The sequence below is a fragment of the Bombina bombina genome, chromosome 6, assembly GCF_027579735.1.
Source record: "Bombina bombina isolate aBomBom1 chromosome 6, aBomBom1.pri, whole genome shotgun sequence".
Taxonomy (NCBI): domain Eukaryota; kingdom Metazoa; phylum Chordata; class Amphibia; order Anura; family Bombinatoridae; genus Bombina; species Bombina bombina.
The window spans coordinates 860011363-860078293 of NC_069504.1; the positions used below are offsets into that span (position 1 = coordinate 860011363).

Here is a 66931-nt window from a genome sequence, read left to right on the forward strand (position 1 = left end):
CACGATGGGATAACGGCCGACAAGAAGGACCTATTTCGCCCTGATGGGGTCCATCTGACTGATGTCGGGTTGGACATGTTTCTGTCAGATATTAAGAGCACTTTGTTGAGGGTATTATAGTTAAAAAAAAAAAAAAAGCTGATTGTTGTTGTTCATTTGGTTATTTGTTACTGTTGACATGTTATTTTATTGTAGGTGCCTGTCGGTTAAGTGGCGGCAAGAGAATGCCTGGCTCTTGTGGCGGGTGGTCAGGGCCCTGGGGAGCGGGCACGGAGAGAGAAGAGTGCCGGTCTAATTAAAGGGGGGGGTTACGCCCGCCAGGCGCCGGCCTGGGGGTCCTCTCCCTGGCGAACAAGACCGAACACCTCTAAACCATCACAGCTCTCTCTCAGTGCCATTGGGCGTGACAGCCGGGTGTCACGTTGCAGGCATCGAAAGGGGCCTTGACCATCTGACTAAAGGGGCTAGGTTAGGGTGAGATGCCGCCAACGTTTTGTTGTTAACGAACTTGTTGCCAAGTTTGGTATTAAGTAAAATGCCTAAGGCAAATTCGAATAACGCTTTAGGCATTAGTTATTCGTTTATTTTAATAAACGCGACCGTGACCGGTCTTTTCCTCCCAACTTGGTGTGCTGTCTTATTATTTCATGTTATGCTACACTACGTAGGACGTAATAGGGGGTTTAGACCTTATGAGAGTGGAGGGCCCTCTAGTGGGCCTGTAACATCACTAAGGGATTACCAACTTGAAGTCTGGAGATTGTGTTTGTTTGTTACATTGTTGCAGGAGAGGAGGCGGTGTTTTGTTCTTACCTTTATAGGGTCCTGCAGCAGAGTATCCGGCCTCTTTTCGGTTCCAGACTTCAAGAGGAAAGTTTCCCGCCCACCCGTCCCCGGAGTAGCAGTGGATTGGCGGCGATGCGGCTTGTAGGGTGAGCTAACCCGGCAGGGGTAGGTTTATTTGAGCTAGCCTTATGTAAGACCGGGTTCTTAATTTAGTCACCCACCTCTATCAATAGGGTTGTACGATTCGATTGCGAGAGGTCACCGTACTGGGTTGGGTTGATGCCTAGTTAGGCGGGTGGTCAGGGCCCTGGGGAGCGGGCACGGAGAGAGAAGAGTGCCGGTCTAATTAAAGGGGGGGGTTACGCCCGCCAGGCGCCGGCCTGGGGGTCCTCTCCCTGGCGAACAAGACCGAACACCTCTAAACCATCACAGCTCTCTCTCAGTGCCATTGGGCGTGACAGCCGGGTGTCACGTTGCAGGCATCGAAAGGGGCCTTGACCATCTGACTAAAGGGGCTAGGTTAGGGTGAGATGCCGCCAACGTTTTGTTGTTAACGAACTTGTTGCCAAGTTTGGTATTAAGTAAAATGCCTAAGGCAAATTCGAATAACGCTTTAGGCATTAGTTATTCGTTTATTTTAATAAACGCGACCGTGACCGGTCTTTTCCTCCCAACTTGGTGTGCTGTCTTATTATTTCATGTTATGCTACACTACGTAGGACGTAATAGGGGGTTTAGACCTTAGTTGTTTTTTCATAAAAAGGTCTGAACATGAGAGTTCCATTGGCATATATGATATTTTTTCTCAAATCCCAACGTAATTCTATAAACGTTTTTGCACTACAGTTCTCACAATTTTTCCCGACAGTTGAAAAGTGTCGAGTTTTCACCAAAATACTCAAATACGATTTATTCTAAAAGGAAAACCTATGCATGTGAAAATTACAGTGAATTTAAGGAAGAGTGCACTGAAAAAAAGTGTAATTTGATTTGTATTAAGTGTAATGTTCATGTTTTAAAACACGCTGGTTTCCCCCTCTGTACTTCGCCCTGCATTATGCAAAACATCTCGCCACTATAAGGGACAGCCCCTTTTTAAATATAATTCCATGAGGTCTGCCCCTGTGAGTGTTGGTATGGAAAACCATGTCTTGACCAGCAAATTTGTTAGAATCTGGGCCTAAGGGTCTGACATTCAAAATCTCGCTGCTCAGGTGAGATGATCTAAGAAATCTTGTCGGTACAGTGAGGCCTTTAAAAAAAAAGAATTAGAAAGACAAATGTTATCTTGAGAAATGTTTATGTTGCTATGTAGTGTTCCTTATGTGAAACAGAGACTCCTACATTACAATACAAGGTCTAAAAACGAATCCCAAATATTTTCTGTGATTTCTCTCCATGCTGGGGAGGTTTTGATTATCAGACCCTAGGTCAGGTTACAAGTCGATTTCAAGGGACTATGAAAATGAGCAAATGTTAAATAGCCAATCAGAAAACAGTTTAAGCATGTCGATAAGAACTAGCTACTGTTAATGTCAGCCAAAGTCAGGTTTTTTTTTACTTACAGCTTTTATTTATGTGGATAGATGAACTTTAGACTGAATTGAAATGGCCACGTGTGACAAGCTTCACACAGCTTTTTTTCTAGGTCAGTTGTAGCTTTGTGAATAGAAATCTATGTCACTGTATGAGTGCAAAACTCTATCTCAGTGTATAGGTGTGTAGCTCTCACGTATATTCCGTACCTCCTGACATCTGCTTGATGCCTTTAAGACTAGGATACCTAGGCTGAATGAGCCAAAGTTTTCTGTGGGCATGGCCATTATCAACATGGGCAGAGAAAAAGGTGTTTTGTGGTCAAAGTTGGTTGGATCATAGGCAGTGTTGGGAGGACCATAAACAGAGTCAAGGATAAAGGATTATGGGCATCACCAGTGTGGTCCCTGGTTTAACTGTGACATTTATAGCACAGGTAAAGTAAGCAGAAGCAGAGCTTCTAAACAGCAACAAGACATCAATACACAGGATGGTTGGAACAATACACAGGATGGTTGGAACCTCTGGTATTGCTCACCAGTAACACAAAGAATGTCTCTTTTATACATAAGCTGACATTTTGTCTAGATGTTCCACAGTTCTTTATATCCTTATACACATAATAATTATTAAACTGTTATAAGACCGTTCCTTCACTTATAGATTGCTTTAAACTGAAAACAGAGAGTTGAAATTCACATTAAAGGCATGTATCACTCAACATTAAAATAAGTTCTTTGAGCTCACTCAAATAGGTCTCATGGTTAAACTTGACATTGTAATAAAACAGAAAATATTTTAAATAAAATTAACACTATTTTAAAGTGGAATTAAACAGCTCTTCTGTTTGTGTAAAAATTGTGCTTTTGTGCACTCTCAATAGGGGAACAAAAAGCAAAATCTGAAAAAAATGCAAATTACCTTTTCGATTAGATTTTTAATTTCCAGAATATACAGGTTACAATATTAGCTTTTTAGCTCTCTAGGGGGCGTGGATAAAGCACCATTTCTTTTATATAGGCGGCAAGAGTCCACAAGCTATTACTTATGGGATAAACATTCCTACCAGAAGGAGGCAAAGTTTTTCAAACCTCAAAAGCCTATAACCCCCCCACATTACACATACCTCAGTTTTAAACTTTGCCTCCATTAGAGGTGGTTAAAGCATAATGATGTGCTTGATTTCTTCAGTGAAAGATGCTTCAGAGCATAAAATACTTAATACTTGAAATACTTAAAGTGAATGTAAATTTTGATGCTAAAGTGCCCGTTTTTTAAAAATTTCTATTAAAAACAGGGGCACTTTAATTCATCAAAATTTACATTTCACTCCTGTTGTGAAAAAAAAACGTACCTTTTAATCCTCACAGCAGCTCCAACTTCCTCCACCCGTTGCAAAGCCTATTCCTGGGTCTAAAATGAGGAATACGGCTTCCTCCAATCACAGCGTTGAATCAGACACTGATTCCCCCGGGGGGGGGGAAGCTGTGATTGGAGGATGACCTATCCATCATTTCTGACATCAGAAATGGCTTGCAACAACCAGAGGAGTTTTTTTTTCACAACAGGAGTGAAATGTAAATTTTGATGAATTAAAGTGCCCCTGTTTTTAATCAAATTTTTAAAAACCGAGCACTTTAGCATCACAATTTACATTCACTTTAAATTTTATTTTAGCAGTGATCACCAGTTTCTCACTTATCTTTGTTTAGGTTCCGCTTTGAAAACTATCAGCAGTTCCAGGCTATGAGATATGCTATGGAGGAGATAAATAGAAGCCACAAGCTTCTCCCCAACATTACTCTGGGTTACTATGCCTATGATTCCTGTGCTGTCCTCCAGAAGGAGCTGGAGGGAACATTGTGGATGCTGACAGGTCAGAACCAAGCTATACCCAACTACTGGTGCAGGGAAGGCTCTCCGCTGGCTGCAATCATTGGCCATTCTGCATCAACTTACTCTATTCTTATGGCTCACATTTTAGGGTTATACAGATACCCACAGGTAAGATGTAAAGAAAGAGTAAAAGGACATTAACAACTTTCAAATTTACTTCTATGATCAAATTTGCTTCATTATCTTGTTATCCTTTACTGAAGGAACAGCATTGCACTACTGACAGCTAGATGAACAAATCTAGTTAGCCAATCACAAGAGACAAATGTGTGCAGGCACCTATTAGCAGCAGCTCCCACTAGTGTAGGATATGTGCGTGTTATTTTTCAACAAGGGATTCCAAGAGAGCAAAGCACATTTGAAAATAGAAGTGAATTTAAAAGTGTCTTAAAATGACATGCTCTATCTGAATCATGCAAGTTTAATTTTGACTTTCCTATTCCTTTAAACATATTTATGTGTAAAATTTGTGCTTGCCCCATGTTTTCTACGGGTTCCAAAAAGCATATACTGTCACCTGCAAGTGCTGCAAATCAAATAGCTGGGTAGGGCAATTTACAGCATTATAAAAACCTAGGTTACAGGTTTTGCTTTTTGGCCTTTCTAGACAGCATGGGAAAAAAACAAGAGGTGTTTAATGTCCCCTTTAAAGTCAATAATTGTATGCATGGCATATATCTGTAGTTAAGCATTGGATTGCAAAAGATCTGAAAACATTATAAATGTTATAAATGTTTTTGTTAGCAAAACTTGCATTGTTTTACAGTTCATGGACATAACTCTTGAAGAGCCTCATGGATCTTATTCATTATAACGTAATGCTTAACCTTTTCTTTTTACTGCTCACAGAACTTAAAAGCAATATAAACATAAACATAATAACACAGTAAACCAAGAACACAGACAATATACCAATGAAAGAAAGCCTTGAGTGGTCAGACAAAAAAGTAGTCCAAATATCCATAAAGAGTCCAGTAAGTCTGTAATCCTCCTCTTTTCTCTTTGATGCCGAACACCGATGAAAAGTTCCAATCAGAGAAAACTTGAAATCCAGCGAAGAGAACTATCTACATAAAAAACGTCATGAAGAACTAAAACTTGATAGTAGAATTGAAGACCCTGTCTCTAAAGCTGAGTCGAGAAGAAAAATCCAAACTGTTAAGATGATGCTCAGAAGATGAAGGGAATTGTTGAATCAAATCAAGCCAATTCCGTGTCTTAGATTCCTGGATTAGGAAGAATGGAAGCTGAAATATATAAACAATATGTTATAATAAATGTAAATATCTGCATTCCATTCTAGAAGGGAAGGAGGGAGGGAAAATATTCATCTCTGTCTCTTTAATAAAATCTAGATTATTCCTTCACAAAGCTAGGATAATCGGAATTTTATTACAAGGACAGAGACTTCATATTTTGCTAGTTCAAAGCCAAATGGGTCATGATATCAAAAGAGTAGGAATATTATGAATAGGCTTAAAATAAAATTGGTGAAAAATAGAATCAGAGGACCAATACACTGCATTGAAGTCTCTTGAAGAGAACAAGAATTGGAAAAAGCTTTTGAAGCTGCAGCACCTCTGATAGAATGAGGAGAGAAAAAATCATCTACACCTGCTTGAACCATGACCCACTTAACCCATCTAGCAATGGTAGTAGAGGAGACAAGAAGATGAGGATGAGTAAATGAAATCAGAAGTTGAGAAGGTGTAGAATTTCTGAAAGAAACAGTTCTATGTTCATACTCCTTGAGGCACAAAACAACACATAAATGAGGAAAATCTGAAAAATAAGGATAGAATAAAGTAGAAGAAGTTTTGGGAAAATAACACCTTGAGGAGAGAACATTTTATTATTATAATCTATGGCTTTAACATCAGATACCCTTCTGCAAGAAAGTAAACATAAAAGAGTGGGTAATTTTGCTGAAAGCTGTTTAAGAGAGAGATTAGAATTTTCAGGCCATTTGTTGAAGAGGGAAAAAAATTAAGTTAACGTCCCAAAAATGAGAATATTTAGAAGATGGGGGATGCATAAGTTTAATAGATTTCATAAGACGACAAACAGATATTTGTTGTCCAATAGGAGAATTCTGAAATAGTTTGAGACCTGCTGAAATAGCTGATGTAGCTACATTGTTTGATCTGTATGCCAAACCAGCTTCGATCAGTGAAGTAAAAAAAAATCAGTGCTTCACTTATAGGTGTCAGGGTGCCAGGAATCAGACTGAGACGAGAAGTGCAAAAATAATCACACCTTTATTAATAGCAAAAAATTATAAAATGACCACAAGTCAAATAACAAGCCAGGAGTCAAAACCAGAGCTGGTAGTCTGACAAGCCGAGTCAGGAGCCAAAGCGAATAGTCAGACGAGCCGGAATCAGGAACAAGGAGAACAGCAGAGTCAGGAACAAGCCAGGGATCAGGAACCAGGAAGGACGTCAGGCAGCCAGGTAATGCCCAGGAACTCTCACAAACAGGTCTCAGACAACGCAAAGGCAAAGCATACTGAACAGAGGCCCTTTAAATAATAAATGATGACACCACAATTCTGAGACTGCATCCTGTCTCACATGGATGATGCACAACATAAAAGGCCATAAAAGGAAGTGCAGGAAGTGAGCAGCATCCCCCACAATGCACCAAGTCAGGAAGAGAGGTGAGTAAAATGGCTGCCAGCAGCACATGGCAAACACAACAGGGAAAAACCCTGAGAGTACCCTCCCCTCAACGACCCCTCCCCCGCGGAAGGACAAAAGGCTTATTGGGGAAACGGGCATGGAAGGCACGGAGGAGGGTGGGAGCATGAACATCAGAGGAGGGAACCCAAGAACGCTTCTCCGGACCGTAGCCCCTCCAGTGAACCAAATACTGTACACGGCCCCTGGACATAATGCTGCTGACCTCATACTTCTCATGGTTGTCAACAAAGATAGGACGGGGACGAGGCAACACAGTGGTAAACCGATTACAAACCAATGGTTTCAAGAGGGAGACATGAAAAACATTGGAGATGCGCATAGCAGGAGGAAGGTCAAGAGCGTAGGCCACAGGATTAACCCGTCGGAATATTCAAAAAGGACCAACATAACGGGGAGCCAATTTATTGGAAGGCACACAAAGGTTCAAGTTGCGGGAGGACAGCCAAACTCTCTCACCAACCTGGTAGGAAGGTGCGGGCAGACGCCTACGATCAGCCTGGAACTTTTGGCGCTGCATAGAATGATGAAGGCAATCCTGAATCTGCACCCACGTGGAACGGAGTTGCCGGAGATGCTCCTCCAATGCCAGAATACCCTGAGACATGAATGAATCGGGCAACAAGGATGGTTGAAACCCATAATTCGCCATGAACGGGGATAACTTGGAGGAAGCATTAATAGCACTATTACAAGCAAACTCTGCCCAAGGTAACAGTTCAGACCAATTATTGTGGTGATCTGAGACATAGCAACGTAGGAACTGTTCCAGAGCTTGATTAGACCGTTCCGCAGCCCCATTGGATTGAGGGTGATATGCTGAGGAGAAGGAAAGCTGGATCCCCATTAGAGCACAAAAGGAATGCCAAAATCTGGAGACAAACTGGCTACCCCGGTCCGACACTATCTCCTTGGATAACCCATGTAAACGGAAGACCTCCCGGGCAAAAATTGAAGCAAGCTCCTGATTCTCAGGAACAAAACACTTACCACTAGGTTTCTCAGGCGGTGCATTGGTTTGTGCAGCCAGGATCTCCTCCTCCAAGGGAGAAGTCAAATTAGTACGTATGGTAGCCAAAATATGGTCAGGAGGTATAACAGGAGTAGGTACAGACTCCTCCTTGGACAGAGGCGAAAATTGTCGAGAGAGGGCATTAGCCCTAACATTCTTACTACCAGGCAGGTAGGAGACCACATAATTAAATCGAGACAAAAATAGCACCCATCTGGCCTGTCGGGGCGACAAACGTTTTGCTTCAGATAGATGTTAAATTCTTGTGGTCAGTAAGAATGAGCACTGGCGCGCTAGTACCCTCAAGAAGATGCCTCCATTCCTTGAGTGCCAAAATTATGGCCAGTGATTCCCTGTCACCAATTTCATAATTGCACTCCGCTGGAGACAATTTCTTAGAGAAGAAATCACACGGATGCAAGGAACCGTCAGGCGTAGGACGTTGAGACAAGAGGGCACCTACTCCAGTCTCAGATGCATCGACCTCAAGAACGAAAGGCAGGACAGGGCTAGGATGAGCCAGAACTGGAGCGGCAGCAAAGGCAGTCTTAAGACTATCAAAGGCCTCAATGGCAGTAGGTGACCAATAGAGTGGATCATTCTCTTTACGTGTCATGTCTGTGATAGGTTTGACCAAGGAAGAAAAGTTTTTAATAAACTTTCTATAGTAATTGGCGAACCCCAAAAAACGTTGAATAGACCGAAGACCAACTGGGCGAGGCCACTGCAGAACTGCAGATAACTTGTCAGGATCCATAGAGAATCCTGCAACGGAGATAACATAACCTAGGAAGGTTACTTGAGTCTGATGGAACTCACATTTCTCAAGTTTACAAAACAGGCCATTCTCACGTAGTCTCTGAAGAACCCGTGTAACATCAGAACGATGAGCCTCAAGTGTGGGTGAGTGTATGAGGATGTCGTCTTAGTACACCACAACACACTGTTGCAACATATCTCGTAGGACATCATTAATAAATTCCTGAAAAACAGCAGGAGCATTACATAGTCCAAAGGGCATTACAAGATACTCATAATGCCCGCTCCTGGTGTTAAATGCTGTTTTCCATTCGTGACCCTCCTTAATCCTAACGAGATTGTACGCTCCTCTCAAATCAAGTTTAGTAAAGACCGTAGCTCCCTTGAGGCGGTCAAAGAGTTCCGTAATGAGCGGAATAGGGTAAGCATTTTTAATGGTAAGACGATTAAGACCCCTATAATCGATACATGGTCTTAACTCACCACCCTTTTTCTTCACAAAGAAGAAGCCAGCCCCTGCAGGAGAGCAGGATATGCAGATGATCCATGCGACAGAGCATCAGCAACATACTCCTCCATAGCACAATTCTCTGCAACAGACAGAGGGTACACCCGGCCCCGAGGAGGAATGGCTCCGGGTTGCAGGTCTATGGCACAATTGTAAGACCGGTGAGGAGGCAACGTACCAGCACGCACCTTGTCAAACACGTCTCGGAACTCTCGGTACTCCTCTGGCAATTGAGATACCGAAGAAGTGCACAAAACTTGAACTAGTTTCCGAAGACAAGTGGAAATACATTGCGGGGACCACAACAAAATTTCGGACCTGCGCCAGTCGAGACTGGGATTGTGCTTTTGGAGCCAGGGATAACCCAGAACAACTGGAAAATGCGGAGAGTTTATCACCTGGAACTGGAGGGTTTCAAAATGGAGAGCCCCAACAGCCATGGACAACGGAGCAGTTTCATGAGTAACGAGTGCGGGCTGAAGGGGCCTGCCATCAATGGCTTCAATAGCAAGCAGAATGGACCGAGGCAAAACAGGAATGGAGTGCTTTGATACAAAAGCACTGTTAATGAAATAGCTAGCAGCACCGGAATCAACAAGAGCCTGAGTGACTATGGAGGAGTCCACCCAGGAAAGGACAACTGTGACCAAAGGTTTCTCCTTAAGCGGTTCTGGGGACAAGGATAAACCACCCAAGGTCTGCCCCCGAGCGTAGGACAAGACTTCAAAAGGTGGCCCTGTAACCCACAATAGAGGCAGAGCCCCTCCCTCCTCCTAAAGGCCCTCTCCGCCGCGGAGAGACATGTGAATCCCAACTGCATCTGCTCAGCAGTACCTGGTGACTTGGGACCAGGAGGCATGGGAGGAGAGGGAGGCATGGGTGGGAACGAACACGTAGGAGACAATGGAACAGGAGGCTTCCGCAAGCAATCCTTGAAAGAGGGCCTCTCTCTGAGTCTGATGTCAATTAGGATCAAAAAAGACACCAATGCCTTGAGATCCTCTGGTAAATCTCTGGCAGCAACTTCATCTTTAATCGCATCAGAGAGCCCATGAAAGAAGGCGGCAACAAGGGCTTCATTGTTCCAACCTACCTCTGCGGCAAGCGTACGGAACTCAATAGCATACTGAGCAACAGATCTTGTACCTTGCTGAATGGACATGAGTCGTTTAGCAGCAGAGGAGGAGCGAGCCGGAACATCAAATACCCTTCGAAAGGAGGCCACAAATTCAGGGTAATTAGAAATCACAGGTTTATTAGTCTCCCACAAGGGATTAGCCCAGGCAAGAGCTGTGTCAGAGAGTAACGAGATGAGAAATCCCACCTTAGCTCTGTCAGAGGGAAACGCCTGAGGTAACATCTCAAATTAAATGCCCACCTGGTTCAAAACCCTCTGCACTGAATAGAATCGCCTCCATATCACTGAGGTAGAGGTGCAGAACTGGACATGCTCCTGGTAGGCAAAGGTGCAGCAGCGGAAACAGGAGCAGCCATAACATGCGGGACACTTTGGTCCAAATGTGCAGTGCGAGTCAGCAGGGTTTGCAGAGCTAGTGCAAATTGATCCAAGCGGTGATCCTGTACATCCATCCTGGAAATGATGGCAGGTAAAGGTGGATAATTAGCAGCATCAGGATTCATAGCCTTTGCGTAATGTCAGGGTGCCAGGAATCAGACTGAGACGAGAAGTGCAAAAATAATCACACCTTTATTAATAGCAAAAAATTATAAAATGTCCACAAGTCAAATAACAAGCCAGGAGTCAAAACCAGAGCTGGTAATCAGACGAGCCGAGTCAGGAGCCAAAGCGAATAGTCAGACGAGCCGGAATCAGGAACAAGGAGAACAGCAGAGTCAGGAACAAGCCAGGAATCAGGAACCAGGAAGGACGTAAGGCAGCCAGGTAATACACAGGAACTCTCACAAACAGGTCTCAGACAACGCAAAGGCAAAGCATACTGAACAGAGGCCCTTTAAATAATAAATGATGACATCACAATTCTCACATGGATGATGCACAACAGTCTGGCCATAAAAGGAAGTGCAGGAAGTGAGCAACATCCCCCACAATGCACCAAGTCAGGAAGAGAGGTGAGTAAAATGGCTGCCAGCAGCACATGGCAAACACAACAGGGAAAAACCCTGACAATAGGAGATGAAAAGGGATCCAGATGTTGTTGATCACACCAGCCAGACTATTTCTTCCATAACACTATTTAGTTTCTGGGGACCAAGAGTCCTGTAATGGATATTTTGCTTCTGAAAAAAGTCCTTCGATTGACCAGGAACCCCTGAAATTGTCCATGCAATGAGAATGAGAGAACCTATTCTGACAAGATCGTGAAAATTTCCTATTGGATCTGAAACAATGTCTATTTGATGAGGGAGCAGAAGAGGTGGAAGGTAGGAAATCTCTAGAAGAGAGATGGGTACCAGGGTTGAGAAATCCATCAAGGGGTTATCAGAATTAGGGAAATCTGTACTCTCCTGATCTTGGCAATCGTTCGAGTGATCATGGAGAATGTGGGAAAGGCATAAGCTCCCTTGATAATTCTGAAGAAAGGCATCTGTTGCTAGAACTTCTGGATCCCGTCTCCAACTGTAAAAAGGTTTCAGTTAAAAGTTGAGACAAGATGCAAAAAGGTCCAGACAGAAGGGGCCCCTCAAAGTTAAAATCTTGTGAAAAAAAAGAGGATTGAGTTTTCAGTTGCTTGAATCCAGCAGGTATCTTGAACCCCAATCCTTTGCAACATTCGGGAGTCCTGGAATATATTCCGCCTGAATGAAAATGTTCTGAGAAAGACAAAAATGTATGAAATCCTTGGTCAAATTTGAGAGGGATTTGGAATTGGTTACCTAATAATTTGTTGATGTAACGGACTGCAGATATATTGTCCATCCTGAGACAAATGGTCAAGGGAGTCTTCAACTTGGAGAAGCTCCTCACTGCAAAGGATCCTGCTAAAAGTTCCAAATTGTTGATGTGTAATTGTTGTTCTGACTATTTGCCTCTATAATCAAATCCGGAGAATTGCCAAATATAGCTTTCCCATTCCAAGCAGAAATGTTGGAAAGCCACCACTGCAACTCTTATCTGGCTTCTGAGGATAAAGAGATCATGTGAGAGTACGAGAAACCTCTGCGAAGATAAGATTTTCAGACGTTGAAGGGCTCTGTAATGAAGAGGGGCAGGATAGATAGTCTCAATGGAAGAAGAAAGTAACCATATAATCCTGGCCAACAGTCTAATGGGAAATTTCTTCTTCTTTAAAAGAGAGGAAATTTCTTTCTTGATGTTTGAAATCTTTTGTAAGGGAAGACTTAAGTAGAAAGTTTGGTGTTTATAGAAAAACCTAGGAAAATTCAAGGAAAATTATATTCTGAGATGGGGAAAGAACTGATTTGTTGAAGTTGATTAGGAAACCTAAATCTTGAAGAAGATTGAAAGATAAGTGAAGAAGGAGAGTTGCATGGTCCTGATGCAAAAGAAGGATGTCGTCCAAATAATGAATTAAACAAATTCCTCTCAAGCGGAGCCAGGCTACAACTGGTTTTAGGATTTTTGTAAACACCCATGGAGCGGAAGATAGGCCAAAGGGATGGCAGGTAAACTGCCAAATTCATTTTCTGAAAGACAGATGTACCGGGACCGTCAAGTAAGCGTCTGTCAAATCTAATCTTACCATCAAATCTCTGTCCAACAGGCAATCCCTGAGAAGTTGAATACCCTCCATTTTAAAATGATTGTATTCTAAAAATTGGTTTAGATTTCTTAAATTTATAACTGGTCGCAATGTTCCTTCTTTTTTCTTTACAAAGAACATGTTGCTTAAGAAAGAGTTTTCTATTGATGAAGTTAGTTTTATTGCATATTTTTGTAGTAGGTTGGAAAGCTCTGTGTCTAATAGGTTGGATTCCTGTAAGGAAAATCTTATTGGGTCGGGTATTTTGGGTTGGGAGGGGGGATAAACGAAATTTAAATGGAGACCTGAAATAGTCTGAAGGACCCAAGGATCTAAAGTAATTTTCTCCCAATTGTGAATAAAGTGTTTTAATCTTCCTCCTACTAAATGTGGGGAAGAAATTGGTAAAGGGAAGAGAGGGATTTAACCTTGAAAGGTTCTTCTTTGGGCTCTGGAGCAAAATGTACAAGCTCTTGATGGAAAGAAGTTTGTAAGTGAGGTGGAAGGAGGGAGATTGTTTTGAAATTGAGAACTGGGGAGAAATGTGTGACTGGGAAAGCGGCCTCTACCTTTCCCGGCCCTGTCAAAAAAAAATTTGAGGAGGGTAAAAAATCTTTTTTGTATTTAATTTAATTTTATTAAGAGAATTAAATGAATTCACATAATTATTTAATTCCTTAAGGCCTTGCTTGCCAAAAAGAAGGCCATTAGCCAAAGGGCCCATCTCTGTCGGGGCAAAGTCTTGAATTTTTGGGTCAATACGTCTTAAGACCAACCTTCGTCTCTGAGTGGCAATTAATGTATTTTGCATCACCAATCAAATACACAGTCCATTGAAGCCATTCCCTAACAATATAAGGATCTAGGGGAGCTTCTTTGGAGATAGCTTTCTCTGAGAGTTCAAATATTTTTGTAACTAGCCCTAAAGTATCTAAAACTTTATCCTGGCAGGATTTGAGAAATCTATCTGGGCCTTTTCGAAAATTAAAGTTTCTATTGCCTATAAATTTTAACAAGTTAGCATCAATATCTGTAGTAACATGAGTATTATTAGGTAGCTCAGATCTGGGGCACTCGGCTCTTAAAGTATTCTTTTCTTTTTTAGAAAGGGGTTTTCTAATATAATGGTCAAGGGATTTTGCCACCCTTTTTGAGGGTCTCCATACTGAAGATCTAGGATTGAGAAGGTCATCTGAATCTAAATATAATTGACCTTGGCTATGTATGAGTTTAGATTTAAATTTATCACATTTTTTCCTCTTTTTAATTTTAGGAGAATCATCATCAGAGGATGTCAGAAAATTCTGGGGTATATAAAGAATCCTCTGAAGTCTCTGCTTCACAACCCATTTCCATATCGGAGTCAGACGACTCTATTGTAGAATCTGCGTCAATGTGACTTCTGCTTTTAGTACAGGGTTGTATGTCAATTTCTGATCCAGAGTCTGAAGAGATAATTTGTCTAGATTTTGCAGAAGATTTTTTGTCTGATCTAAGCAAACGTTGTGTGCCCATAATTTGGCCTTTAGAAGCTTTAACCTTAGATGTTTCAGATAAATGCTTTCTTTCCTGAGCAGCTTTTTTATGTAAATTAGGTTGAATGTCAGAGACAGAATGCATTACAGATTGCATTTATATATTAAACTGCTGCTTTAAATTATCAATAGAACTTTGAATCATATTCTGTACAAATTTTTCTGATAAAGAATTCTCAGACATATTAAACATCAAAAAATAATATATATACAACAAATAAATATAGAATTATTTGCTAAATTAAATTGCTTCTTTTAAAAAAGAAATAAAACTAATGTAGAATTAAATCATTGGATAAATGAATAACTAATAATTTAATAAAAATGACACCTGATAACTGAAAGTTAATAAATACTAAAGAAAAAATGAAATGTGAAACTTAAACCTAAGGGGAATTGATCCCAAGGCTATTAGGTCTGAGGCAAGTGACAAAACTAGTAGGCTAACTTTGCTATCTAACTAAAGTAATGTTTTAAGTTAAAGGGACACTGAACCCAAATTTTTTCTTTCATGATTCAGATAGAGCATGCAATTTTAAGCAACTTTCTAATTTACTCCAATTATCACATTTTCTTCATTCTCTTGGTATCTTTATTTGAAAAGCAAAAATGTAAGTTTAGATGCCGGCCCATTTTTTGTGAACAACCTGGGTTGGTCTTGCTGATTGGAGGATTAATTCAACAGACCAATAAAACAAGTGTTGTCCAGTGGTCTGAACCAAAAATAGCTTAGATGCCTTCTTTTTCAATAAAGATAGCAAGAGAACGAAGAAAAATTGATAATAGGAGTAAATTAGAAAGTTGCTTAAAATTGCATGCTCTATCTTAATCACAAAAGAAAAAATGTGAGTTCAGTGTCCCTTTAAATATCTCAAACTTTCTCAAAAATGAAACAGTTTCTTTATAATTTGGGAGTTATGGTCTGAGTCTGAGGCGGTCAGTGAGGTAACAGAGGGCGGGTAGAAGGCGGGAAATAGGAAGTGTTGATGATGCGAACAGGATGCGTGGCTAATGTTCGACGCTGTAGTTGAAATGTCGGATAAATAGTAGAAGGGTAAAGGAGGATAACGGCCACCCCAATTAAAGATAAAACAAACTTGCTAATGAAATATAACGATACCGGCACACCAATAAAAGAGGGGAAGATAGGAATACACAATAATGGGAAACAACTTAGCTTGCTATAATCTAAATAAGGGATAACTATACTGAAATTAAAATAAATTATAATAAAATCAAAGGATCATAAATAATAATAAAAGCAAAGGATAAAACAAAGGCTATAATTGAAATATAAAGTTAACACAGAAGCTTAAATTATACTTTAATGTAACAAAATAACGAACACAGTATTATGAACTTATCTCTTGGAGCATCAAAGAGAAAAGAGGAGGATTACAGATTTATTGGACTCTTTATGGATATTTGGACTACTCTCATTGGTCACTTTTTTCTCTGACCACTCAAGGCTTTCTTTCATTGGTCTATTATCTGTGTTCTTGGTTTACTGTGTTTTTATGTTAATGTTTTTATTGCTTTTAAGTGCTGTGAGCAGTAAAAAGAAAAGGTTAAGTAAAACATGAAGTCTCTGTCCTTGTAAACATTTTGTATGTGTTTTGTGACACTTTTTTGTTTTGTTAAACAGTTAACCACAGCTCTTAGAATGCGGTAATTATTCTATCGTAAATCGCGATTGCACTCAATCAATCTTGTTTACTTTCAACTTGTAATACAAGCGGTAAACCCGGCGCATGCAAACACCCGCAATAAACCCCTTATCTCTCGCGCATAACTGTTCGCGCTCCACTCATAATCTGGCCCTATGTGTATATATGAGTGTGAGAGTTAATTTTTTCTTTCGTGATTTAGATAGAGCATGCAATTTTAAGCAACTTTCTAATTTACTCCTATTATCAAATTTTCTTCGTTCTCTTGCTAGCTTTATTTTAAAAAGAAGGCATCTAAGCTTTTTTATTAGTTCAGAACTCTGGATAGCACTTTTTTATTGGTTAATGAATTTATCCACCAATCAGCAAGAACAACCCAGGTTGTTCACCAAAAATGGGCCGGAATCTAAAGTTACATTCTTGCATTTCAAATAAAGATACCAAGAGAATGAAGAAAATTTGATAATAGGAGTAAATTATAAAGTTGCTTAACATTTCATGCTCTATCTGAATCACTATAGAAAAAATATGGGTTCAGTGTCCCTTTAACTTGTAATATGCTCGCTAGTTAGCACGATTGCGATGCTTTTTATCACGTCCCACACTAACAATAGCGTGCCACTTGTAATCTAGCCCAGGATCTTTTAATTGTTTAAATTCTATAATGACGGTTTCTTTTTTAAATTAGATGTATTTTTTAGCAATTCTCATTGGAAATAAAAGTAAAAAAACTGAATCGCATATTCGTCTAAATTGAATGCCCACATGAACAAAATTTGTCTTCACTGATTCTTGGGAAAAATTGGAAATGAATCTTCCTGATAAAACTAATTCTTCACCCAGGAGCATTTAATTTATGAAACAAAATACCTTGGTGAACAATTCAGACTATGAAAAATTTGAAACACATTAACAGATAAACTAGAGACTGCTATGTGTTTAATGAACTGAAATAACCATACAATGTTATATAAATGTGATGTTTTCCTGGCTTCTATATATATTTGCCTTAGTAAAAACCTTTAAATTATAATCATTTTGTATTTCCTAATAATTTATAAATTATTTAAAATGATCCGTGTGTTAAGCTAGAAAGATACTGTCTATGTTTTAATTAAAGAGCAAAATAATTACATATGCAGTACTGACTGTTTTTAAACTTTGTCCTCATGATTTATTTTATCATAATGTGTAAATGAGTGCCTATTTCATCAGATCTAGACATCATTACACATATTTTCACATCTTCTCCCAACAGATCAGCTATTTCTCAACAAGCTCACTCCTGAGTGACAGAACACAGTTCCCCTCATTCTTCAGGACGGTTCCCAGTGATGATTTCCAATCTAAGGGGCTGGCCCAGCTAGTCTTACATTTTGGATGGACTTGGATAGGACTCATTGCATCTGATGATGATTATGGACAGGAAGGAATACAGGTTATTAGAAATGAGATCATAAAGGCAGGAGCTTGTGTAGCCTTTACTCAATATATCCTAACCAGCATTGAGTTCTCCAACATACGCTACATTGTGAAGGTCATCAAAGATTCAAGTGCAACAGTCCATATAGCCTTTTCTACTGACATATATCTTATCCCACTTATTGAGGAAATGCTAAACCAAAATGTCACTGACAAAATATTTGTGGCAAGTGAAGCTTGGGCTATATCAAATGTATTATCAGTTGACAAATATTCTTTAGTACTGTCCGGCACAATTGGCTTTGCCTTTTATAGTTCCAAAATTCAGGGGTTTCAAGAGTTTATCAGCAGCCTCAATCCTTTTAATACACCAGGAAATAAATGGGCCAGGATGTTCTGGGAAGAAGTTTTTCAATGTAAATTCCTGGATCAAAAAAATGTCACTGTCTTCCAGGAGAATTCAGAAAACATATGTACTGGCAGCGAGAATCTAGAGGACATTGAGAATATCTACAAAGACGTTTCGGCCTTCAGAACTTCATACAATATGTATGCTACTGTGTATTTGATAGCAAAAGCACTGGATGACCTCATGCATTGTCAAAATTTAAATGGTCCATTTAATGGTGGGAAATTTTCAGATATTTGGCATTTTGAACCATGGCAGGTTAGAGGTTGTCTTAAACTACTTTTTTATTTTTCTCTAAACTATGTAAATTATTTTCTACAAAATATATGGACAACCTGCTACTGATATTTTAAGCAGTGTTTGTCAACACCAGTCCTCATATAGACACAACAGGTAAAATGTTAAGGATTTTCTGTCTGCTGCTTAAAGGGACATACAACCCCTAAAATAATTTAATCATTAAGATAGAACATACAATTTTAAACATCTTTCCAATTTACTTCTGTTATCAAATTGTCTTTGTTATCTTGGTAAACTTTTTTAAAAAGCAGGGGGAGGTAAGCTTAGGAGCGAACACTGGTCTGCAGCTTTAAATGGCAGCAGTTTTGCAAGACTATTATACTTTAGCAAGTGCACTAAATAGCAGTACTTTTTCCTGCAATGTAGTGCACTGTGCTCTAGACATGAGCACGTTACCTACCTAGGTATCTCCTTTGATAATAGAAGTACATTGTGTGCTCTGTCTGAATCATGAAAGAAAAAAAAATGGGTTTCATATCCCTTTATTTATTTTGATTGGATCAACTGTGCCCAATTGGAGAAATGTTTACACCTGGTCTGTTAGTGCTTTATGAGGACTGGAGTTAAAAAAATGATTTAAAGAATTGACTTAAAGGGACAGTAAAGTAAAAAATAAACCATCATTATTCAGATAGGGCATGCAATTTTAAACACATTTCCAATTTACTTTCACCATCACATTTGCTTTGTTCTCTTGGTATTCTTTGTTGAAGGCTACATCTAGGTAGGCTCATATGGTGATTTCTAAGCCCTTAAAGGCTGCCTCTTATCTCAGTGCTCCCGTGGAGTTATGCATGACTCAGCAATTATTGGCTGAAATGCATGTTTGTAAAAAGCACTGAGATAAGGGGGCAGTCGGCAGAGGCTTAGATACAAGGTAATCACAGGGGTAAAATGTGTATTAATATAACCGTGTTGATTATACATTTCTGGGAATGGCTAATAAAGGGATAATCTATTTTTTAAAAACTATAAATGTCCATGTAGACTGTCTCCTTAAAGCAAGTTGAAATAAAGTTTAAAGAATGAATGCCCCAAACTATGAAATAGTAAAAATGTATTGCAAAGTTGTTTTACAATGCTTAAGTAAACATCTTAGGGATAAATTATATTTTAGTTTAATGGAACATGAGATTGTAATAGAAAATGTTTAAATATGCATAGTAAAACAACTTTGCAATATGCTTTCTATATTTATTTTGTCTCCTTTTCCTGTGGGTATTCAAATTCTAATAATTGGAAGTGCACACACTGAAGATTTAGAAAGCCTAACCCCTTAAATAGCCCAAGCAGAGTTGATAGGCGATAGAATAGCTGTGTCTACTCCAGAAAGTCAGGAATGGTAGGGGAAGTTTGGCTACTGGAAAACAGTTGCAGCAAACAAGATGTTTATACATTCATAACTGTTCACGCTCACCTAGTATGTTAATTTATTTTAAGACTGCAAAAAAATGGAATTACAAGGTATGTTCTGCTCCTTTAAATATAACCCTAGCACTAACCACAGCCACACATAAACTTAACCCTTACCCTGGCCTAGTCCTTACCCTGCAGCATTTCCATTTGCAACACCATAACTGTGTGTTATTTTTATTTGTGACCTTGTTAAAATACAATAATTTAAGGTGGAACCTTTTTAATCTTGCTCTGATTTATGACATATAATGGCATTTCAAAATATTATTATAATTTGTGATAACATAATATTCCAAAACACTAATTATTATTATTATTATTATTATTATATAGTGTTGAAGGATATGTAAGCTCAACATGATATCTGTAAAAATAATTACTATTAGTGGAAGACAGAGAAATGCTAAGTTAGAATTCATGTTTACAACCTGCAGCTTTTACATTACGTTAAGAAAGTCCAGGTAGAGCTAAATGGAAGAAATATTTTCTTTGATGAGAATGGGGACCCGCCAGCTGTGTACGACATTGTTAACTGGCAGTCGAACCACAATGGTGTAATGACACAGGTGAAAGTGGGCAGCTATGACACTGCAGCTTCTACTGAAGACATCTTTAGCATCAACACAAGTGCGATCTGGTGGGCTACTGGTAGCCAGGAGGTAAAATAATAAAAATATAGTCAATTATAATATACTCATAGACCAGGATCTGAGAATTCCCAGGAGTCAAATAATCATGGCTCCTAGAATTTTACTTAGGCTCCTAACGGTTTAGATTATTCTACATATCTATCTATATACAAACACAATTGCTTGGTACTTAAGTGCGTGCCTGGCTTCTCCTTATTGATGGCTCCTAAATTATAAAAAAACTGTGTCATCCCCGTCACAGACTTTGCAGAGTTAAAATAAAATAACTGAAATAATTAATGTAACCCATGATCATAATGACATCAAAATATGCACAATTGTCTATACATTTTCATGTTATTAATGGAATATAGAGTTAAAAGAAAATAGATTCCACCCACAGTATTACATAGAAATGTTAATGTAGAATTATGTTACTGCAAGGTCCCAGTCTCTGACTGCAGTCAGAGCTGTCCACCGGGTTTCAGGAAAGCGGTTAGAAGAGGAGAGCCGGTCTGCTGCTATGAATGTGTCCCATGTCCTCAAGGAGAGATCTCCGATCACACAGGTGACAAAACTAATACAGGAGAAATGTTATTTGTAGAAACAGTAAAGGGTGTGCTTGAATATGGTGTGATCTTTTATCTAGGCCGAATACAGCTTCTTTTTTTCTAATTATTTAATATTAAAAAAACACTGTAATAGGGCAATTGCATAATTAAAAACTTGAATTATTATTATTATTATAAAGCGCCAACATATTACACAACGTTATAACATATATACTGTATATATATATATATATATATATATATATATATATATATATATATATATATATATATATATACATATATACACATACAGTGGGGCAAAAAAGTATTTAGTCAGCCACCAGTTGTGCAAGTTCTCCCACTTAAGAAGATGAGAGAGGCCTGTAATTTTCATCATAGGTATACCTCAACTATGAGAGACAAAATGTGGAAACAAATCCAGACAATCACATTGTCTGATTTGGAAAGAATTTATTTATTTATTTGCAAATTATGGTGGAAAATAAGTATTTGGTCAATATCAAAAGTTCATCTCAATACTTTGTTATATATCCTTTGTTGGCAATGACAAAGGTCAAACGTTTTCTGCAAGTCTTCACAAGGTTGTCACACACTGTTGCTGGTATGTTGGCCCATTCCTGCATGCAGATCTCCTCTAGAGCAGTGAAGTTTTGGGGCTGTCGCTGGGCAACACAGACTTTCAACTCCCTCCAAAGGTTTTCTATGGAGTTGAGATATGGAGACTGGCTAGGCCACTCCAGGAACTTGAAATGCTTCTTACGAAGCCACTCCTTCGTTGCCCGGGTGGTGTGTTTGGAATCATTGTCATGCTGAAAGACCCAGCCATGTTTCATCTTCAATGCCCTTGCTGATGGAAGGAGGTTTGCACTCAAAATCTCACGATACATGGCCCCATTCATTCTTTCATGTACACGGATCAGTCGTCCTGTTCCCTTTGCAGAGAAAGAGCCCCAAAGCATGATGTTGCCACCCCCATGCTTCACAATATATGGTGTGGTGTTCTTTGGTTGCAACTCAGCATACTCTCTCCTCCAAACACGACGAGTTGTGTTTCTACCAAACAGTTCTACTTTGGTTTCATCTGACCATATGACATTCTCCCAATCCGCTTCTGGATCATCCAAATGCTCTCTAGCATACTTCAGACGGGCCCGGACATGTACTGGCTTAAGCAGGGGGATACGTCTGGCACTGCAGGATCTGAGTCCCTGGTGGCGTAGTGTGTTACTGATGGTAGCCTTTGTTATGTTGGTCCCAGCTCTCTGCAGGTCATTCACTAGGTCCCCCTGTGTGGTTCTGGGATGTTTGCTCACCGTTCTTGTGATCATTTTGACCCCACGGGGTGAGATCTTGAGTGGAGCCCCAGATCGAGGGAGATTATCAGTGGTCTTGTATGTCTTCCATTTTCTAATTATTGCTCCCACAGTTGATTTCTTCACACCAAGCTGCTTGCCTATTGCAGATTCAGTCTTCCCAGCCTGGTGCAGGTCTACAATTTTGTTTCTGGTGTCCTTCGACAGCTCTTCACCATAGTGGAGTTTGGAGTGTGACTGTTTGAGGTTGTGGACAGGTGTCTTTTATACTGATAACAAGTTCAAACAGGTGCCATTAATACAGGTAATGAGTGAAGGACAGAGGAGCCTCTTAAAGAAGAAGATACAGGTCTGTGAGAGCCAGAAATCTTGCTTGTTTGTAGGTGACCAAATACTTATTTTCCAACATAATATGCAAATAAATTCTTTCCAAATCAGACAATGTGATTGTCTGGATTTGTTTCCACATTTTGTCTCTCATAGTTGAGGTATACCTATGATGAAAATTACAGGCCTCTCCCATCTTCTTAAGTGGGAGAACTTGCACAATTGGTGGCTGACTAAATACTTTTTTGCCCCACTGTATAGAGTATATATATATATATATATATATATATATATGTCTATATTTGTATACATATGTATTTTCCTATGTCATCAGTCAAGCCTTAATGTTTTAAAATGAGCATAAAATTAATAGTGATTTTTAAAAGAAGCCTTACGTAACTGTGATACTGACCAGTAGATCTAAAAACATGTCTGAATTAAAGTAATCTTTATTACTTCATGTGAAGAGCTAAATATCGCTTGCTCAATATTAGCAAAATTATCGCTCCACTGAGTAATACCAGCGCAAGCTAATGTGCACTGGTATTACAAGTTAAGCGCAATGCGAACGCGACCTTGGGTTCGTATTGCTAGGAAGCATTGTGCTCACAAGAGCTTGCTTTCATAGGCTCAAATGGGAGCCTCGTTCTGATACCGTAAGAGAGGTCATCAGAACCTAAGTGCGGTGAAGGGAGTAAGTAGTGCAGCGATGGCAGCAAATATAAATATATATATATATATATATATATATATATACAGGGAGTGCAGAATTATTAGGCAAATGAGTATTTTGACCACATCATCCTCTTTATGCATGTTGTCTTACTCCAAGCTGTATAGGCTCGAAAGCCTACTACCAATTAAGCATATTAGGTGATGTGCATCTCTGTAATGAGAAGGGGTGTGGTCTAATGACATCAACACCCTATATCAGGTGTGCATAATTATTAGGCAACTTCCTTTCCTTTGGCAAAATGGGTCAAAAGAAGGACTTGACAGGCTCAGAAAAGTCAAAAATAGTGAGATATCTTGCAGAGGGATGCAGCACTCTTAAAATTGCAAAGCTTCTGAAGCGTGATCATCGAACAATCAAGCGTTTCATTCAAAATAGTCAACAGGGTCGCAAGAAGCGTGTGGAAAAACCAAGGCGCAAAATAACTGCCCATGAACTGAGAAAAGTCAAGCGTGCAGCTGCCAAGATGCCACTTGCCACCAGTTTGGCCATATTTCAGAGCTGCAACATCACTGGAGTGCCCAAAAGCACAAGGTGTGTAATACTCAGAGACATGGCCAAGGTAAGAAAGGCTGAAAGACGACCACCACTGAACAAGACACACAAGCTGAAACGTCTAGACTGGGCCAAGAAATATCTCAAGACTGATTTTTCTAAGGTTTTATGGACTGATGAAATGAGAGTGAGTCTTGATGGGCCAGATGGATGGGCCCGTGGCTGGATGGGTAAAGGGCAGAGAGCTCCAGTCCGACTCAGACGCCAGCAAGGTGGAGGTGGAGTACTGGTTTGGGATGGTATCATCAAAGATGAGCTTGTGGGGCCTTTTCGGGTTGAGGATGGAGTCGAGCTCAACTCCCAGTCCTACTGCCAGTTTCTGGAAGACACCTTCTTCAAGCAGTGGTACAGGAAGAAGTCTGCATCCTTCAAGAAAAACATGATTTTCATGCAGGACAATGCTCCATCACACGCGTCCAAGTACTCCACAGCATGGCTGGCAAGAAAGGGTATAAAAGAAGAAAATCTAATGACATGGCCTCCTTGTTCACCTGATCTGAACCCCATTGAGAACCTGTGGTCCATCATCAAATGTGAGATTTACAAGGAGGGAAAACAGTACACCTCTCTGAACAGTGTCTGGGAGGCTGTGGTTGCTGCTGCATGCAATGTTGATGGTGAACAGATCAAAACACTGACAGAATCCATGGATGGCAGGCTTTTGAGTGTCCTTGCAAAGAAAGGTGGCTATATTGGTCAATGATTTGTTTTTGTTTTGTTTTTGAATGTCAGAAATGTATATTTGTGAATGTTGAGATGTTATATTGGTTTCACTGGTAAAAATAAATAATTGAAATGGGTATATATTTGTTTTTTGTTAAGTTGCCTAATAATTATGCACAGTAATAGTCACCTGTACACACAGATATCCCCCTAAAATAGCTAAAACTAAAAACAAACTAAAAACTACTTCCAAAAATATTCAGCTTTGATATTAATGAGTTTTTGGGTTCATTGAGAACATGGTTGTTGTTCAATAATAAAATTAATCCTCAAAAATACAACTTGCCTAATAATTCTGCACTCCCTGTATATATACAAAAATATTATATACATAAATCTTTATGTGTTAATATGTGTATATACATATAAATATATAAGTATTTAAGCATATACATATATTTTGACAGGGAACACATAGTTCCCATAGACCGCAATTTTCCCTCCTGCCAACTTTACCCCCAAAATACTGCCTAGTGCAAATATTTTATTAAAAAATAAAAATGGTACAATTTTTTTTTAAATAAAATACACTACACTGTATTTTGGGGGCATTTGGGGCATATTTATAAAATGATCTGATCTCTAGTTAATGATCTGATTTCTGGTTAATTTAATAAGCACTACTTGCTACCACAAGCTCGCAGTAGCAATAACCAGCCACTTGTAATGGCTGGGTATTTATTGCACGCGCAATAAATTTGCGCACCACTTGTAAGCTAGCCCTTTATTTTTTACCACTGCTATAATATCCCATAATAGACATACAGCTCTACACATCAAGGGGTAGATTTATTAAAGGTCGAGCGGACATGATTCACTGTAGTAAATCATGTCCGCTCGATGACGCTAAGTGCCGACAGCATACGCTGTCGGCATTTAACATTGCACAAGCATTTCTTGTGAAATGCTTGTGCAATGCCGCACCCTGCACACTCGCAGCTAATCGACCACTAGCACGGGTTGTCAATCATCCTGATCAGATCCGATCCGGATGATTTCAGTCCGCCACCTAATAGGTAGTGAAGAAGTTAAGGAGCAGTGGTCTTGAGACCACTGCTTCTTAACTTCCGATAATTTACTTAATAAATCTACCCCAAAAATCCACAGAAACATCAAATGCTTTCTAATGTACGATAGCATTAAAGTAGTGTAATTTAGCTTAGTGGCAAAAGACCTTTTGAGACATGAGACAAGGTGAACATTCTGTGTTTGTTATGTAGGAAGCGGTGAGGGCTCATAGCTTAAAGTAAAAGTAAACTTTATTGTTCAGCTCTGCACATTTACACAGTCAATCTAAAAACAATAGGACTTTCATTCATCGTTTTGCTCTCACAGATATATAAATACCGTTTTCGCCGCATCTAAACTCATAATTTTTTTGTTTTAAATTCAACCCGTTGTTGATACCGCAATTGACTTCCTGGTCACATTTTTGTGATCCTCCAATTGACTTTCTGGACGATCGGCGGCCGTGAAGCTACGTCATACAAGGCTGTAACCCATTGCGCATGCGCCGAATTTAATCTAAATATGATTCTCCCCATCGCGCGTGCACAATTCGCGCATGCGCACAGCTACTTTGTCGTTTTGTGCCAAGAAAGTTAGCATTTGACACGGCTTAATTAATATCGCATGCGCATTTTGATCCGGACCGGCGATTCGCGCATGCGCAATCGTTGCATGTATCGTGAACAAGCATTTAGACTACGTATAGAGCGGGTGTGACCGCTCTATACGTAATGGATAGAAAATACAGGAAGAGGAGGGTGGGAGGAGCGACGACGATAACGGTAGGGAACTAAAGTATAAAAATATAAAGTCGGTTATGAAAATAATATAAAAAAACATAGCAAAACTGTAATATTACTTATAAATATTACATAGATATGTGGCACAGGTGAAAAATGTACTTTCACTTTAAAGGGACAGGAAACCCATTTTTTTTTTTTTTCTTTTAAGATTCAGATAGAGCATACTATTTTAAACAACTTACCAAAATATATCTTTTGTTTCTAATTTGCTTTGTTGTCTTTATATACTTCGTTGAAAAGCATACCTAGGTAGCTTAAGAAGCTGCTAATTGATGGTTGCATATATATGCCTCTTTTCATTGGCTTTCAGCTTGCTCCCAGCAGTGCATTACTGCTCCTTCAACAAAGGATACCAAGAGAATGAAGTAAGTTAGATAATAGAAGTAAATTGGAATGAAACATGTTGTGTTGTATGTCCCTTAAATATCCCATTTATATCAAAATGCAACTTTAAGTTCTTTCTAAGATGCACAAAGTAGCATACAGCCATTGTATAAAGGAATGCAAAATACTGATACTGATTCCAGTATTTTGATTATTTAGTTACCAAAAGTACTTTTACAGTTTCCTTGTTAATGCTTATTTTCCAAAGTATGTCAAATATTTAAGTATTGTAAGAAAAAAAAAATAGAGTGATGGTATTCTCTTGCATAAACTACTTCAATGGATAAATGTTTATTTTTCAGATTCACTTGACTGTTTCAAGTGTCCATGGGATATGTGGCCCAACATGCAGAAGACTCAATGCATTCCAAAAGGAATTGAGTATCTATCTTATGAAGAACCTTTGGGAGTAACATTAGCAGCTACTAGTGCCTTCTCATCCCTAATTCCAATTTTCATTTTTTGTCTATTTATTCATTACAAGACCACTCCCCTTGTAAAAGCTAACAATTACTCATTGAGTTGTGTTCTCCTGATGTCATTGTTTCTCTGTTTCCTCTGTTCTTTGACTTTCATTGGTTTTCCACAGTCTGCAAAGTGCCTTCTGCGTCAAGCTACATTTGGGATTGTCTTTGCCATTTGTGTTTCTTGTATCTTGGCCAAAACTATAATGGTTGTATTTGCTTTCATGGCTACGAAGCCTGGGAGCAGCCTAAAAAAATGGACCAGCCCAAAGGTGTCTTACACCATTATTACTGTGTGTAGCCTTTTACAAATCCTTTTATGTGTATTCTGGATAATGATTTCACCTCCGTTCCTACAGTACAACATTCAAACTCATCCTGGTGTCATCATCTATGAATGTAATGAGAACTCACAAATAGCCTTCTGGAGCATGCTGGGATATCTTGGACTCCTGGCCACAATCAGTTTCATTGTTGCTTTCTTGGCTCGGAGGCTTCCTGACAGCTTTAATGAAGCAAAGTTCATCACATTCAGCATGCTAGCCTTCCTTAGTGTTTGGGTGTCCTTTATCCCAGCCTACCTCAGTGCCAGTGGAAAGTACACGGTGGCAATGGAAATTTTTGCCATCTTATCTTCCAGCTGGGCCTTGGTGGTCTGCATGTTTGTGCCAAAATGCTTTATCATATTGTTTCAGCCCAACATGAATTCTAAAGAATACCTTATGGGGAAGGACAAAGGTCACAAATAAAAAAAAAAATTTCAGAAGTCTAAACAAATATAATATATATATATATATATATATATATATATATATTTGGCCTTTTAAGTTATACTCAGTTGTTTAGTTTTCTATTGTTTTTCCTAGCAAATATTAAAATATACCATATTATATTCCATGGTTTCTAAGAGAAGAAACAAAAAACTTTCCATTTTAATTAATATTTATATATATCATATATATATATATATATATATATATATATATATATATATATATATATATATTAAGAATGTTTACTTAACACCTTCCTGCCGGGACTCATTTGTCTAAATTGGAACAAAGTTCTGATGTAAACAAATAAATAAAATTGGCTAATGTTTCAGGACAGCCGAATGGTAAAAGCCTAGTGCAGTTAGGATGGCATAGAACTTTCTAACGGCGGGAAGGGGTTAAATGTTTGCTATTGATTAATACCACCCTTTTCTTATGCCATAATTGCATAGTTGTAAGTAATATGTCCTTTATATGATTAATGGAACCAGTAACTAAACCCCCATTATTTGCATGTAGTCCTACTTGTTTGTTTATTTAAAAAATGTTTCATTCATGACTGAGACAGAGCATACCATTTTAATGAACTTTTCAATTTACTTCTATTATCAAATTTCCTACTACATTCTCTTGGTATATTTTCTTGAAAAGCTTACCTAGGTAGGTTCAGGAGCAGCAACGCACTACTGGGAGATAGCTGTTGATTGGTGGCTGCACATATATATATACCTCTCGTCATTGGTCTATCCTATTTGTTCAGCTAGCTCACAATAGTTTATTGTTAATCTTTGAACTACGGATTCCAAGAAAACAAAGCACATTTCATAATAGAAATAGATTGTTGGGTTTCATGCCCCTTTAAGTAAATAAACATAGCTCACACACAAAGGAAACTTATAATTGGTTGTAGCAACAAGCATGTCTTAGGTTAGTGAGACCTGATTGAGTAATTTAATTGCTTTTGGGGCTGATGTAATGACTTTACAACCGGTTCAGACAGCCCAAAAATGTTTGTGACTGACCCCACCCAATTACATCTAGCATAAGATATTGTTGCAATAACTATATAGCTCCCACAGCAAGTATTAGTTGTTGTTTTTACTCGGCACTGTCACAAAGTTGTTGTTATTACTTGGAAATGTCACAAAGTGTTTGTTAGCTAACGGCTGAAAGGAATTTTACTGAGCGCAAGCAGCTGTTGATAGGGAAAGGGTTGTCGTATTTAGGGTTACCACCTCAGCCATGTTTTCCTGGACACTTATAAGTTACACATGCTGCAGGGTGTGCAGGGAGGAACATGTATTGTGTTTTTGGACAGCACTATTCATATTCCACCCTGCAGCATGTGTAACTTATAAGTGTTCTGTATTTTAAGGGACGGGTGGCAACCCTAGTCGTAACCCTGTCATTATCATAATGTATAAGATGAACTTGTTGGATCATTAGTCAGATAATTTCGAAAACCAAACTATGGAACTCATCAGATAATGCTAGAAAATAGAGTTCAGTTTAGTATTATGAAATAAAATGTAATCCTCAATAAGTAGTATTACATCAGGGACCTAGATTCTCATTCGAGCTACCAATCGCCAAAGGGGTTGGAATGTTTGTATTTAAAGGGACAGTCTACACCAGAATATTTATTGTTTTAAATGATAGATAATCCCTTTATTACCCATTCCCTAGTTTTGCATAACCAACATAGTTATTTAAAGACACTTTTTACCTCTGTGATAATCTTGAATCTAAGCATCTTCTGACAGCCCTCGTATTTCAGTTCTTTTGACAGACTTGCATTTTAGCCAATCAGTGCTGGCTCCTAGGAACTCCACGTGCGTGAGCACAGTGTTATCTATATGAAACACATGAACTAACACCCTCTAGTGGTGAAAAACTGTCAAAATGCCCTGAGATGAGAGGCAGCCTTCAAGGGCTTAGAAATTAGCATATGAACCTCATAGTTTAAGCTTTCAACTAAGAATACTAAGAGAACAAAGCAAAATTGGTGATAGATGTAATTTGTTTTCCAGTTTGACACATTGACTTGGTCCAAACAGACCAGGATGTAAATCTGGCGGTGATACAGACAAGCCTTATAACTATGTGTAATTCTCACTGCTCCTGAATATAGTCACAAATTCATATGCTACAAAAATATGCTATTAAAACATTTTAATATTGTAAACAAAAACATAAAACAATAAAGGCAAATGCTGCTTCAATAGCATGTAGTAAAAAAACATAATCAAATACTGTAATACAAACCCTGTTTAGCATAGATGATTACAAAGTCCATGTCTATATTATAGACTGGGTAAAATATAAAAGTATATGTTACACCTGCTCCAGAAGACTTCAGAACTCTGCTGGAGTCTAACTGCGGGCCAAGTTATCTGGTATTAATAAAGGGATTCTAGTGGAGGGGAAGCGAGGTCAGCTGACTAGTTCTAAAGGTTAATAGAGCATAAAGGGCTGGGTCAGCTCAGTTGCGTTTAGAGTTTCTAGTTGATCTGGTCCTGTCAGTTTGTAGTGAGGTATGATAGAAAGTTGTATGGACAGTGTACTTTAAAACTGTTTCCCTAAATGTGTTTCCAATGAGAAGCTGTACCAACATCAGAGTATAAAATGCAGAATACATTGTTCATTTAGGTTTATTTTTGTAAGTGAAATATCTGGTTTTGTTCTTTGAAATCACATCCCATTAAAATGGTCTGAGGTTGCAGGGAAATCAAATCTACTTACCTTATCACTTTATACACACACACAAATGTCCTTATCTTATCTCTGTCTGTATACCAAGACTAAATACTAAGCTTCCCCATTAAATTACAGGTTACTCCTAAGAAACGCCCATCAAACTCCCACGGAACACTTATATATTCCTTATGTCTGTGATCTCCATTGTTAATAAAGACAAAAAAAAACAACATATTAATACTAATAAACCTATAAGAGCTTCGGGGTTGTGGGTATATTATACATGCATTTTCAGTGTTTTATTTATATGTATTTTATTGTATAATGCTATAATATATGTTTGTGATATTAATATTTCATAGAAGACAGTAGCATCAACCTTCTAGTTTTTTTCTTTATTTCCAAAAGAAGTTCTCACTGTTCTGAAAGTGTTATATGTATAATATTGTAATAAACGTGTTATTAATATAGAACATATTTGTTACAGTGCAGTCGCAATATTATAAGTTCTCACTGTGAAGTCTGCATTATAAATTCTCTCCAAACTAGAGAATCTTTGATCATCGGGCCCTTAGAAAGTAATGAATATTTCTGGGAAACTGAAGCTGACAGTTTTATTTTACATAGAACAAATACAAAGTGCAATGTAAGTTGTAAAAGATAGACACAAAATATACAAAATATTAAAAAACTATTTATGAAGCTTGCATACACTGTTATACTGTTACAGCTACCTTGTCAAAAACAGTAATAAAGTCTCATATATAGGAACTACGTAAAACATAGCCTTTATTAATCCAATATTGAAATCATAAGTGCACTACAGTTAATGTGTGGCAACGCATGACCCCCAAAAGCACAACATCTGACGCATTTCTCGGATGAACTTTCTCATAGACGACTGTCTTTTCTGCAAAGCTATCCGCTTTTAAAACCCCTTGCATTAACAATTGCACCTGGACCGGAAGTGGCATTGCTATTGGTAATAACTAAATCATAGTACAATAAAGTTGACAGCTATTTTTGAATTTGTATATATGATTGGTATGTGAAGGGTGTTTATTGGCACTATATAAAATTTTGGTTATGATCAATTCCCCCTATTCTGATCTATAATTATTACCCTAGGAACTTTCAAAATGTCACTACTATTACAAATCACATTTCCTTCTATCTTTACAACTACGGCTCATAGAGGCACCCAGTGCAGGTTATGGTATATGCGAGAGGAATATACATTAACATTTGAAAACCTAAATGTACAAATTAAAAACAAATATTACAAATTCTAAATTCTAACAAATCATTTTGTACCATTCTCAATACCATATAGTGATAGAAAAATAACCTTCAAAACTGAACTTTTGTTTACTGCAATTACCCCTTTAATAGATCAATATTCCAATGGGTATTCATTCCCAGTGGTTCTTTTGTCTTTAATAAAAATCCATTATGCTTCTCTATACTGTAAAAGCAAATTCAAAATTAACCCCTTGTGCCATTTGGACGCAGGTACTACGTCACACAGTACTCTCTCTCCTCTCTCTCTCTCTCTCTCTCTCTCTGTTTTTCTATTAAATTCCTTGTAGCGAAGGGGTTAAACTATTATGATTCAATTTTAAACAATTCTACAATTTACTTATATTATCTAATTTGCATTTGTTTACTTGGTATCCTTTGTTGAAAAGCATACTTAGGTAGGCTCAGGAGAAGCAATGCACTACTAAGAGCTAGCTACTGATTGGTTGCTGCACATTTATGCCTCTTGCCTTTGGCTCCCAGTAGTGCATAGAAATAAATTGGAACTGTGTTTCATGTCCCTTTAACAAATTAGATCATGTTTTTACTGTATTCAAGGTTTTCTCCATATGTTAGAGTGGACTGATTGATATAGGAAGTTTGTTCGTTTTCATTTGTTTGTTCTATCATTTTCTGAAGGTATATGTTATGTCTTTATCCTTCACGGTGAAACTCGCCCTTTACACCGAGAAATGGATTGTTACAAGATAGATGTGCCATTAATTATAAAAGAGGGTCTTGCAATTCACAAATGTTATGAGGGATGGGTGCAAGTCTTTTTGAATTCTGAAATTTTTGAGGTGCACTGTTGTGGCAAGTTGTAACACAGTTTGTTGCAGATGAGGTCTAAAATGGGTCGAAAAGTTCCCTCTTTCTTTAGACCACAAACAGATTTAAATAGAATCATAGACCCTGTTCTCTTACTGAAACTGGAACAATCACTCCCAGGGAGGAAAAGTCCTGAATGCAGTTCAAGGAGGCTTCTCATTTTACCTGGTCTGCAGATAATCTTTAGAGGTGGAATCTGCCCCTGGGAGGAAAAGTTTTGAATTCTATTTTGTAACCCTGAGATACTATGTCCACAGACCAAGGATCTGGGACATCTCATCTCCAAGCTTGACAAAACAGGGAAAGTCTGCCCCCCACTTGATCCAAACCCAGACCGGGAGCCAACCCTTCATGCTGACTTAGACTTAGCTGAGCATTTCTCTGAATGCTTCCCCTTATTCCAAGACTGATTGGGCTTCCAAGAAGACTTGGACTGCTCCTGCTTGGAAGGAGAGGAAGACTTTTGATCTTTGAAGTTATGAAAGGAACGAAAATTACTTTGACATCCTTTGAGACTGTTCTTCATGTCTTGCGGTAGAAAAGATCAGAAATTATTTCTGCCAGACCAGGTCCTAACAAGGTCTTACCCTTGTAAGGAAGCACCAGAAGCTTGGACTTAAAGGTAACATCAGCTGACCAATATGTTACTCACAATGCCCTGCAGGCTAGGAGAGTGAAGCCAGACATCTTGGCTCCCAGTCTAATAACTTGCATGTTAGCATCAGAAATAAAGGAATTGGCTAGTTTATGAGCATCAATCCTATCTTGTATCTCCTCCAACGAAGTCTCTACTAAAATTGTTTCAGACAAGGCGTCGCATCAATAAGATGCCGCACTTGCTACTTTGACAATACAAACTGCTGGTTGCCATTGAAGACATTGATGGACATACATCTTCTTAAAATAAGCTTCCAGCTTTTTGTCCATGGGATTCTTAAAGGAGCAGCTATCCTCTATATGGATCGTAGTTCTCTTAGCCAGTAGAATAGAAATAGCCCCTTTTACTTTAGGCACCGTGCTCCAAGAATCTTTAATGGAATCAGCAACAGGAAACATCTTTTTAAATACGGGAGACGGGGAGAAAGGAATCTTGGCTTCTCTCATTCCTGTGAAATAATTTCCGTCACACGGTCTGGGACAGGAAAAACTTCCACAGAGGAAGGAACATCATAGTATTTATTAAGTTTACTAGACTTCTTAGGGTTAATAACCACAGAAGTATCAGAGTCGACCAAAGTAGCTAATACCTCCTTTAACAGTACACAAAGGTGTTCAAGCTTAAAGGGACACTGAACCCAATTTTTTTATTTCATGATTCAGATAGAGCATGCAATTTTAAGCAATTTTCTAATTTACTCCTATTATCATTTTTTCTTTGTTCTCTTGTTATCTTTATTTGAAAAAGAAGGTATCTAAGCTTTTTTGGTTCAGACTCTGGACAGCACTTTTTCATTGGTGGATGAATTTATCCACCAATCAGCAAGGACAACCCAGGTTGTTCACCAAAAATGGTCCGGCATCTAAACTTACATTCTTGCATTTCAAATAAAGATACCAAGAGAATAAAGAAAATTTGATATTAGGTGTAAATTAGAACGTTGCTTAAAGGCCCAAAAAGGGGATTGGCTCGTGACATCAGCACGTTGCAATGCTAGTCAGACAGGAGCGGCGCAAGCAGAGCAGCGAGATAGCCATGGCACTTACTCTCTTGGGCTGCTCGGTTTATGCCCCAGTGGAGACCTGTGGAGGGAAGGGGTCCTCGGTGGAGAGTGGGCAGGTGTATCGTTGCACAGTGGTTAGTAACAGAACCTCTGGGGTTGCCACATTTCGAGCCGTTTGGACAGTCTAGGGTCTTCTTGCTGCTACTCCAGACCCAACTAATTGGAGGTTCCTGAGGGATTTCGGTGGGCAGGACATCGCCCCATATTTTAAGCAGGTGGCCTCTCCAAACCCCCAATAATTGAGGATTACAGACGGGTACACTCTTATCAATAAGGTACTATTTATGCATTTACCGTTTCATGAGTGGCCTTCCATGTGTTTAAAAGATGCTGTTATGTTGCTCTATTTAAACCTCAGCTAACCAAGAGAATTAATTTTCTTCTATGGAGGTAATGTGGCATTAGGGGTTGGCTTGAGCAATTCAGCTGGGGAATTGTAAGTACCTATATAGCAGCCTTAATTTGAATGGTTATGTATCAACACTGATCAATTTCAAATCTTGTCATATATGATGGGAGATGAACCCTAATGTTTTATAAAATTAAGCTCCTGATGGTGCTGTAAGTGGTAGCTTATCTAGGTTACAAAGCCTACTTTTTGATCACCAACGCTACTAAAGGAAAAGCTATAACCTAGAGGTCTATGGATAAATACCTCCAATAAACAAAAATGTCTCCCAAATTAAAAAACTTGGTTAAAAAAAAACAACAAAGCCACAAACTCTCCTAATAAATCAACTATAGAAGAAAAATCAGTTGATCCCCCTGGTGCCCTTGATATCGCTACTCAGATATCCACACAAGATTAGATGTAATCGTGGGAGAAATTAGGGCACAGGGGGATATATTAAAACAACTTGAACAAAGAGTTTCCAACTGTGATGATCTTCAAAACTCTATGGAATTAAAGCTTGCATTTTTATTAAAGCAAAATACAACTCTATCTAATAAAATAGAGGACATTGAGAATAGAGCAAGACGTAATAATTTACGCTTGATTGGCTTACCCAAATCCCTTAAGTATCAAGCTTTAAAGAAATTTGCGGAAGAGACCCTCCCAAAGCTTTTGGGTATTCAACAAGATAAGCATCTTTTTACAGTAGAAAGAATCCACAGAATGGGAAGAGAACCAGATTCTCCACCGCAGGAGCTGAGGAAACCGCGCCCAGTAATCGCGAAGTTTCTGAATTTCCAGGGAAAGGCTGAGCTTCGTCAAGCTTTTAGGAAACAGCAGAATCTTCAGTTTAATGGAGCAAAGATCTTGTTGTTCCAGGACTTTTCAGTGGAGACTTCTTTTAAAATGAGACAATTCTCAACTATTTGTTCTCGTCTGGTGACGGATTAAAGATTCTTTTCCCTCCTCTATCCAGCAAAGCTAAGGATCAAATCTGGTTCAAATTTTTTTTATTTTTGAATCTCCAGAAGCAGCTCAAACCTTTCTAGATAATGAAACCAAAATAATAATGCTGGTTTAATGAGAGCCTCTGCTCTATTGTATTTGTTTTTGGGGGTTTTTTTGTTGTTGTTTTTTTGTGGAGTTCCCATATTCTATTTTACATCACAGTTTATCTATAATCTTGTTGATCTTAAACTGGTGTAGATCAATATATGTTTTAACTTTACCTCCCACTTTTTGCTGTAAGGAGGATTATGGACAATTTATTTATATGTCTATTTGTGGGGGGGGGGGTTGGGGTTTTTTTCCTCTTCCACATCCTATTACATATCACAGATTATTTATAAATCTGCTGATCTTAATTGGCTTAGGCCATCTCATGTTTCAAAGCACTTTTTAATTTTTGGCTGCAAAGAGAACTATGAATAGTTCATATCTTTTTTTTTTTTTTTTCAGTTAATATTTTTTGGTCTACTTTTTTTTTGGTTAATATTAACTTCTTCGGGGGGACATTCTTATGAATTTTTAAACCTGGTTTTTTTTTTCCGTTTTTTTTGCAATATAGACACTAATGATATTCACTGGTTTGTTGATTAATACTTATCTTTTGCTCTCAAAAATAAGACAATTGCACTTTTTTCTTTTGAACACAAGTGTATTGAGACATGCGCTGTATAGTATTGTCTGTTATTATAGCCACGTATTTATACTTACTATTTAATGTTATTATTAACTACCCTTTAAGTAACTTTGGACGTTTTGATGTATGTGCCTCCTTGTGGGTTATTTAGACCTGTGTAAGGGTATAGCTTATGTTCCTGCACACAATTGATACAGCGATTTATGTTTTTTGATGAAATGTCACTATGGAGTCGTAGCTCTGGGAAGTGTGAACTCGCCTTTTTTTTTCTTCCCTCTTCCCCTCCTTCTCTCCCCCCCCCTTCTTTCCTATGGTATATAGTTCCTAACAGTGAGAGATAGACAATAAAGATTTTGACTTGGAATGTGGGAGGGATTCACTCCCCAGTCAAAAGGAAAGCTGTTTTGAATTATTTAAATAAAAAAGTCTTCAATATAATCTGTCTCCAGGAGACACACCTCTCGGATCTTGAACATAGCAAAATCAAAGCTAAGTGGCTTGGGGACTCACTTTTTTCCTCATATAAAAAGGCAGCGAGAGGGGTAATGATATTGCTTCATAAAAATCTTGGGTATAAGATTAGTAAAGTTATAAAGGATAAAGAGGGCAGATATCTGCTTGTGAGACTGTGGATCCAGAACCAAAACTATCTAATAATAAATGTATATGGTCCAAATGTCCCTAATAAAAACTTTTGGAACCATCTGCTGAAGAGAATACTTAAATTCTGAGATTATCCTGGTCTTAATGGATCTGTATAAAACTTATTTTGAAGATAACTTTAAGATATCTGAGCATTTTAAAAGGGCTAACATCATTTTGATCCCCAAAAATAACAGACGCCTCAGAAGATACTTCACATAGACCAATTTCTCTGCTAAATCTTGATAACAAGATTTTGATGAAAGTCTTAGCAGAGAGGATGAAGGTAATTTTACCTAAAATCGTCCACCGCGATCAAGTGGGCTTTGTGAGTGGGAGAACGTCAGAAATCAATATAAGGAAAATCCTACACGAAATCTGCCTGTATAGTGGTGATCACTCTGCTCTGCCGGAGGCCTTCCTGCTATCTTTGGATGCAGAGAAGGCCTTTGACAGAGTGGAATGGCCATTTTTGGTCGAGGCTTTAAGAAGGTTTGGTTTTAAAGGTAATTTTGTTGATCGGATTAGTAATATATATTCAGACACTAAGGCATCCTTAATATTTAACAATGGCATCTCTAAGTCCTTCACACTTTCAAGGGGCACCCGTCAACGCTGTTCCTATCTCTGCTCCTATTTGATTTAATAATAGAACCTTTGGCCATCAAGTTGAGAGAGACCCTATCAGGAATTATTATACGCAACATGGCATTAAAAACGTAGTTGTTCGCCGATGATCTCCTTCTTTTTGTGGCTAACCCTAAAGATTCCACTAACCTTGTTTTGAACCTTTTGGATAAGTATGGTGCTGTCTCTGGTCATAAGACCAACTTCTCAAAATCTAAGATACTTTGGTTGAAGAAATTGAATTATTCTCAATCATACCAATTTATTCAAACAAACGTTTTGGAATATCTAGGTCTAAAAATCACTGCCAACCCCGTGGATTGGTATGGGGATAATATTTCCCCAATTCTTTAGGATAGTAAAGATAAGATGAAGAGTTGGGCAGCTCTCCCTGTCTCGATCTTGGGTAAGATTAACCTCTATAAGATGTTTATAATTCCCAAAATCCTATATATACTTAGGATGCTTCCTCTTTTGATTAAGAAACTTGATTTATGGCGCTTCAATCAAGCTTTGAGATACTTCTTATGGAGTGGGAGGAAAGCAAGAATAAAACTTGAAAATTTGCACCAAATTTATCCCAGAGGGGGACTGGCTTTACCAAATCTGGAGTGGTACAATCTTGCAACCATCTTGCGATTGCCAATTGATTGGTTATTACAGTCGTTTAAATTTTCTAATAAATATCTAGAAGAGCAGGCGAGTTTCCCACACTCCTTAAGCTTTTTGGTACATGCATCTAACAAAATCTTGGGAAAGACAATCTCTACTCACCCTTTATTTAGAGATATTCTAGTATCATGGAGGAAAGCCATGAGGCTCCTTGGATATCCATCTATTATTTCTAAGTGGCTGCGAGTACAAGGGAATTAATACTTTCCTCTGGGAAATTTAGTTAACATATTTAATAACTGGTCACTGACTAAACCTTTAACTATTAAAGATCTTTACGATCCAGATTCAAAGAAACTGTATAACTTTGTTAAGTTCCAAGATAAATTTGCGACAGTTCAAACTAAACATAAATTTTATTTTCTTCAACTAAAAAGTTATATCTGGGGAGGAGGCAGAGGAGGGGGGGAGACCGTAGTCGGCCGGGTTAGGAGAGAGGAGATAGCGGAGAAATAGTCCCAGCTGCACGGATCAGCCGGAGATTGCTAGGAGGCCGCCAGGCGCGTTGTCTCAGGATTTCGGCTGCTCCCTGGGCTTTGCCCCCCTCGGTATAAGGGAAGATGCCGGCAGTATCCAAGGGGGACGGGATGCGGGGCCTGGCCGTGTTCATATCTGACATCAGAAATTGTAAAAGCAAAGAAGCTGAGATAAAGAGGATTAACAAAGAGCTGGCCAACATTCGCTCTAAATTTAAAGGAGACAAAGCTTTGGACGGTTACAGCAAGAAGAAATATGTCTGCAAGCTGCTATTTATCTTCCTGCTTGGCCATGATATTGACTTTGGTCATATGGAGGCGGTGAATCTGCTGAGCTCCAACAAGTACACAGAGAAGCAAATTGGTTATCTCTTTATTTCTGTTCTGGTGAACTCAAACAGTGAACTAATTTGGCTAATTAACAACGCCATCAAGAATGACCTATCCAGCCGCAATCCTACGTTTATGAACCTGGCCCTTCACTGCATTGCCAATGTGGGCAGCAGAGAGATGGCAGAGGCTTTTGCTGGAGAGATCCCAAGAGTTCTGGTTGCCGGGGACACAATGGACAGTGTTAAACAGAGTGCCGCCCTCTGCCTGCTGCGTCTGTACCGCACCTCTCCGGACCTCATGCTTACTACTGAGTGGACATCTCGAGTGGTGCACCTTCTTAATGACCAACACCTGGGCGTGGTCACAGCTGCAAGCAGTCTTATCACTACATTGGCACAGAAGAACCCAGAAGAGTTTAAAACATCTGTATCATTGGCTGTGTCCAGACTGAGCAGGATCATCACCTCGGCTTCTACAGACTTGCAAGATTACACGTACTACTTTGTTCCCGCTCCCTGGCTGTCCGTGAAGCTATTACGGCTGTTGCAGTGTTATCCTCCCCCAGAGGACCCTGCAGTCCGTGGCCGACTGACTGAGTGCTTAGAGACTATCCTAAACAAGGCACAGGAACCCCCCAAATCCAAAAAAGTGCAGCATTCCAACGCTAAAAATGCTGTGCTGTTTGAGGCCATCAGTCTTATCATTTACCACGACAGTGAACCCAACCTGCTGGTCAGAGCTTGCAACCAACTGGGCCAGTTCCTACAGCATCGGGAGACCAACCTCTGTTACCTGGCGCTGGAGAGCATGTGCACATTAGCCAGCTCCGAGTTCTCGCATGAAGCGGTCAAAACGCATATTGAAACTGTCATTAATGCACTGAAGACAGAAAGGGACGTGAGTGTCAGACAGCGCGCGGTGGATCTTCTGTACGCTATGTGTGACAGGAGCAACGCTCAGCAGATTGTAGCAGAAATGTTGAATTACCTGGAAACAGCAGATTATGCCATCCGGGAGGAGATTGTGCTAAAAGTAGCAATTCTTGCAGAGAAGTATGCTGTGGATTACACCTGGTATGTAGACACTATCTTAAACCTCATCCGAGTTGCAGGCGACTATGTCAGCGAGGAGGTCTGGTACCGCGTCATCCAGATAGTGATTAACAGGGATGATGTTCAGGGTTATGCAGCTAAGACCGTCTTTGAGGCTCTTCAGGCTCCTGCATGTCATGAAAATCTGGTGAAGGTCGGAGGGTACATCTTGGGCGAGTTTGGGAACCTCATTGCTGGTGATCCTCGATCCAGTCCATTAATTCAGTTTAACTTGCTGCACTCCAAGTTTCACCTGTGCAGTGTGCCAACCCGGGCACTACTCCTCTCGGCCTACATAAAGTTCATCAATTTATTCCCCGAAATCAAACCCACTATCCAAGATGTGCTACGGAGCGACAGTCAGCTCAGGAATGCGGATGTCGAGTTACAGCAGCGAGCCATAGAATACCTGCGTCTTAGCTCTATTGCCAGCAATGATATCCTGGCCACCGTCCTGGAGGAGATGCCACCATTTCCTGAGCGAGAGTCCTCTATTTTAGCCAAGCTGAAGAAGAAAAAGGGTCCAAGCACAGTGACCGATCTAGAAGATACCAAGAAGGAGAAGAGTACGTCTGATGTGAATAAGGGCACTGAGCCCGCCCCTGTCAGCACAGCGTCCACCCCCTCCCCGTCTGCTGACCTGTTAGGCCTGGGGGCACCTTCCGGTTCTAGCCCTGCTGCACCTGCTTCCTCGACTGCCGGGAGCCTGCTTGTTGATGTCTTTGCTGATCCTAGTTCACCCGCTGCTGCTGTTTCTACAAGTACAGATGAGAACTTCCCAAGGTTTATTTGTAAGAATAATGGGGTCCTTTTTGAGAACCAACTTCTCCAAATTGGGTTGAAATCGGAGTTTTGGCAAAATCTTGGCCGGACGTTTATCTTCTAAGGAAACAAGATGTCTGCTCAATTTCAGAATTTCACTCCAACTTTAATCTGCTCAGAAGAGCTAAGTGCTAGCCTCAATCTGCAGTCCAAGACGGTAGAGTCCACCATAGACGGAGGTGCTCAGTTGCAGCAGGTGGTGAACATTGAATGCATCCAGGAATTTGTGGAAGCCCCTGTTCTAAACATTCAGTTCAGGTATGGAGGAGCAGTCCAAAACGTTTCAGTGAAGCTGCCCATCACTCTAAACAAGGTCTTTCAACCCACAGACATGGAGGCTCAGGACTTCTTTCAGCGCTGGAAGCAGCTTAGCAGCCCAAACCAAGAGGTGCAAAATATTTTTAAGGCTAAACTTCCTATGGATTCAGAGATCACAAAGGCTAAGATCATTGGATTTGGCCCTGCTCTTTTGGAAAACGTGGATCCAAATCCGTCCAATTTTGTGGCAGCTGGAATTATTCAGACAAAATCCCGACAAGTGGGATGCCTGCTGCGACTTGAACCTAATGTACAGGCCCAGATGTATCGGCTCACCATACGCACAAGTAAAGAAGAGGTGTCCCAGAGATTATGTGACCTGCTCTCTGAGCAGTTCTAATTCCTCCTCGTACTGTTACCAAAACCAATGTCTTTGTGATCTTTATTCCTGCCTTCCAGTTCCTCATCATCTCAGTGACAATAAATATTCCTTATACCTAAAAAAAAAAAAAAAAAAAAAAAAAAGTTATATCTGTAAACTTGCAAGAAACTTTCCCCAATTATGGTTAGATCACCCTTTATTGGACACTACTAATCCTGGAAAATGGTCTTTATCATCTATTTATAAACTTTGAGGGCAGCAGAGGGGGGAAAATGCTCAATAGAGCTAACTTCTTTATGGGCGAACACTTTGGATTTGCCCGATCTTCCCAGTCATCTTATTAGAAGTCTTAAAAAAACTCAATCATTATGCCCCTCAGCATATTAAAGGGAATCTTAATTTAGGCTAGTGAACAGGGACTACCTTACACCACAAAGAGTAGCCAAGTGGAATAAGAAAGTTAAAAATCAATGTCCTAAATGCTCTCAAAATGATCCAGATTTAGGCCATCTTTTATGGGACTGTCCAAGAGTGAAACAATTCTGGTTTAAAATTGCGTATTTTCTTTCCCAAGTAACACAAATCAAAGTAATCCTATCAATGGAATCTATTATTCTGTTGGCTTCTCAAGACTTATGGGGGGAAAAAGCAACTTTATCATAACAGCTATAATAATTCTTAGGAAACTACAGTTTAAAAAACAGGATTAGCTCTAGAGTTCCCTTTGTTAACGAGGCAAAGACATTATTGATATACTCTGCAATAATAGCGACCTATGATTATAGATCAGAGAGGAGAAAAAATAACTCCTTTGGGAAGGTTTGGAGGGACTTTATCCTTTTTTTTGGGGGGCGGGGTTTCTGAGGCTTATTCATTGTCGCTTATTTTATCACTCTTTTTTGCTTCTATGAAGATTAATGTCTTTTTCAGGCCTACTTCATTGACCTTGTAGTCATTGAGTATCACCTCTAATGCCATTAATCACTATTTGTTGTTTGCTTCTTTTCTGTATATTTATATGATATAATAAAGTTTAAATAAAAAATAAAAAAAAAGAAAGTTGCTTAAAATTTCATGCTCTATCTGAATCACGAAAGAAAAAATTTGGGTTCAGTGTCCCTTTAAATATTAAGTTTACTTCTTCAGTATCAGATGAAGGAATAATACTGTCCAAATCTGAGATTTCACCCTCAGAGGCTACCGGTGTATCCTCCTCATCAGACTTATGAGGGAGGGCAACCAGCGTAGCAGTAGGTGGAACAGAAACCTTACTATCTGAATGTCTAATTTTCCTCTTGCGTTTTCCCAGCAATGCCACAGATACCACAGAATATACCTGTGCAGCAAAATCTGCAGGCAAATGAACTCCTCCAGGAGGCTTAGAGCAACTGCAGGGCACTGTATGTGACACCATAGAGGCTTGGGACGTTTTAGGAGAAAGTTGTGGCATTGCCTGAAGAGCATCATCCTGAGAGACATTGGGCAACAATTTATCTTTAAATTGAAGTGTTCTAGCTCAGCATGCAGCACAGAATTGCATAGGCAAAACAATTTGTGTCTCTAGGCGTAACAAACATTTGTAAAAAAACACAGAATCTTGGTCCATGTCTATAATACTAAATAAAACATTCCCCAAATTGTAGAATTTTTTTTAAATACACTGTCACTTTAAGAATTTTTAATACCACAATTTGGCTGTCAGAAGTCTCTAAAACGATCGTATAGTAGATCGACACTGAAGAGACTGAAATTCAATGACGCAGCTCCGCTCCGGGAATATCCAACAGCAGAGAGAAGTCACATGACCGGCAGAGAAAGGAAACTATGCAGCAAGTAAAAGGCAAGCATTCCCCTCTGCCTACAACATAAGATGCAAGTAGCTGCAGCCGGTTACAGACTCAAGCAGTTTGTCAGTGTGATAATATGTGATGGTAGAGATGAATAAGTGTTTGCTCTGTTTGGAGTTGTCCGGTACTGTATCAGTATGAGCTAACACAATTACAATTCAGTATTGTTCTAATCTCATATGTAGCAGGCTATAACTTTAAGATGTGATACGGAGCTAACAGCAACAGGTTAATGCCAATTGTTAGCCCTGTGACTTGTTTTGGCCTAAAGTTAGGTGTCTACACATATACGTAATGTATGACCAGTTTCACTTAGGCAGGTAGTGAAGTGGAAACCAAGCTGTGCGTCAATAGCTTACAAGCAAACAGAGCGAGTATGCAGTGAGTAAATTCAAGCAGTATACGTGCCGGAAAACAAGGTAGGTAATATAGCACAGTCAATATCAGCACATAGCATGAGTCTTTAGGCTAAATGATTAGGACACTTTAGAGATATGGCATACGACCTGGCTGCTTGCGATGTGAAGGGAGCTGAGACACCGGCCGTAGCTGATGACGTCACCGGGAAGCTCAGAGCGATCTGCCGAACAGTCCTGTAGTTGCGGTTGGTGCTGCTGTGTTGTGGAGGCTTCGAATGGCCCTGGAGGAAAGCCAAGTTACTGGAGTGGCTTGTAAAGAGCTCAGTATGGTTCCGGTAGGTAGCTTTACTAGGAGATAAAGGAGATACGTTTAGCTTAAGCAAATAGTAGCTAGGAGGCTAGGGAATATTGAGCAGTTCCCAATAGGTCACATACAACATTAAACTAGCACTGAATGAAGGGTAGGCGGCCCTTAAATAGAGGAATTTGGAGAGTGGACTGATCCTTAAAGAGACAGTGCAGCAGTTGGAACCTGACATAGTCCCCCCACAAGGAAAACCTCTGTGAGGTTTTACGGAGACGGCCTGTCAGGATTGCGTCTATGAAAGAAGGATACCAGTCTGGCCATGGATAAGTTAGCGGCGGGTTCCCAGGAATCATCGGCATGATCAAAACCCAACCAGTGTATGAGATATTCAAGCTGGCCATTACGTAATCTAGAATCCAGAATGCTATGAATCTTGAACTGTCGGTCAGTTGTGGGGTCTAATAGGTCGGTAGTGAAGTTGGAGGATGGGATGGACGACGTACAAGGTTTTACCAAGGACACATGGAAAGTGGAATGTATCTTGAAGGAGGCAGGTAACTGCAAGGTAACTGTAACTGGATTGGGAAGAGCCACTATAGCGAAAGGACCGAAGAATAGTTTCCCTAATTTCTTGGAGGGCACATGGAGTTTGAGGTTTTTTGTGGAGAGCTAAACACGCTGACCCACGTGATATGTTGGTTGAGTCTTACGTCGGAGGTCGTAATACTTTTTGTAGGTGGCTTGTGCATGCTTGATGTTATGTTCAATAAGAGCGAAGGTTTGCGAGATGTCATTGATGGTATCGTTTACTTAGGGACAAGACGCTTGAATCCTAGGGAAGTAGTGAAATCAGGGGTGAAGACCATAGTTGACAAATAATGGACTATGACTGGTTGAAGCATTGGTTGCATTGTTGTAGGCATATTCAGCAAGGGGAAGGAAGGAAGACCAAGTATCTTGTTGTTGCAAACAGTAACAGCGGAGGTACTGTTCAAGCCATTGATTGGTCCTCTCCGTCTGTCCGTTGGTCTGAGGATGGTATGATGTGGTGAGTTTTTGTGTGATATGTAGTACGTTACAAAGCTGCCTCCAAAACCTAGAGGTAAACTGAGAGCCTCTATCAGTCAGTATGCTGGTAGGCAAACCATGGAGGCGGACGACCTCCTTGATATACATCTGTGCTGTTTGATAGGCAGTTGGTAGTGAGGCGACAGGGATAAAATGAGCCATTTTTGAGAACATATTGACTACTACCATGATGCAGGAGTAAGTGGAAGATCTTGGAAGGTCGACAATGAAGTCCATGGAAATGTCAGTCCAGGGTTTGGCTGGTACTGGGTAAGGTTGTAAAAGACCAACCGGCTTTTTGCGTTAGGGTTTCGAACAGGAACAGACAGTACAGTTAGTGACATACTGTTTGACGAATTGCACCAATGAGGGCCACCAGAAGGACCGTTGTACAAGATCAATGGTTTTCTGGATACCCAGATGACCAGTGATAGGAGAATCATGAACGGTATGCATAACAGAAGATCTCAAATCCGGAGGTACGTTAAAGAGTTGGTTGTGGTAGAGAAGTCCATCAGGTGCTCTCCTTAGAAGATGCAAGGGTTTGGATGAGTCACGGTCTTGACTTATCTGTAGGTCCTGAGGTTGCACAGTGAGTAAAGCAAGTATATTCTCCTTGGGTACTACAGTAGACGGATATGTTAGATGAGAGGGTTTAGTATACTTTTGGGATAGTGCGTCCGCCTTTCCATTTTTTAGAGCCTGGTCGATAAGTGATAGTGTATTGGAACCTTGAAAAATAGAGACTCCATCTGAGTTGACGAGCTGACAGTGTCCTATTGGTCTGCAAGTATTGAAGGTTCTTATGGTCTGTTAAAATGATGATAGGTAGAGAAGAGCCTTCCAGCAAGTGACGCCAGTGATCGAATGAGCATTTAATGGCCAACAGTTCCTTTTCACCAACCGGGTAGTTGAGTTCAGCGGGGGACATCAGCCTGGAAAAATATACGACTGGGTGTAAAGGATCCTTGTAGGATTTCCTTTGTGAAAGAACAGCACCCAAAGCAAAATCAGAGGTGTCAACTTCTAGAATAAATTGCAGGTTGGTTCAGGGAACTGAAGTATAGGGGCAGTAGTGAAACGAGTCTTTAGCAAGTCAAAGACATCTTGAGCATGTTATGACCAATAAAATGTATTATGCAGTTTAGTGAGGTCTGACAAAGGCTTGGCTATGGCTGCAAAGTTGTGGATGAACTTACGTTAAAAGTTGGCGAAACCTAAAAACCTCTGGACATCTCTCTTACATTTAGGTATGGGCCAATCTTTAATAGCACTGACCTTTGTATCTTCCATTTCGATACCGTTGGGTGATATGCGGTAACCCAGGAACGATACCTCAGTGGTATTAAACAAACATGTTTCTAGTTTGGCGTATAGCCTATGGCTGCGTAAGTGAGCCAGTACCGTTCTGACATGTTCTATGTGTTCTTCTTGAGTGGGTGAGAAAATTAAAATGTCGTCTAAGTATACTACGATAAAGGTGTCTAGAATGTCCCTGAAAATATCGTTACTAAAGTTTTGAAATGTAGCCCGTGCGTTACAAAGGCCAAATGGCATAACGGTGTATTCAAAAAGACCATAGCGCGTCCTGAACGCCGTCAGCCACTCGTCACCGGATCTGATTCTGATGAGGTTATAGGTGCCTCTAAGGTCCAATTTGGTGAAGACCTTTGCACCGCGTAACCTCTCTATTAGTTCTGGGATTAGAGGTAACAGATATCTGTACTTTCAGGTTCTTTTATTTAACTCCCTTTAATCAATAAAGGGTCTAAGCGATAGATCTTTGTTTCTAACAAAGAAGATACCAGCCCCTGCAGGAGAGGAGGAAGGTCTAATAAAACCCTTGTCTAAGTTCTCCTGTAGGTAATCCTTTAAGTGGTCCAGCTCAGGTTTTGATAACGGGTAAATAAGGCCAAAAGGAATGGTAGAACCTGGTAGAAGATCAATCGGACAATCATAGGACCTATGTGGAGGAAGCAATTCAGCATCTTTCTTATTGAAAACATCAGAATAGTCAGAGTAACATGAGGGGAGAGACGTGTTAATGACAAGAGATAAGGTGGGTTGATGATAACAGTGAGTGCTGCAGTAATCAGAGGTAAGGGAGATAGACACATCATGCCAAGAAAAACTAGGTTGATGCAACCTTATCCAACCAATGCCAAGAATTACAGGGAAGACAGGGGATGAAATAAGATCAAAACTTATTACCTCAGAATGACCGGAAGGTGTAGTTATGGTTAAGGGATGAGTTTGATGTAGGACCGGACCAGAGGACAAGGGTGTACTATCAACAGCATTAAACAAGACAGGTTTATGTTTTGCAATAACAGGAATTTTATTAGCCCTTACATACTCAAGATCAATAAAATTTCCACATGCCCCGGTATCGATTATAGCCTCAGTTCTGACCCTGTGTTGTTGCCACTGAAATGTGAGGGAAACAAAAAAATAGGTCACGTTACTATTTTTTTGTGAGAGCCTAAATTTATGAGAATGGAACATACCAGACTTCTGCTTCTGTAAAGTTGGACAGTGTTTCACTTCATGGTCCTTGGAGGCACAGTAAATACACAGGTTTAGGATGCGTCTCCTATTCTTTTCCTGTTGAGTAAGGGGGCCTTTTATGAACCCAATCTCCATAGGAGTGACGAGATCCTGTTCCTTGTACGTGGCTGGGGTAGCAGGTGGGTATCTCCTGGATGAGCTTGTTAACCCTGACTTCTCCATGCGCCATTCGCGTAGGCATCTATCAATGGTAATAGACAAGGTATATAAATCTTCCAGAGTCTGTGGTATCCCCGTTCTAGATAACTCATCCTTAATGTCGTCTGTTAACCCTAAACGAAAATTATTTTTTAAGGATGGTTCATTCCATAGTGAATCTCGGCCATGAATTTTAAATTGTGCGATGTAGTCTTCAACTGGTTGTCTGTTTTGTTTGAGGGTTCTGATAGAAGATTCTGCGGAAGCTTGTTTAAAGGAATCATCGTACAGTGATGACATCTCTTTTAGGAAATCCTCTAAAGAGTTGAGTATAGGATCTTGTATGTCATAGTAGGTATCAGCCCAGGCATGGGGCTCGGCTCTAAGATAAGAGATGATCATTAGCGTTTTAAGTCTGTCGGTGCCATAAGTGCGTGGTTCAAGCTCAAATATAAGTAGGCAGGCGTTTTTAAATTCCCTGAAGTGGGATCTGTTACCAGAGAATTTCTCTGGCAAGCTGACTTGTGGCTCTGGATGGTTGTCAGTAGGAGTAGCCTTGGCAGCATACAAATCCCTGAGGCATATTTTTACTGTTTCGTTATCACTTTGTAAGTCTCTAATGGTCTGAGTAAGGCTATCCATTCTCTGGGACATGGCGGTTAGCTGTTCTGCTACATCATCAGAACTCATTTTTATGGCTAGTTTAATATGTGATAATATGTGATGGTAGAGATGAATAAGTGTTTGCTCTGTTTGGAGTTGTCCGGTACTGTATCAGTATGAGCTAACACAATTACAATTCAGTATTGTTCTAATCTCATATGTAGCAGGCTATAACTTTAAGATGTGATACGGAGCTAACAGCAACAGGTTAATGCCAATTGTTAGCCCTGTGACTTGTTTTGGCCTTAAGTTAGGTGTCTACACATATAGGTAATGTATGACCAGTTTCACTTAGGCAGGTAGTGAAGTGGAAACCAAGCTGTGCGTCAATAGCTTACAAGCAGACAGAGCAAGTATGCAGTGAGTATATTCAAGCAGTATACGTGCCAGAAAACAAGGTAGGTAATATAGCATAGTCAATATCAGCACATAGCATGAGTCTTTAGGCTAAATGATTAGGACACTTTAGAGATATGACATACGACCTGGCTGCTTGCGGTGTGAAGGGAGCTGAGACACCGGCCGTAGCTGATGACGTCACCAGGAAGCTCAGAGCGATCTGCCGAACAGTCCTGTAGTTGCGGTTGATGCTGCTGTGTTGTGGAGGCTTCGAATGGCCCTGGAGGAAAGCCAAGTTACTGGAGTGGCTTGTAAACAGCTCGGTATGGTTCCGGTAGGTAGCTTTACTAGGAGATAAAGGAGATACGTTTAGCTTAAGCAAATAGTAGCTAGGAGGCTAGGGAATATTGAGCAGTTCCCAATAGGTCACATACAACATTAAACTAGCACTGAATGAAGGGTAGGCGGCCCTTAAATAGCGGTATTTGGAGAGTGGACTGATCCTTAAAGAGACAGTGCAGCAGTTGGAACCTGACAGTCAGTTAGCCTGTTCTAGCTAAGCAAGAAAAAAAAACCAGCTGCCAAATTTTTAAGTTTATACATAAATCCCTGTATAAAACATAAGCCACGCACATACTAATAAAGTATTCCAACAATATTAGCCCAAAGAGGGAAAATGTCCCAATAAAGGGAAGATTAACCCATAGAGGCCTATTTATCAAGCCGTCAACCAAAAAATACGCTGGAATTCCGCAGCGTAATTGCGGCGAGCCTGATTCGCCTCATTTACCAAAGCCTACAGACCAGCAAAAGTTGAAATCTGTGACGTAACATACGATCTGCCTGTCTCAATCCGACACAGATCGATGCTTACGTCATTACAGATGTTCCGAATACAAATTTGGCACTATCTGACAACTTTTGCTAGTTATCAAACTCCTAACAGATACGCTCGCCACTATTCCGGCCCAGTGTACCTGGTTTTCAATCCGCCATCCTGGAGGCCGCGGATGCCATAGGAATCAATGGGAGTCTGAAAGCAGCGAAAGCTTATGTTCGATGCTGCCAGATATCCCATTGATTTCTATGCTAGAATAAAAATTATGTTTACACCTAACACCCTAACATATACCCCGAGTCTAAACACCCCTAATCTGCCGCCCCGACATCGCTGCCACCTACATAATATTATTAACCCCTATCCCGCCGCTCCCGGACCCCGTCACCACTAAATAAATATATTAACCCCTATCCCGCCGCTCCCGGACATCGCCGCAACTAAATAAATGTATTAACCCCTATCCCGCCTCTCCCGGAGCCCACCGCAATTAAATAAAGTTATTAACCCCTATCCCGCCGCTCCCAAAGCAACTAAATAAATGTATTAACCCCTAAACCTCTGGCCTCCCACATCACTACCACTTACTAAACCTATTAATCCCTAAACCTAACAACCCGCTAACTTTATATTAAATATAAACTCATCCCTATCGTATAATAAATTAAAACTTACCTTTAGAATTAAATTAAACTATCTTAAACTACTAATTAACCTACCCTAACTAATATACTAAAATTACATTAAACTATATTAAACTATTAATTAACCTACCCTAACTATTATACTAAAATTACATTAAACTATATTAAACTAATAATTAATCTACCCTAACTATTATACTACAATTACATTAAACTATATTAAACTAATAATTAATCTACCCTTACTATTATACTAAAATTACATTAAACTATATTACATATTTAAACACCTAACCCTACTCAAATTATTTAAATCTACTATTAAATATTACTAATTTACAAAAAACTAACAACTAAGTTACAAAAAATAAAAAATAAACTATAAAATATTTAAACTAATTGCACCCAATCTAATAGCCCTATGAAAATAAAAAAAGCCCCCCAAAATAAAAAAAAACCCTAGCCTACAAAACTACCAATGGCGCTTAAAAGGGCCTTTTGCGGGGCATTGCCCCAAATAAATCAGCTCTTTTACCAGTAAATAAAAATACAATACCCCCCAAACAGTAAAACCCACCACCCACACAACCAAACCCCCCAAATAAAAACCTATCTAAAAAAACCTAAGCTCCCCATTGCCCTGAAAAGGGCATTTGGATGGGCATTGCCTCTTAAAAGGGCATTTAGCTCTTTTTCAACCCAAACCCCTAATCTAAAATTAAAACCCACTCAATAAACCCTTTAAAAAAAACTAACACTAACCCCCGAAGATCCACTTACAGATTTCGAAGACCCAACATCCATCCTCAACGAAGCAGCAGAAGTCCTCAGCGAAGCCGGCAGAAGTCTTCATCCAATCGTGCCGAAGTCTTCATCCAAGCGGGCCGAAGTCTTCATCCAAGCCGGCAGAAGTCTTCATCCAGACGACATCTTCTATATTCATCCATCCGGCGCGGAGCGGCTCCATCTTCAAGACATCCGGCGCGGAGCATCCTCTTCTTCTGACGTCTTCTGAAGTTTCCCTTTAAATTACGTCATCCAAGATGGCGTCCCTTAGATTCCGATTGGCTGATAGAATTCTATCAGCCAATCGGAATTAAGGTTGACAAAATCCTATTGGCTGTTGCAATCAGCGAATAGGATTGAGCTTTCATCCTATTGGCTGATCCAATCAGCCAATAGGATTGAGCTTGCATTCCATTGGCTGATTGGAATAGCCAATAGAATGCAAGCTAAATCCTATTGGCTGATCTTAGGAAAGAAACATAAATCTCCCTGCTGCAAACATTAAAATACAATTTGATATTCAACATCAACATAACTTTAAAGTTGTATTCCACTTCAGCCAAAAACCATATCAAATAATTTATCTACACAAACTCTCATAAAGGTAAAGTGGAAATTCTGGTCAAAATTTCAATGCACATACAGTAGATAAAGTACATCTTGGATAGAAACATATTTGCGGTATAAATGTATTATTAAAATTGCTAGTAAAATGTATAACTGTTTTAGTGTTAGCATTTTTCTCTGCACGTGCATGTGAAGCATAGATATTCTCAGTGCACCAGCATTTTAAATACTGCAGCAGCTCAGAGTGTCAGTAGGACTTGTATCATGAAGCAATTAACAAATTGAGTCATTACCAGATGTTACAAGCACCTTAGGCTCTCTGAGCAAGTGCTGTGTTTAAAATGCTAGTGCATAAAGCATACTTAAAGGGACAGTCAACATCAGAATTGTTGTTGTTTAAAAAGATGGATAATCCCTTTATTACCCATTGCACAGTTTTGCATAACCAACACAGGTATAATAATGCAGGTTTTACCTCTGTAATTACCTTGTATCAATGCTTTTGCAAACTGCCCCCTTATTTCAGTTCTTTTGACAGACATTTTAGCCAATCAGTGCTCACTCCTAGGTAACTTCACGTGTGAGTTCAATGTTATATGAAACACATGAACTAACACCCTCTAGTGGTAAAAAACTGTCAAAATGCATTCAGATTAGAGGTGGCCTTCAAGGTCTAAGAAATTAGCATATGAACCTCTTAGGTTTAGCTTTCAACTAAGAATACCAAGAAAACAAAGCAAAATTGGTGATATAAGTAAATTGGAAAGTTGTTAAAATTACATGCCCTATTTGAATCATGAACTTTTTTTTTTGGACTTGACTGTCCCTTTAAGTACACTTTTTAAACAGCTATAGCTTTTACTAGAAGCATTTTCTAGTAAAAATGAATATCCAAACAAACAAAACGAATATCAGTGTGAATTTGCTTTCATAATGAAACAAATGCACGTCTATTATTTATTTTGCTTACCCCCTTAATGACCGCAACGTACCCTGTACATCGTGGTACTTTGTCCGAGACCACGCTATAAAAAAACAAGCCCTATAGAAAGGCCTATAGAAAAGGTTAAATATGGGTGTTCCTGTATATAATATAAAATAATAAAGTTGTGATTTCTTAGCAGGCCTATAGAGGTCCAGAACAGAACTTCTACTGTGTATTTAACCCCTTTGCAGAGTTTGTAGGGTTTATAGTCTTGAAAGTACATGTAATTTTTCGAGTATTATGGTCCTTTAAATTTCAAAAGAAATCCTTAACATTTTTATGCAAAAAGAAAGTTTAAATATTTTTATTGTAGTTCTTTCATGTGCATGAATAAACATTTTAAGCTTAATGTCTCTTTATTTTGGTTATGTTTTTAAAAAAATAAGATGATAACAGACCTACTTTATTCCCTTGTGTGCAAGGACCGTGTATCTGGATTTAACTTTCATTCCCCAGGTGTCATTGCATTCTTGATAGGATAATTGATTCATGTATAATCCCACAAGGAGATGTGATCTTATAAAATGATGTGTCATGCGTCTGCCAGACATAAATTGTGGAGACTGTGCAAGAGTGCAATAGCGAAGACTGAACAATCACATTTCCTGCATTTTTCAAATTAGGAAAGTGTTCTATGTATGTGTTGGTGAGAGACAGGAGGAGATTCCAGGACCTTTTCTGCTTTGGTTTGTTGCTAATATATAGGGTATGTCATTTTTCTACCAATGTGTCTTTATCAATGACTCATACAGGCTTAAAAAAGTCCCTTAAAGGGACACAAAACCCATTTTTTTTTCTTTCTTTCATGATTCAGAGCATGCAACTTTAAACAACTTTCTAATTTAATCCTATTATTAATTTTTCTTCGTTCTCTTGCTATCTTTATTAAAAAAGCAGGAATATGATGCATAGGAGCTAGCCCATTTTTGGTTGAGAACCTGGGTAGCGCTTGATGATTGTTGACTACATTTAGCCACCAATCAGCAAGCGCTACCCAGGTGCTGAACCAAAAACGCTTTTTTAAATAAAGATACCAAGAGATTAAAGAAAAAATATAATAGGAGTAAATTAGAAAGTTGCTTAAAATGGCATGCTCTATCTGAATCATGAAAGAAAAAATGTGGGTTTATTATCCCTTTAAACTTACTGTAGTAGCAAATTCCATTTGTATTACTGACAATCTGAGGAATCCTTACTAATGACCAAAACAAGGTACCCCTCTTGTGTGTGTCAGGGTTCACTTTCCAGTGTCACAGGTTAACTACTCGCCAGTTGGTGACATTAAGCTTTTCTCTGTGCTTCTTTTTGACAGACCCACCTTAAACTGAAACATCCGAAAAAGACCATCTTTTTACTATAACAAAGATACATATGCTTGTACCCAAGATACTGAAAGAGAGAGTGCACCTCCTCTGGATTAAAAAAATGATTCAAAGCAACAGGCAAATATGTTGGATATACAATGCTGGTCAGTTGCCAGTCTGCATGGTGTGGCTTTCAATCATATTAGTGGTTAACTTGTGTAGATGCTGTGAACCTAAACCAAGTTGCCACCTCTCAGGATCGAATCTTGATGGCTACTTGAGCCGTCCAGGAGACCTGACTATAGGAGGAACTTTTCCAATTCATGTGGACAGGACCTACACAGAAAACTTTTACAAGAGCAAACCAGCCGACCTCACTTGTCAAACGTAAGTGTTTTTGTGATGCTAAAAACTCTGTATAAAGCAAACTTCAGGCATTTTAGAAGCATGGTCACTTTGTCACAAAATGCCATAGGAGAAATATATATATATATGTATTATTTTTTTATCTCAGAAAAGGATAACCTGACAACTTTCAATATTATAGTAACAAGATAGTAGGTAAAGTAGCACTAATGGTAAGCACCTATAGGTGCCAAATATTTTTGTAATCAACAAGCACCTGTTAGGGGGGCAATATAGCACTAAGGAGACTCATAGAAAAATGAGTTACAAAGTCTGTAATAAAAAAGAGTCCTTTACCCCTACAATTATATAGGAAAAATTCTCACTGAATAATACAGGAACGATTCTTAACCATTAATACTTTATTTTTATTGGTTTAACTATTCAATCATACACGTTTAAAAACACTTAAACTCTCTAGAATAATACCTCTGAGAATCATGTATCTAGATATGAAACATTGTACTTGGTTTGTATAAAATCAAGCAGTTAGATACAAACAATATCTTTTGTAGCTGGCTATTAATAAATTCAGAAATAATGCTGTAACAAGAGGACCTGTTAGTATGTGGGATGTCAGATTATGAGATTAAAGCTATCTAGCTAATACTCTATCTGTAATTATAAAGTCCTTGCTTGCACAGTTAACTTTAGCACAGCTGCTCAGTGTAATAGATTGCAAGATTAAAGCTATCTAGCTAATACTCTAGCTGTAATTGCAGATAGAGTATTAGCTAGATAGCTTGAATCCCACAATCTGACACCCCACATATTAACAGGTCCTCTTGTTACAGCATTATTTCTGAATTTATTAATAGTCGGCTACAAAAAATATTGTTTGTATCTAACTGCTTGATATTATAGAGAGAGATTAAGTGTTTTTAAACGTGTATGATTGAATAGTTAAACCAATAAAAATAAAGTATCAATGGTTAAAAATCATTCCTGTATTATTCAGTAAGAATGTTTCCTATATAATTGTAGGGGTAAAGCACTCTTTTTTGTTACAGACTTTGTAACTTATTTTTCTATAACTTTCATTATTAGTATCATTGCTAATTTTAAAAAAAAATAAACTTTATTTTTTTTAGATATTTGTTAAATAAAAAAAAAAAGGTTTAACATCCATAAATATTTATTCAGCTCTGCATTGAATTTCTTTATTTAAAAAACATCTATGCACATTATTGACATTTATTCATTTGTGGACACATTTATAAAATTAAGTCAACGCCCCTGTAAATTGGAAATGATTCAATAAAAAAATCCTAGTGGATAATTTAAAAAAAGACTAATACTATATATGTACAAAAAGTTTTTGATATTAACTCTTTACAGAACACATAAACACATAATAAACACAAACAATAAAAAACAAATGGATTATAGGCCCATATCAGTGTTAAACGCTGACTATAAAATCCTCACATCTATTCTTGCAGACAGATTAAATATGTGCCTACACAAAATTATTCACCCAGACCAAACAGGTTTCATGCAAGGTAGAAATATGTCACTTTATCTTAGGAAACTGGAAATCACTTTAGACTACTTTTGGAATAAAACTAATACTCATTCTAAAAGTTAAAAAAAAATAATTATGAAAGTCAATTCTGATATACTGTAGCTGTACTGTCAGTTGATGCAGAGAAGGCTTTCGATGCTATCGCATGGGACCATTTATTCTTCTCTCTTCAGCAGTTTGGCGTTAGTGGGTACTTCTTACAATTTATTTTAAAGATTTATAATAATCCCTTTTCCTCGCTCTTGATCAATGGAAGCCTTTCTCACAGAATTCCATTAAGTCGTGGGACACGTCAGGGTTGTCCTCTGTCCCCCCTACTTTTTAATCTTTCTATTGAACCACTAGCTATATGGCTTCGCAATGAACTACAAGGGATAACATTTGGTGTAGAATCCTTAAAAGTTTTGTTGTATGTGGAAATACAGGAAAAAATATCCCTCAATGGCAATGTAATTTTAAACAACTTTCCAATTTACTTTTATCACCAATTTTGCTGTTGACTGTGCCTTTAAGTAATCCTTTCAAGACAACAGAGTATATTAACTATCTTGGAATAGCCCTACATAAAAATTCTAAATTCTGGTATAAGTTACATTTTCCTCAGGTGTTCCAAGAAGCCATCTCCTTATCAGTTAGGGTAAACTTAATTAAAACTATTATATTCCCTCGAATATTATATTTACTGCTAAACCTTCCTCTTTTCATAAATAATCAAGAGATAAATAAATTTTACTCCGCATGCTCACAATTTCTCTGGAAAAATCAAAAAGCCTGCATTCCTATTTCTAAATTAGCACAAAGAAGGTCGAATGCTGGGCTTGCTTTCCTGGATATTAAACTTTATAATATAGCCACTTTAGTCAAGATAACACTGGTTTGGCTGACAGATCTAAATAAATTTGCTTCTATTGAAATAGAAAATTATATAACTTCCCCTATGTCTTTAAAGGCTATTCTCCATTGTACTTTGAAAAACCTAATATACTAAATTTAATTACGTTTAAAAATATAATTATTGCGTGGCAAAAAATGTGTAAGCTTCTCAATCTGGACTTTAGACTCTCACCTTTTCTCCCTATTCAGGGGAATCCAGAGTTCATTCCAGGAATTCATTATTTGGTCTTTAACGATTGGTCCCTAAAAGGGCTCAAATATTTCTATCAAGTATTCTCTTCAACTGGCCAATTGGTCTCCTTTAATAGTTTAATTCGCAACTTTGAAATTCCCAGAACTAACGTATATGCTTATTTCCAGCTACGTCATTTTATTAATTATCAAAATTGGAATCTGGAAATGTTTGGTTGTTGGTCTGAGATTAATGAACCTATAAGAAAGTTTTCTTTGGGCAAATGTTCTATCTCTCTATTATATAATATTTTGCTGTCCAAACAGACCCAAATACATCTAAATAAAATTTGAGTTCACTGGCTAACATGTTTTCCCACTCTGGAAATATCAAATATTAGACAGAGCCTCTTGTTGCTGAATAAATTAGTAATTCCTATTGGATGGAAAGAATCTCATATCAAATTAATTTATGATACATATCTTTCTCCTAGTAAACTAGCAATATTCTATAGCAATAAAGAGTTATGCTGTGCTAAATGCAAACTAGATAAAGCAGATACCCTGCACCTATTCTGGGGCTGCCCAAAAATCCAACTACTTTGGGTAAAATACATTTTTGGTATAATAAGCTTTTTGTGGACCATTTCAAAATCCTTCCCCAACATGTTATTTTTTTTCTGTACTTTGATAGGGTTATTACTAGACCCAGGGCCGCCACTAGAAATATTGGGGCCCCTGACTCAACCATTGATCAGGCCCCCCCCCCCCCTCCTTTGACATGTGCAATTTTTGACCAAGTGACTAAAACGTATATGCACTTTATTCTTAAGTGTCTATTTAAACTTGGAAATGTTGTAAAGGTAGTAACATACACTGAAACACACACACACACTCACACATAAGAATTCACATATAGACACTCTAGCAAACACGCAAAGAAACTCAGACACAGACACCCAAACAAACACTTAGCACTTGTTTACATTGACCTGACAAGTAATGAGGTAAACTACAGTTTTGTAAAAAAAAGGAGATTTAGAAAACAAAATATGGAGTTCTGATTATCTTTTTGTAAAGGAAGATGCCAACTAAATGATAACAGCATGCAGTGGTTGAAAGGAAGGGCCCTGAACTGCCTAAACAATAATTTAAAGGTTAAATGGTGGATTGGTTACTTCCGGAAAGGTCTTGTTAGTCTCAAAGTCTGTAGAAAGATGTGAATAATTAGTAGTAAGGTCAAAATGTCCTAAAAAGGAACAGACAATGGACACACACACACACACAAACTCAAATTTGCACATACACCCAAGGAAACACCAACAGAGACAGCCTCAGAAAACACACAAAGACATACACACAGAGACACCCACAGAAAACACACAAAGACATACACACACACACACAGAGACAACCACATAAAAAACACAGAAAGACATATACACACACTCTCACTGAGACATCCACAGAAAACACACAAAGACATACACACACCCTCACAGAGACACCCACACAAAACACACACCCTCATAGAGACATCCACAGAAAACACACACAGACAGACATACATACATACGCACACACACACCCTCACAGAGACATCCACAGAAAACACAGACATACACACCCACCCTCACAGAGGCATCCATAGAAAATACACAAAGACAAACATACATACACCCTCACAGAGACACCCACAGAAAAAGCTCAAAAACATATGCACACACCCTCACAGACATCCACAGAAAATGCACAAAGACATACACACCCACCCTCACAGAGAGACCCACAGATAAAAAATACATACACACTCATAGAGACACAAACCAAAGCACAAAGACATAAACACAGACACCCACAGAAACACTCACAGGAGGAAACATTTATGCACCTTGCATCCCCTAAATCAACAGTGTGTGACATGCATGATAAACATTTTTTTAGAAATTAAGAGATCTTTTTTTAAAGAATCATATTTGTAAATGTGCAAACAAAAATAATTCTGTGAATTCAAAATTGTACATTAATGAGCTGGGTAGATGGCTAGATGAAGAAAAGTACATTTAAAAGGTTGACATATGTTTGTTTGTTTGTTTGTTTGTTTGTTTTTTCCCCATTTTCCCAAACCAAGAGCACCACTTCAAATATAGTGTACAAATTTTCCCAGCTTTCAGCTGTACTTATGGATTTTGAAAATGCTGTACTCTATATGGTCTTGGTGGGACCATGAGCTGTGGTACTCATACCATTAGATCTGGTTAAATGCAGGATTTAGGCTTGTTGGTATGTACTTCAAAATTAAGTCAGCTGTAGTGTAAACTGAACAGTTTTTCAAACACTGAGCAATCTTAGTCTAAGAGTATAACATTTTATGCAGATGTAAAAATCTTAGATAAAATGCCTCCTTGCATCTGGAAAGTCCTTGCATAAAGGGGCAGTAAACTGGAATGTGTTATATAAATATATATGCCAAAAGGGCATCTACCATTTGTGTATTGAGGAGGAAACATTTCTGCATGGTTTTAAATATAGAATTTCTACAGCATTGTCAAAATAATCATAAATACACTGCTGCTAAAAAAAAATGTGTTTTTATGGACCCCTAGCCCCACCAAACAACTACTACCACACTGAAGTTACAATCCAAAATTGCACAAAGAAATAAAAAACATTTGCTAAGTAAGTCCTACCTCCTCTGCAAATTAAAGTGATCTGCCGTCTGACTCAGGCACACACTGTACAAAGTGCCAAGTCTGTCTCACACTGCACATAGTGGTTTAGTGCACACTAAGAAATCCTCTAAAATGCTAATACTTTACTCCTTACAATAACATTTCCCATGCTCAATTAGCACTCTGATGTAGTACCCACTGGTGGCTGCCCAAATTAAAAAAAAAAAAAAAAAAAAAAATATTTTTTTTATTTTTTAGTTCTTGCCTCATGGGGCCCCCCTGGCTCATTGGGCCCCTGACAGGAGTCACCCCTGTCACCCCCTGATGGCGGCCCTGACTAGACAGACCTAATAATTATCGGAGTATAAGCACCCTCATTATGGTGGTGAGATACCTGATTTTAAAGAAGTGGAAAGATTCAGCCCCACCTTGTTTTACTGGATTCCAAAAGGCTCTGTTACAACAACTAATATTTGAAATACAGAACATACATCTCCTTGCTGAAAATAAGGTCCAGGAATTTTTCGATAAATGGTTACCAATAATTAAGACCAACTTGCTTGCTATTCAGAATCAGAAACAGATATTAAACTCTTTATTTAATACAAAAACATTCATCAGTATGACCCGGGATGGTATCATCCCATTCCATCGGGCTCTAACTTCTCCTTAATATACATAGCAGATACTGGATAGGTAGACAATTTGAAAATTCTCTCCTGAAAAGGGGAGCGGGAGGTCAGAGAGAGAGGATATAGAATAATTAGGTTTTTTTGGGGGGGGGTTTGGGGGGGGGGGTTCTCTGTGTTTTCTGTTTGCTTATTTTTGTTTGTTCTGTCCTTTGAGGTGTAAAAAAAGGGTAAAAGAACCCAATTCCCAGATAGACAAAGATTGTCAAGATTATACTGGTACATAGTTTGATGTTTAAATAACTGTTAAATTGCCATACTAAGCAATATTAATGTCTGATCTCTCTCTTTTTATTTCTTTTTTTTTTTGTTTTCACAGACTTTGCAAAATATTTGATTATGTATTCCTGCTATATAATGTACCACTTATGAAATACACTGTGATTTGGATTATAAATAAAATATTAAAATAAACAAAAAAACAAATAGATTACTTCCTCTTTAAAATTTAAAGGATATCTGGAGTAAGCAGCTGCAATATGGCAATTTCTGGTCAGACTAGTTCCTAATACACACAACCGTTCTCAGGATCACACACCTTTCTCAGGTGTGATGTTAAAAGGAAAGGACAGTAAGCATTAAACATTTATAAATCAAACTGAGACTTTTCAGTTTACTTATAGAATCAAAATCCCTTTGTTCTTTTGGTATCCTTTAATGAAAAGCAAGGTGATACTGGGAGTTAGCTGGTGATTGGTGGCAACACACATGCCTCTTCTCATCTGCTCACCAGATATGTATTCAAATATCTCCCAGTAGTGCATTGTGACTCTAAAACTTAATTTAACTGTTCATTTAAACCATTTGCCGAAGGTAAACTCATAGTAATATGTAAGCAATATGGCAATAATAAAATGTTCTAATATATTGGAGCATTTAAACTTTTGCACTTATGTCCCTTTAAGACGTATGCTCTGATTAGTTTATCACATAATGATAGTAGCGGTGCATCTGTATTTTTGCAGTTTTATTGTTTTTTTTAGTATTCTATAATGTTTACTGCAGTAATACAAATACTAATAGATCTGAGCACATATTATGTGTGTGTCTCACTAACTTTTTATGAAGCAGCGTTTTTAAGACCACTGCTCCTTAACTGGTCCGCCTGCTCTGAGGCTGCGGACATCAAGCCGCCCGTTCATGTACGATCAGGTTGATTAGCCCCAAATCTGCAGGGGGCAGCATTGCACAAGCAGATTACCAGAACTGCTTGTGCAACGTTAAATGTCGACAGCGTGTGCTGTTGGCATTAATCGATGTCTGTCGAACATGATCCGCTGAGTGGACTGAGGTAGGATTTAATAATAGACCAACCTTTGAACTATAGATAAAGTCCCAGCTGTGACTAGTGGAATTCCAGTAGATGTATTGCAGAAATATAAATAGTTACAAAGAATATATGGAAAAAAGGTGTGTATGTGCGCTAGACAGCTGAAGGGGTTGTTAAATATTTAGTCAGACTGGTGTCTCTATTTAAATTCACCTGAATAGTTATAATAATAATCAAATACAAAAAACAGAAGGTATATAATAAACTGTATATATTTTTAATTGCTATGCAAGATTCTAAAATAATAGTAAAAAGGTCTGTGACATGCACAAATCTAGTTAAAACATACAACTGTGTATACAACTTGATCTTATACAGTATATGACCGGTCCTCTGTATAAACATTTTTATTTAATCAGTATCCACCTTATATTTTAATTTCCTTGTGCATCAGGATTTTGGCAATTTATAACGCTTAGATGTTTAAAAAGTCCTTTTTAACTTAAGGTAAATGTAAAGTCCTTGAAATTATTGTCCTTATCGTAGATATATTAGACAAACAATAGTGGACAGATGTGTGAAATCTTAATAGATTTCTGCCGAACTGTTAGAGAGAAGTCCAGTTGATCGATGGCTTTATTTTACACTTTGTAAAAAGATAATATTATCCTAAGAAGAGTACCACACTCAAACGGGCTGTTACACCTCTATTTGCCTACCTTGATTCAGTCTGGGAACTTTCCGTGCATTCAGCAGGGCACATGTGTCTATGCAGCTCCGTTTATTTGGCTTTCCGGGTTGATGACGTCACTATCTGCATACACTACTATGGGAAGTAGTTCCGTGACGATTCATATATCCTTACTCTGCGCAGAGTTTTAATGGATTCCTTTTTCAAAATAGAGTTCCTTTTGGATCCGTTTCAATCCTTCAACTGGATAATGTGACTACGATGTCAGCAATCTCTGTTTGTACCATCAATGCGTTTCGCCGTTTTGCACGGCTTTATCAAGATGGTTCGGTGCTGTTTTATGTATCTTTATATACAATTACCTGATAGGTGATTGGTTGACCAATCCGCTTTGTGATTTCTAAAGGTGGACAATTTTAAGGTGGATTTTCAAAGTACTTGATGTTTCTTAATACACCTAGGCCTAGATTTAGAGTTCGGCGGTAAAAGGGCTGTTAACGCTCCGCGGGTTTTTTTCTGGCCGCACCATAAATTTAACTCTGGTATCGAGAGTTCAAACAAATGCTGCGTTAGGCTCCAAAAAAGGAGCGTAGAGCATTTTTACCGCAAATGCAACTCTCGATACCAGAGCTGCTTACGGACGCGGCCGGCATCAAAAACGTGCTCGTGCACGATTCTCCCATAGGAAACAATGGGGCTGTTTGAGCTGAAAAAAAACCTAACACCTGCAAAAAAGCAGCGTTCAGCTCCTAACGCAGCCCCATTGTTTCCTATGGGGAAACACTTCCTACGTCTGCACCTAACACTCTAACATGTACCCCGAGTCTAAACACCCCTAACCTTACACTTATTAACCCCTAATCTGCCGCCCCCGCTATCGCTGACCCCTGCATTACACTTTTAACCCCTAATCTGCCGCTCCGTAAAACGCCGCCACCTACGTTATCCCTATGTACCCCTAATCTGCTGCCCTAACATCGCCGACCCCTATGTTATATTTATTAACCCCTAATCTGCCCCCCACAACGTCGCCGACACCTGCCTACACTTATTAACCCCTAATCTGCCGAGCGGACCTGAGCGCTACTATAATAAAGTTATTAACCCCTAATCCGCCTCACTAACCCTATCATAAATAGTATTAACCCCTAATCTGCCCTCCCTAACATCGCCGACACCTACCTTCAATTATTAACCCCTAAACTTCCGATCGGAGCTCACCGCTATTCTAATAAATGGATTAACCCCTAAAGCTAAGTCTAACCCTAACACTAACACCCCCCCTAACTTAAATATAATTTACATCTAACAAAATAAATTAACTCTTATTAAATAACTTATTCCTATTTAAAGCTAAATACTTACCTGTAAAATAAATCCTAATATAGCTACAATATAAATTATAATTATATTATAGCTATTTTAGGATTAATATTTATTTTACAGGCAACTTTGTAATTATTTTAACCAGGTACAATAGCTATTAAATAGTTAAGAACTATTTAATAGTTACCTAGTTAAAATAATAACAAATTTACCTGTAAAATAAATCCTAACCTAAGATATAATTAAACCTAACACTACCCTATCAATAAAATAATTAAATAAACTACCTACAATTACCTACAATTAACCTAACACTACACTATCAATAAATAAATTAAACACAATTGCTACAAATAAATACAATTAAATAAACTAGCTAAAGTACAAAAAATAAAAAAGAACTAAGTTACAGAAAATAAAAAAATATTTACCAACATAAGAAAAATATTACAACAATTTTAAACTAATTACACCTACTCTAAGCCCCCTAATAAAATAACAAAGCCCCCCAAAATAAAAAATTCCCTACCCTATTCTAAATTAAAAAATTTACAAGCTCTTTTACCTTACCAGCCCTGAACAGGGCCCTTTGCGGGGCATGCCCCAAGAATTTCAGCTCTTTTGCCTGTAAAAGAATAAATACAATACCCCCCCCAACATTACACCCCACCACCCACATACCCCTAATCTAACCCAAACCCCCCTTAAATAAACCTAACACTAAGCCCCTGAAGATCTTCCTACCTTGTCTTCACCATCCAGGTATCACCGATCCGTCCTGGCTCCAAGATCTTCATCCAACCCAAGCGGGGGTTGGCGATCCATAATCCGGTGCTCCAAAGTCTTCCTCCTATCCGGCAAGAAGAGGACATCCGGACCGGCAAACATCTTCTCCAAGCGGCATCTTCGATCTTCTTCCATCCGGTGCGGAGCGGGTCCATCTTGAAGCAGGCGACGCGGATCCATCCTCTTCTTCCGATGTCTCCCGACTAATGACGGTTCCTTTAAGGGACGTCATCCAAGATGGCGTCCCTCGAATTCCGATTGGCTGATAGGATTCTATCAGCCAATCGGAATTAAGGTAGGAATTTTCTGATTGGCTGATGGAATCAGCCAATCAGAATCAAGTTCAATCCGATTGGCCGATCCCATCAGCCAATCAGATTGAGCTCGCATTCTATTGGCTGATCGGAACAGCCAATAGAATGCGAGCTCAATCTGATTGGCTGATTGGATCAGCCAATCGGATTGAACTTGATTCTGATTGGCTGATTCCATCAGCCAATCAGAAAATTCCTACCTTAATTCCGATTGGCTGATAGAATCCTATCAGCCAATCGGAATTCGAGGGACGCCATCTTGGATGACGTCCCTTAAAGGAACCGTCATTAGTCGGGAGACATCGGAAGAAGAGGATGGATCCGCGTCGCCTGCTTCAAGATGGACCCGCTCCGCACCGGATGGAAGAAGATCGAAGATGCCGCTTGGAGAAGATGTTTGCCGGTCCGGATGTCCTCTTCTTGCCGGATAGGAGGAAGACTTTGGAGCACCGGATTATGGATCGCCAACCCCCGCTTGGGTTGGATGAAGATCTTGGAGCCAGGACGGATCGGTGATACCTGGATGGTGAAGACAAGGTAGGAAGATCTTCAGGGGCTTAGTGTTAGGTTTATTTAAGGGGGGTTTGGGTTAGATTAGGGGTATGTGGGTGGTGGGTTGTAATGTTGGGGGGGGGGGGGTATTGTATTTATTCTTTTACAGGCAAAAGAGCTGAAATTCTTGGGGCATGCCCCGCAAAGGGCCCTGTTCAGGGCTGGTAAGGTAAAAGAGCTTGTAACTTTTTTAATTTAGAATAGGGTAGGGAATTTTTTATTTTGGGGGGCTTTGTTATTTTATTAGGGGGCTTAGAGTAGGTGTAATTAGTTTAAAATTGTTGTAATATTTTTCTTATGTTGGTAAATATTTTTTTATTTTCTGTAACTTAGTTCTTTTTTATTTTTTGTACTTTAGCTAGTTTATTTAATTGTATTTATTTGTAGCAATTGTGTTTAATTTATTTATTGATAGTGTAGTGTTAGGTTAATTGTAGGTAATTGTAGGTAGTTTATTTAATTATTTTATTGATAGTGTAGTGTTAGGTTTAATTATAACTTAGGTTAGGATTTATTTTACAGGTAAATTTGTTATTAACTATTTAATAGCTATTGTACCTGGTTAAAATAATTACAAAGTTGCCTGTAAAATAAATATTAATCCTAAAATAGCTACAATATAATTATAATTTATATTGTAGCTATATTAGGATTTATTTTACAGGTAAGTATTTAGCTTTAAATAGGAATAAGTTATTTAATAAGAGTTAATTTATTTCGTTAGATAAAAATTATATTTAACTTAGGGGGGTGTTAGTGTTAGGGTTAGACTTAGCTTTAGGGGTTAATCCATTTATTAGAATAGCGGTGAGCTCCGATCGGAAGTTTAGGGGTTAATAATTGAAGGTAGGTGTCGGCGATGTTAGGGAGGGCAGATTAGGGGTTAATACTATTTATGATAGGGTTAGTGAGGCGGATTAGGGGTTAATAACTTTATTATAGTAGCGCTCAGGTCCGCTCGGCAGATTAGGGGTTAATAAGTGTAGGCAGGTGTCGGCGACGTTGAGGGGGGCAGATTAGGGGTTAATAAATATAATATAGGGGTCGGCGATGTTAGGGGCAGCAGATTAGGGGTACATAGGGATAACGTAGGTGGCGGCGATTTGCGGTCGGAAGATTAGGGGTTAATTATTGTAAGTAGCTGGCGGCGACGTTGTGGGGGGGCAGGTTAGGGGTGAATAAATATAATATAGGGGTCGGCGGGGTTAGGGGCAGCAGATTAGGGGTACATAAATATAACGTAGGTGGCGGTCGGCAGATTAGGGGTTAAAAATTTTAATCGAGTGGCGGCGGTGTTGGGGGACCTCGGTTTATGGGTACATAGGTAGTTTATGGGTGTTAGTGTACTTTAGGGTACAGTAGTTAAGAGCTTTATGAACCGGCGTTAGCCCAGAAAGCTCTTAACTCCTGCTATTTTCAGGCGG

General features: G+C 38.9%; 2 protein-coding genes across 2 annotated transcripts; both read left to right on the plus strand.

Annotated features, from left to right (window-relative positions):
• Nucleotides 1–3004: 3004 nt before the first annotated feature.
• Nucleotides 3005–27891, plus strand: LOC128664693 (extracellular calcium-sensing receptor-like). Its single transcript, XM_053719503.1, has 6 exons — nucleotides 3005–3028; nucleotides 4066–4326; nucleotides 17340–18170; nucleotides 20063–20287; nucleotides 20702–20825; nucleotides 26981–27891. Exons 2-6 carry the CDS (start codon nucleotides 4069–4071, stop codon nucleotides 27889–27891), a joined length of 2349 nt encoding a protein of 782 aa, XP_053575478.1. The 5' UTR covers nucleotides 3005–3028; nucleotides 4066–4068.
• A 10947-nt stretch (nucleotides 27892–38838) lies between these two features.
• Nucleotides 38839–41934, plus strand: LOC128663792 (AP-2 complex subunit alpha-2-like). Its single transcript, XM_053718296.1, has one exon. It carries the CDS (start codon nucleotides 38998–39000, stop codon nucleotides 41221–41223), a length of 2226 nt encoding a protein of 741 aa, XP_053574271.1. The 5' UTR covers nucleotides 38839–38997; the 3' UTR covers nucleotides 41224–41934.
• Nucleotides 41935–66931: the final 24997 nt, after the last annotated feature.

Coding starts and splice junctions, on each gene's coding strand:
- LOC128663792 (XM_053718296.1), top strand. CDS start 38,998: ATGCCGGCAGTATCCAAGGGGGACGGGATGCGGGGCCTGGCCGTGTTC.
- LOC128664693 (XM_053719503.1), top strand. CDS start 4,069: ATGAGATATGCTATGGAGGAGATAAATAGAAGCCACAAGCTTCTCCCC. Junction 4,327..17,339: donor GGTTATACAGATACCCACAG/GTAAGATGTAAA, acceptor TTCTCCCAACAG/ATCAGCTATTTCTCAACAAG. Junction 20,826..26,980: donor AGAGATCTCCGATCACACAG/GTGACAAAACTA, acceptor TTTATTTTTCAG/ATTCACTTGACTGTTTCAAG.